Below are 72089 nucleotides of genomic sequence, written 5' to 3'. Positions count from 1 at the left end.
CTCTTTCATTACAACCAACCTTCTGAATTCCTTCTTTCTTACCCTATTTTCCTGCAGTATTTTCTTCAGAATTTTTAACAGCAAATGGTTCCTTTTCTGCATTCCTGTTTTCCCTGAATTATTTCTTCAGCAATAATATCAATTTTCTTTTCAGCTACCTCCCTTAAACCTTCCACCACAAATTCTTTGATTTACTTATACTTATTGCTTTACTTTCTTCTATTTTTAATGAAAAACAGAAAAAAGCAACAAAATAATAAAGAAGTGAAATTACATATAGGGTACACCAGAAACTCTAGCTATACAGAATAGGGTAAACTAGAAACCTTAACCTTTCAACCAAGCTTTGTAGATGAATGACCGACCTAGCAATTAGAGCTAATGTTGTTTCGTTCGTGTCGATTGTGTTGATTGTGTCGATCGTGCGCACGTTTAAAAAGCAACACTGAGCAACTAACAATGTGATCACAATAAACGATCCACACCTTGATACCGTGCAAATCGTGTCGATCGTGTCGTTCGTGCCGATCGTGTTATTCGTGTATTCGTTATGAGAGAATTTGTTGTCGAAATATTCACCGAAAACCTAAAATCTTTAGAATTTCTCTCTTTTCCTTGAGTTTTTGTGGGATGAAAAATAGGACAACAGATTGAGTATGAGGTTTTTTAAATAGAGTTGAAGTGATTTTTTTTTTATTTATAAACATAAACAAATGAATTTATGACATATTCATTCTTTATTATGTTTTATAATTCTTGTTTTGTTAATGTTATAGGATGATAGTTTTTAATTAGAGCTGCATGTTTTTTTAAATTATTACAGTAATCTTATTTGGTATGATTAATGTATTAATGTTACATAATAAAGATAAATGTTTGAATTTTATTATGCATAATTTTAAAAAATTATTAACAAATAATGGTGATTAACTATTTGAATAAAATGTTGAGTTTTTAATAGAGATGTTAAAAACTTAATAATTGATGAGATAATTGAGTGAAAAATGCTCAAAGTGACCTAATTTTAATGAGAGGTTCATTAGAGGAACAAATAATATTGATGATTAAATATGTAAATGAGGGTTGACCAAAGTGAAATAGATGAGAGGTTTATTTGATTGGTGGTTGGTTGGTCAAAGTGAATATAGGAGGTCGGTAATAAGGATATATGTGCTTAAATATATGAATGAGATGGTTGGTTAACAGAAGTGTGAAAATGAGATAATGAGATGCGAGGTCGATTGAATTGATAGTTGTGTAGAATAATTGAAGTGAGGTCACAAAATTATTAATTTCTATTGAGGAACACACGGTATTGGTTGTTAAATATATAAATGAGTGTTTATTGGAGTGAAGTGAGATCACGAGATGAGAGTTCGATTGAATTGGTGGTTGTGTAAAATGATCGAAGTGGGGTCACAAGATTTATAATAAGAAGTCCATTGATGAAAAAATTATATTTATAAAATATGTTCATTATAGAAGAAAATATATTATTAGTTAAATGAGATTGTTGGTTGACCGAAGTGAGGGTAAGAGGTCTCTCATATGAAGAGATGGTTGGTTTACCAAAGTGGGGTGGATAATGTTGAGATGGTTGAGTATAAAATTGTTGAAGTGTTATCACAAGATTAGTAATATGAGATTTTCAATGGGAATTGTAACCCCCGAAAAAACCCTTAGGTTTCGGTTCTACGGAAAAGCTCGAGGTTTGAGAAATTTTAACCTCAATTTGCATGTCAGGAATCTCTTTTAAAATAAAAGATTATTTTAAAATGGTTTTGAAATAATCCCTAACCGCTTTTAAAATTTATTAAAAATAATTAACTATGGGGTTCGATTTTAAATAATCCGAGGATTTGCGGTAATCAATGTATAATTTTATTTTTAGAAATTCGTTCGTTTAAATTAATTAAAGATAATTAATTAAAAATATTATTTATTTTGAAACAGAGTCCCCGGTTAAATTTTGAAAATCAATAAATATTGGCATAGGTGTACAAACATATTGGCCAGATAATCAGGAAAGAGCTTTTGTGCTTCATCCACCATACTCGTTTTAAAAATAGTCTTTACTTATAAATTTGTCTTAAGAAATATCGATTGTATAACATTTTATTTTACCAATTATTCTTCTACTCCTAAGAATGCATAATGTTTGTGCATTATTTAAAATATGGTGACAATTATATTTTAGTGCTATACCTATTCCTGATGACGTTGACTTAGGGAGGAAATACCTGAAGAACATCAGTCACTTTTAAAGGCATTAAGGTTTAGAAATAAATACCAAACAGACCTTAGACAAAATATTTTTGTACAAATATCTCAAAATATTTTGAAATCATTTTCTAATCACTTGGGATTTTTGAAAAATGGTCTAGGGTTCCAAATTTACAAAATTAGTTTTAGGTTTTGAAATATGGAATCAAAAAGGCCTTAAAACCGGTGTTCTAGGCCTTGGGTTCATTTTCATCGGTCAGGGTCCAAAACCCTAGTCTTGGTAGAGGAGCCTCTCGGTCGGAGCTCGTGATCTTCGATCAGGGTGCTGAAGTCCCTCGGTCGATGTGCTAAACAGTCTCGGTCCTTGGCTAAGATCATTGGTCAAGGTGTATAAACCCACTAGTACTAGGTTAGCCTTAGGCTAATCTCATTGGTCCTAGGTCCAAGAATTCTCAGTTGGGGTCAAGATTCCTCGTTCCTAGATTTAGACATGTCGGTCTTAGGTTAGACCTATTGGTCCTGAATATAAAGATCCTCGACCGGACCTCTCGGTCCTAGCTCAAGATCATCAATCGAACCTTTCAATCATAGATCAAGAATATCGGTTCGACCTGTTGGTCTTATAAAAGTTCTCGGCCATAGGTCTTAGTCTAGAATAATGGTTGTTAGTCGGACCTCTCGGTCCTAGGTCGGACATTTCGGTCCTCAAGACACAAAAGTTGTAGATTTTTAAATTTGATTTAAGCTTGAATTATTTGATCCAAGAGTTTGGATAGCTTCACAAAGCTACGAGGAACATGTTGATCATCATCTCAAGGTATACAACGACATGGATGATGATCAAATCGTTAAAATAGATTGTGATAAAAAAAATGGCCCAATTACCATTGGGGGCTCAAACTTTGGGCATTTTTACCATATAGGGCTCAAACTTTGATTTGAGCCATTTGGGGCTCTAACTATCAATTTTTTGTCCATTTGAGGCTTTTTACATAACGTCCATTTAATTCGTTAATTGTATTTGACGTGGCAATTTGTTTTTTAAATTATATGACAACTGTCATTTTTTTTCTATTTTCTAATAACACAGGTGGAAATTCTCATTTATCCTCTCTCTCTTATCTTTTATTTTCTTCCGTATTATTCATCTTCTGCAAATCATCCTTAGTCATCATTACACACCCATCATTTCTTATCATCATCAGTAATCTATAAACATGACGATGAGTTATTTTGTTATTTTGTTTTTTTAAGGTTTTAGCTCTAGGCCACCATTCCTTAATCTCTTGTGAAAACAAAGAGAAGACATGGCTTTTTCTACTGCAACTTTTCTCACCAATACCTTTTATTTTCCTCCCCTTTCCCTTTCTTTTCCTCTTTTAACTTGAATTTCCTTCTCAAATCAAAATTAAAATCAAATAAATTCCATTTCAGAAAAAAAAACCCAACAAATTAAGTCAAACCCTAAATCATCCATCAATTAATACCTGCAAAGTGGGACTTTACAAAGATCGGGATTGTCGCGGATATGAATGAATGGAGTTAAAGAAGTTGCAACATACGCTTGCATCTATCACACCCATTGTTAACTCTCCTTTTGCAGGTAGCGAAATGCCTGAACAAGAGTTCTAAACAATGACACTGTTATGAACTTCTAGAATGGAACCTTCTTCTTCTTTCCCGGCTCCATGTCGTAAGGGAATATGTTTGTTAAGGATGATTTGCAGAAGATGAATAATACGGAAAAAAATAGAAGATCAGATTAAGATAAGAGAGAGATGATGATTGAAAATTTTCATCTGTGTTATTAGAAAATAAAAAAAAATAACAGTTGTCATATAATTTAAAAAACAAATTTCCACGTCAAATATATTTAATGGATCGAACGAAAATTATGTAAAAAGCCTCAATTGGACAAACGTTTGATAGTTGGAGCCCCAAATGGTTCAAATCAAAGTTCGAGCCCCAAATGGTAATTGAGCCAAAAAAAATTGGATTTTTGGTTTTAAAATTGTTTTGAGAAGAAATGAGTTATTCAATAGCTTCTTTATATCTCATATACTTTATTGATACCAAAACAAGAACATTGGCAGTTCGTTTTGAAAAAATTAGTAACTTAAAATTTTCAATTATTTTGAAAATTTTTATTTTGATCAAACATGATTGAGATGGTTCAAACATGATCTAAACAATTTCCTAACATGATTACAATCTTGTTGAGAGTATTTATGGGCTGTGATCTTCCAAGGTTAGCCCAAAAACAACAAACCCATTTTTTGATTTATTTTAAAATTCAAAATTGGGTTTTTTCTATTTAAGGTTGATTGATTGTCTCTAACCTATACAGAAAGTTTATAAATGATCATATACTTGATTTCCAACCATAAAACACCATAACTAGACAACATACAAGTTTGTGCGATTTGAAACATAAAAATTTCAAATTCAAACTGGAAATATAAATTAGGGGTGATTGAAATCTTACTAAGGATTGGAGAACACTCCTAAGACCGTAGAGAAGCTTATGGGATGCTCAGATCCAAGCTTTAAGGATTTATATGAAGTTTCAAAAAATATCTAAAGTTTGAAGAATTAATAGCGGAATTTTGAATTTTTTCGATTTGAAGCTGGAGAGTTGATCTTTTGGCTTCAGATTTGTTTGTCCGGAGTCGGTTAATTCATCCAAGTGTATCTAATTAGCCAAAAATCATTAATGGTGTTTTGTTTAGTCTTAAGCCAACTAGCCGGAATAGGGGTGATTCATCTTTATTCTTGTAGGAGAAATGATCACCATGTTAAGGTGATCATTTCACCTTTTAAATCATCCGTAAAGATGGATTATGGAGAAAGTTCCATCTTTATAAAATCAAAGATGAGACTTTGTTCTTATCTTCTCCGGTGTCGCAATGAATATGGTGGTAACGATCAAAAAGACGTTGTTTCTAGTGTAAACGCGGACAAGGAGCGTTTCGTTCACGTTTTGTCCATTCAATAAGGTTCCAGCTGACAAAGTTATTGTCCACGTTAGTGGGTTCGCTACTTCGCGGTCTACGCATGTGTGTTGGGACGTTAAATCCAGCGCTCATCCAACGTCTTTGCTTCTACTATGAATTTCAACTACACTCGATTACTGAATTTATTTTTATTTTAAAACCTTAGGTGATTGTTTGAAATTGGTTTTTCTTTCACCATTTTGGCTTTAATTTTAATCTTTTTAAATGCACAAAATATTAAAATAAATATGACAAATACTTTTTCAATTTAAATTTTTTTTATATATTTTAATCCGTAGATTTTTTCTAAAATTATTTTAGGATAAAATGAGTATAAAATATCCCAAATAATTTTATTTTTTATTTTGGATATTCTCTTAATTAATTGGGCTTTAATTATTAAAATAATTAACCTAATTAATTGTTTAATTGGGTTTTTGGCCAAGGTTAATTATTTTTATTTTATTTTTACAAAAATAAATCAAAATAATTATTTTAATTTTATAAATTGGTTTGTAGATTTTAGTGATTACAGAGTACCTCTCTCGAATCGAGTTTTAATACGGCAAACTAGTTTTGAAATCGCTAATTTTAGTATGACATCTATCATTATTATCTAGTCTAATTTATAATTAGGGGGTTAAGAAAGTTAGAACCTATAGAGCTGATAGAGTGATTGATGATGATGCATATAACAGTTCGTCAAGGTGCTTCCAAGCGTTGATTTAGGGATCTTTCTTTGATGATTATCCTAACAAGGATAATTCTTGGGAATCCAATTTTACAGAATTTAATAAATTGCCCATAAAATCCATGGGATAAAGATAGGTAATTAAATATCAATTCCTATATAACATGAATATCAACAGATTATTCGAGATAGTCGCATACAAATGTCTAAGGTTAATGTTATGGTATGTAAGGAAACATAAAAGTCTTAGTAACATTCATGTAGGTTACTAACAAGTAACAATTAGGGTGATCATATGTGTATGATCTCGAGACTTATCAACATATAAGTTTTGGTGAAAGCAAACAAGCTTACTTATGGGGCTTACTAACAAGTAAAGTGTTTAGAGATCATATACAAATGATCAGTGTACTATCAACATATAGATTTGTCACGGGAGATGACGAACTTGTTGTGTGGGTCACTCATATTTTAAGTTTAGGACGTTCATATATAAATGACTATAGTACTATCAACATATATGTTTTTGTGTTGTGAGATTTAAAAAGGAGAATACTTATCAAGAAAGAAGATTTCTGATTTGGAGTACCTATCAAAAGATAGATTTTTCTTGAGTACCTATTGAGAAATAGGGTTTGGCTTATCTATTGAATGATAGAGTTTTATTTGATAACCTAATGAGGAATAGAGTTTTGAGATGCCTATTTGGATGAAATGGCTTGAATTCCTATTCGGACAATAGACTTTTGTTTTGAGTACCTATCGGGTGATAGGGTTTTGTTTGAGATATTTGGTCGTAGTGAGTTTGTGAGAGGAGATACACATCGAGAGATAGGATTTTATAGGAATCGTATATAAACGATGTCTCAATCTACAACAGATAGGGATTTAAGACAGAATCGTGTACGAACAATTAGCGCACCTACCAACATATAGGATTTCTAACGGAAACGTATATAAATGATGTCTCGACCTATCGATATATAGGGTTTCAAACAGAACTATATACAAACAATTTCTCGACCTAAAGACAAATAGGATTTTCAGACAGAATCGTGTATAAACGATTAACGCACTTATTAATAGATAAGAATTCTAATAGAATAACACTTTTCCTTAGAAGTATCAACCATTGTCTAAAATTAGGGTGTGAGAAATTCCATATATATAGATGATGCTAGTTTTGATGAACTTTGCCACTTGAGATGATTTTTAGATCTTATAAGAGACTTCTTCAACCCATTTGATGAAGTAATCTATAGTGACGAGTATGAACATCGATGTCCCATGTAGAAAAGTGCCAATGGGAAGCCATATTGTAGAGGAGTGAGGTTGGCGTATGTTTCAGGTTAGCATATAATTGGCACTAATGAAAGCTCCTTACATAGCTCACACATTCTTGTTCAAATATTTTCCAAAATCTTAAACGAAGTATTTTCTTGGCTAAAGTCATTCCATTCATGTGTGGTCCAAATGTCCCCCATTGTACTTCTTCCATGATCCTCTTGGATTCAAGATTAACTATGCATAGCATGTTTTGACCGTTGAATGATCAACCGTAAAACATGTTGGCAATCCAAACATAGTTGGTGGAATACTGGCCTAACACCCGTGATTCCTTAGATCGGAAGTGGAAAGGATATTATCCATACCAATGTACTTCAGAAGAGTATCGTACTAGGTTTTAGCAGCATCCTCATTGGAAGTGACTGTTCCCATTTCAAAAGAAGGTCGTTACTTTTATAGATTTGTAACGATTTGACTTTGATTCCGTTAGGAATTTGAGTCATGACTGCCAAAGTAGCCCGCGCATCCGTGAATCGGTTTTGTCTTCTTGAAGCATGAACATATTATACTTGATCAAATTTGTTAATGAGTTTAGTGAGGTGGAACTGGTAGATTTTAAGTTTTTTTCTTTTCACTTGCCACATGTCATTGGCCTAGGGTATAACCAAGTTAGAGTCACAAATGAATTCTAACTTAGTTGTCCCTTTTTCATATGTCAATTTGATACCCGACAGGAATGCCTTGTGTTCAACCTCGATATTGGTGACAAGATATTTGAGTTTTATGGATATTGGGTTGAACGTCCTTTTCAGGTCAACTAACAAAATCCCAATTTTGTAACCCTACTTTCCGAAGCTCCGTCAAACATCAGTTTCCATGTGTTTGATGTTATACTCATAATTCCATTGTCAGTGAATTCAAGTTCGTCCTCTAACTCAATTATGATTGGTTGGTCAGTAAGGAAGTCCGCAACAACACTTTCTTTAATAGATTTTTATACCGTATAGGCTATGTCGTATTCGGATAACATGATCATCCATTTGGCTAACATTGGTGACAAAAGAGTCTTGATACCAACTTGATGGGGGTGGGATTGCATGTAGTGTCTAAAATTTTTGGTGACCCATGCTAAGGCCTAACAAATTTTCTTAGTTGGAGTGTAATTATGTACACACCCAGTCATCCTTTTATTGATATAGTATACAATTTTTTCGAGTTTTTCATCGTTTTCTTAAGCCAACAGGCTTCTCATGGTTGCCTCTGTTATAGTAAGGTATTGGATGAGAGGAATTCTCACTCTGCGTAGCATGAGTATGAGAGGAGATTTTAAGTAATCCTTAATTTTGTCAAACACTTGTTGACAAGCATCATCCCACACAAACTTTTGGTATTTCTTCAGTATCTTAAACAACGAATCGCATGTCATAAAAAGCTTTTTGATGAATCAGCTAATGTATTGGATTTTACCCAAAAATCCACAGAACTCTTTTTTATTTTGAGGGATCGGAATAGCCATGATCGATTCTATCTTAAAGCGATCGACTTCAATGCCCCTTTGCGTGATTAAAAAACTGAGCATTTTACCAACTGTGAATCAGAAGGTGCACTTCTTCGGGATGAGTCGTAGCTGATATTTCCTTATTCGTTGTAGGAATTTTTCGAGGTTTTAGAGATGTCTTTCTCGATCCTTTGATTTCACGATCATGTCATCAACATATACTTCCACTTCCTTGTGGATCATGTAATGAAAGATCATGGTGTCTTCCATTTGATAGGTGGCTCTCGTGTTCTTAAGATTGAAATGCATGACCCTATAACAAATTATTCCTACATATGTTATAAACGTGGTATTTTCCTTGTCTTGCGGAACTACCAGGATATGGTTGTATCTTGAGAATCTGTCCATCAATGATAACAATTCATGACCGAGAACATGATCGACCAATATGTCGATGTGTGGTACCATGAAGTGTTATTTGAGGCTAGCCTTATTCAGATATTGATAATCCATGCACAAGCGTATCTTCATGTGTTTCTTCAGGAAGAGAACTTGTTAGATTAAGTTAAATATAGAAAAAAGGAAATTAATTAAAAGAGAAATAATTAATTAAGAAAAAATGTTTTAATTGATTATAATAAACTTAAGTGAACAAGTTTAAATCAATACGACATAGTTTTAATGATGTGTTCGTGAACAAAACTAATGTGTGTGAATGTTTATGTGCAGGTACATCTCACGAAGCGTAAGCAAACGTCTCACTTCAACAGACGTTCTAGTCTGAAGAAGTGTGCAAGCAAACGTCTCACATCAACAGACGCCCTGATCTGAAGAAGTACGCGAGCAAACGTCTCACTTCAACTGATGCCATGGTCTGAAGAAGTGTGCGAGCAGACGTCTCACTTCAACAGATGCCCTAGTCTAAAGAAGTGCGTGAGCAGACATCGCACTTCAACAGACGCCCTAGTCTGAAAAAGTGTGCGAGCAAAAGTCTCACTTCAATAAACATTTTAGTCTGAAGAAGCGCACGAGCAAACGTCTCACTTCAACAGACGCCCTGGTCTGAAGAAGTGCGCTAGCAGACGTCTCACATCAACAAACGTCTTGGTCTAAAGAAGCTCTAGTAGATATCTTGCTTCAGCACCCGTCTGAAAAAGCGTCCGCTTATCTACTTAGCTCATCAGCATAGAAAATAACAGTATTCGTTATCAATAGTCTTCCAAATCGGCTTAACACGCCAAAACTTCTTAATTGTCATGTACTCGATTATTTCACTAGTCCGCGTTCTACCGAATATTCTGCAGTGCAATCCGGTACGTCACGATCCAATGAATATATTCTTGCGTACGATCTCGTACACATGGCGTACATCTAACGGAAAACTGACATGTATCCAAGAGGCAAATTCTACCGTTGCTACACTTCAATATAAAAGGTGATCAGAGTACGAAGACGAATTTATTCTTGAATGCATGAATTCTGAATTCATAAGCGTTGTGATTTACTCTCTCTAAGATTACTCTATAATTCACTAAGCTAAGCTAAGTTATTGTTTACTGTACTACCTGAGTGTATTTTCAGTATTGTAAATTGAACAGAATGTTGTGTGTTTAACAAAGTGATAGTTAGGAGTTCAGAAACAGGAACTTGTTAAGTCATGTGTTCTGACTGGATTGTATAGTTGCTATACGAATCAAAGCCTTTTAGTGAAAATCCTTCTGGAAATAAAATAAGGGGTGATGTAGAAGTTTTATCTCCGAACATCCATAAAACTCTTGTATTATTTCATTTATGCATCTTCTCTCTTGCATCATCCGCTTCAAATTTAGCAAGCACTTTTGCACTGGAATCCATTCAAGATCTTGCAATAATTTGTGATGAATAGAAACATATTTTTATCTCTAACAAGATTAAAATCGAATTGAAAGTGATAATCAACACAAAAATATTCAACCCCCCTTCTATTATTGTCATTAATCCTAATAAGTGTTATCAGAGTCAAGTTTTCTATTCCCAAGCATCCGCAGTTATCAGAATCATGTATATCCTAAACAAAATCTCAATTTTCTCGAAGGAAGATTATGATGATTGAAAGATCATGCAAGATCATTTGGCCGCTCAAGATGATGATATGTGGTATGTCATCACTGACGGTCCCATAAAAATTATGAAGGTAAGCACATCCACAACCTCAACTGATGGTGCTCCTAAGATGAAGGAGAAACCAAGATCCGAGTGGACTGCTGAAGAAAAAAGGAAGGTCAACCTCGATAATGTGACCAAAGACATTCTCTACAAAACTCTTTACAAGAACATGTTTAAAAAGTTCAAGTATTTTTCCACTGCCAAGGAGATTTGGGAGAATTTGACTTAACTGTGTGAGGGCAACGACCAAACAAAAGAAAACAAGTTGATGATTGTCACACAAAAGTTTGACAGCATCAAGATGCGTCATGAAGAGACGATGAATAATTTTGATGAAAGATTCAGCATCATTGTCATTGAGCTCTCAACTCTTGGGAAGACATATAGAAACTGTGAGGTTGTTGTTAGGATCGGGATCGCCCTTGGAGTACCGGGGTTCCAGTTTTCTTAAAGGATGACCGCTTACAACACAACACACGCTCTGATTGGTGATAGTCCGGTTAGAGACTACAACCGTTCTTAACACTACGCAAGCTGTTACAGACTCTTGAACCGAGTTCAAGGGCAGAAATGTCTATTTCATCTTGAAGCAACACGCAAGACTTACTTTTGATAAGATTAACAAGGAATTGGTTAGATGGAATATATGGACCGGTTTGGTTAGAGATTATGTTTCGGTTGGTAATATTTCGGTTTTAAGTGAATGAGTCGGAAATAAAGAAAAAGACACGAGACAATATTTTTTATAGATGTTCGGAGCGAACTCTCCTACGTCACCCCTTCTTCTCAGATTATGAGAAGGATCTCCACTAACTTTGAATATTACAACACTCACAATACCGGACGAGCCTAACTCACTACTCGCCGGTTACACCACTTCACTCTAATGTAATACAATAACACAATACAACAACAATGCTTTTGGTAAATGAAATTTATATTTAGGATCGCGCGTGAGATTTTTTTTCTCTCTCTTAAGATTTTCAGAACCGTATTTAATGAAGACCTTCGTCTTCCTTTTATAGTAAATGATATCCTCACGGTCATCTTCTTCTCTTTCCATAGGATTGGTCAGTTTGAAACCACGCCGGTTCAGAGATGTTGCGTGCACGTTTCATCTTTCTGACACTTGGCAAGCATGCGTCCACCGATCAGGTTCTCATGACGTAAGCGGCTTGCACTTTTGGACACATGTCAAACATGCACGTTCCGGTTGTCTAATTCGGATCTTCGGATAAGCAGATCATCATTGTTTTTATTGCATGCTTTTGATCCGGATCTTATCTTCTTGCATTTTCCCAAGAAGCATCTATTTCGTCATATTACGTCATCTTGTATTTCGAAGTTTCCAGTTGATCTTCTCGTAATATGATCCGGCTGGAATAAGTATTTTTCTTGTTAGCCGGTCTTGTTGAGATGTTGAAGTCGGTTATTTTTTATCATGACTTGATCATCTGGAGCCGGATTACTTTGGTATATTCTCTAGCCGGTTTATGCGGTCTCCAGCCGGTTTATGCACTTTGATCTGTTCCTGCACATGAGAGTTGAGATTAATTTAGTTCTCTGGACGGTTAAAATTAACTTACTTAATTTTTCTAACAATTTCTCCCTTTTTGATTATTTAGAATAAATATTCAAAAATTATATTGTATGGTCGGTTTAAAATTAATCTACATAATTTTTCTAACAGTTGTTATAAAAGTCATGAGAGCCTTGCCTAAAGAATGGGACATAAAAACAATGGCGATGAGGGAATCTAAAGATCTCAACAAGCTTGAGTTGCATGACATGTTCTCCGATTTTAAAGCTTATGAGTTTGAGATAAACTCGAGAAATGAAGAGGAACCATCCACATCCGTCTCAATAAAGGCACTAGTGACTTCTTAAGAGTCGCCTAACGCTATAGTTGCAAAGTCTGCCGAGTAGATCGGCAGCGATTCCATGTCACTCTTCATTAAGAAGTTTGTCAAATTCATGAAGAAGACTCACTATAACTCGAACTCTAATAATAATAACTATAAGAGTGATTCCAAGGCTAACTTGAAATATTTTAACTGTGAGAAACTAGGTCATTTAAAGGCAGATTGTAGAAAGCCAAAGAGGGATGACAATAAGCATCATGATAAGAAGAACAAGAAAGATCAAAAAGCTCTCCTAGATGAGGAAATAAAAGAGCAAGTGGCTGACAGCTCATCTAGCAAAAGTGAGTATGAAGGGGTTAAATGCTCCATGACTGACGACAATGAGGTATTTGACTTCTCCTTTGACGAGTTCATAAGAGATGATCTAACCACTGCGCTCAATGACATGGTCATTGAGTACAAGAGGTTGTCAGACTCCTTTAATAAACTAAATTTGAAATACAAATCTGACAGCACTTCTTCACATCAAAATACTGAACAATAAGTTTAGAAAATAACTAAGCTCTCGTCTGAGAATAAGAAGCTCAAGGAAACAATTCAAACTCTTTCTATTGAAAACCAAAGGTTAAACTACGTGGTTAGATCCTAGACAAAATTTGGAGATGCCGTCAAACTAATGATTAGCTTAGGGTTTGATATTGGCAACCCAGATGAGTCCAACAAAAAGTTGAACCTAGTAAAAGAAGAGCTTAAATCCATAAAATTTTTCAAGAGGCATTTACCTGATAGTGGAACTAATCACAGTTGTGATGACTTAACTTTAAAAGATGAGATTAAGTATGTTAAGCCAACTTCAAGTTGGCTTAAGCCCAAGAAGAGGGCAGCCAGACAATTTGGCAAACAAAAACTTGATAGAAAGTCAAGAAGTTTTCATCAAAACTCATATCCTAAAATTAAGGAGTCAACAACAAGTAGGAAGAAGTATGCCAAACCTAAATCATTTGCTTTATTAACTACACAAAATGACATATCTATAGAAATAACCCAAATATGGATCACCAAGGAAGTGATTGACCACAGACCCAAGTGAATATGGGTACCAAAACTTTAAATGTGGATATTTGTAGGTAAAATAGGATAGCTGCCTAGAGGAGTCTGTTTGGTAACTGGACAGCGGTTGCTCCAGACACATGACCTACGATCACTTTGAGTGATAACAACAAAGGTAAAATCGTGGGTACTATTAACAACATGCTGTTGGTAGAAAATATGTGTTGATGGTAACCTTACTATTAACAACATGCTGTTGGTAGAAAATATGTGTTGTAATTTGATTAATATTAGTCAAATGTGTAATAATGGTTATATTGTAGATTTTCAAAAACATGTATGTCTTATAAAAGATCAGCTGGATAACACCCCACTGACAGGAAGTAGGGTAAGAAATTCTTATAAGATGAACTGAAAAAATAAGACGTCTAATCAGTTATGCATGATAGATAAGAATGATCAAAACTGTCTATGGCATACAAGATTAAACCATCTTAATTTAAAAACCATTAACAACATTTGCTCAAAAATTTAGTAACTAGTTTACCTAAATTGAAATTTTCTAAAGATAAGGTTTCTCATGCTTGTTAGATGGGCAAACATGTCAGATCAACTTTTAAAAATGAAGGGAATATCCAATCCGACAGGTGTCTAGAATTATTGCACATGGATATGTTTGGTCCAATCCTAGTCACCAGTTTAGGGGAATGAGATATACCCTTGTCATAATTGATTATTATTCTAGATTTACTTGGGTAATATTTTTAGTTTCTAATGAACAAACTGATGAGAATTTAATTAAGATTCTTAAAATACTTCAAAATGAAAAATCTTTGAGTATCATCAAGTTTAAAAGTGATAGAGGAACTGAGTTTACAAACAAAAATTTATCGTCTTTCCTTGTGGAATCTGGTATTAGACACGAGTTGTCTAGTGTTAGAACTACACAACAAAATGGCGTTGCTGAAAGGAGGAACATAACACTGAAAGAAGTAATGAGATCTATGCTAGCTGATATTGGTGTTTCTCAAAACCTTTGGGCAGAAGCCATTAACACAACATGCTATACTCAAAACAAATTAATGGTTAATAAATGTTTCAATAAAATACTTTACGAAATCTTTTATGATAAAGTTCCTAAAATTTCATATTTTAGGATATTTGGATTTAAGTGTTTTATTCATAACAATGGTAAAAATCATTTTACTACTTTTGATGCTAAAGAAGATGCTAGTATAATGTTAGGTTATTCTTCAGTTAGCAAAGCTTATAGAGTTTTTAATAAACAAACTCTAATTGTTGAAGAATCTACCCATATTGTTTTTGATGAATTTGTTGAAAGTAATTCTAACAAAGTCATTGAAGTTGCTAACAAGTTGGAAGCTTCTAATCTTCAATATGATAGTGATGATGAAGTTCAGGTCATCAGAAATAGCATGTCTGATCATTAGGCTGATCCGGTTGATGTTCAACCAGACAACCAGACTATATATCAACAGGCTGCTGACATTCCAGATATCGTGGAGCCAGCTGACCAAACGTCTAGCTCTCTAGGACCAAACTTCAAATGGAACAGAAATCATCCACCCGAACAAATAATAGGTAATCCTAATGCACCTCTTATAACAAGAAAACAATTAATGGATGAATTTGCAAACTCTGTTTTATCTCTCAAATTAAGCCTAAGAAAATTGATGAAGCATTGCTTGATTCAGATTGGACCAATGTTATGCAAGAGGAGTTAAATCAATTTGAAAGAAATAAAGTGTGACATCTAACTCCAAGATCGGATAATCAATCGGTTATTTGAACTACATGGGTTTTTAGAAACAAGCTAAGTGAAGATGAAAGATGACTTAGTTGTGAGAAACAAAGGCAGATTGGTAGCTCAAGGTTATATACAGGAGGAAGAAATTGACTTTAAGGAGTCATTCGCCCATGTACCTGAAACATGAAGCTATCAGAATCTTCCTAGCTTATGCAGATTTTAAAAACTTTAAAATTTATCAAATGGATGTTAAAAGTGTTTTTTTTAATGGTCTATTGAATGAGGATGTTTATGTTACACAGCCTCCTACTTTTCAAAATCATTCTCTACCTAATCACGTTTTCAAATTAGATAAAACTTACCCTACAAGACCGTCAATGCGTGCAAAGAAATTGCAGTTTCATCACATGCCTCAAGAAGCAAAGGTGGATCATCAAAAATTGGTTCTTGAGTAGGTTCTTGGACTTCTTGGTTATTATCCGAGACCATGAATAGGGATTCGCACCTATGGTTGGGCTCCCATTTTTCATTGCAAATATAACATATGTTTTTCTTCCTCTTTGCATCCATTACAACCGGGTTTAATTGCGTCATGTAGCCCTAGTTTATGCTGGAAGAAGATGCATGAGAAGAATACTTGGGGTCGGTGGTCTGGTTGGTGCTTGACCAGGACTTATTAACAATTGATAGTTTGGGCAATGGCGGTTCAACGCTGTACAAGTTCTCGATGCTCATTAGGGACCTGTATATTTCTTCTCTGATCGTACTGACCTACTTCAAGTTCATCAGTTGTCTCATCGGTGTGTCATGTATGGAAGGACCGAATCGCAGCAAGAGATCTCTCTTGAATACATCATATGTCAAGGCTTCTTGATGGTTTCGATTTTACAAATATGACCCATACCACATTCTTGTTCGTTTGTAAAGTGAATGTGGATAATGTCTAGTTTCATGGCATCATTTTACTTTCCACCCTAAAGAGTTGCTCGGTGGATATCAACAAATCCTCCACATCGGTTCCATCAAACCGAGGGAAATAATCATTGGTGACCCGAGTTGGAGGAACATAGGGCCTTTTTAGAGGAGGACCGTGACAAGAAGCATCTTCATAGAGTCTGGTGCGGGGATCATGGCTATTTCCAAACGCACCACTTTCAATCGTTGTCAGTCTTTCTTCAGCGGCATTGAACATTATCCATGTTATTTCTTAGTTCGATCATATTTTGATGAAGGGAAGCGTGCATAGAGGTTGACTGTTGGGACATACCTTTAATTAGAGTCTTGAGTGATTCCATCTATGCTTGCTGGCGAGTTTCTATCATATTAGAATCGTCTTGCTTTGATACCAAGATGTTACAACTTGTTTTTGTAACTAGTATTTGTGAGTTCTTAATTTCAAGAACCGGGTGAGAAATATATAATCAAAGTGAAACAAAAGGGTTTTGTAAAGAAGAATTTGAGATGAGAGGAAAAGAAGAATCGAGGATGAGAAAATAATATTTTTGGTCTATACCAAATAGTCTAAAACAAAGGTTCAAAACATAAAATAAAATTGAGGTGAAGAACTTTCACAAGAAATTTCATATATTCATTATTCGATGGTCCTTGGGGAAAATAGATAAACCTTATATAAGTGATGATTTACCCCCAGAATATTTAATTATAACATCTAACAGAAATAAGTTTGTTAAAAACAGAAAAGGAAAACAAAATAGAATTTAAATTAAAAAATAGAAATCTAGTCCAAGTGCACAATAGGACCATGGAGGGTGTTGAAATTATTTTGGGACCGCAACATTAATTTCTGAACTGTAACATTATCTCCCCCTTCAAAATTCTTCTCCCTCGACGAATAGACTGTGGTCTGGTCAGCCTCTAATGTGCTGCTCCAATCTTCAAAGAGAACATTTTTCTCTTGTTGTTCGATCGTATTTTTAGCTTGTCCAAGAAAGGGTCAGAGTATAGGAGCGCAATCCTTAAAAAAAACTTTCGGTAACATCTTTTTAATTGTGCAGCTGACCGAGTCCTAGTACAGATAAAAATAACTTCTTTCAGCTCCGCTTATACACTAGGGTGTTATCAAATATCCAAGACCAGTCCTTTTTTCTGACCAACACCATAGGGGCAGAAAAGGAGCCATTCATCATCCTATTATACTCTAGAGTATCATAAAAAATCGAAACCCAGTCCTTTTTCCAAACCAGCACCCCAGGGTCAACAAAAGACCCATGCCTTCTAATTATTCTCCTGACTGGTGGTCGGTCTTCAGGTTTGCTAGAATAGAGCATTGAAGCCTTCGATTATGTGTTGGGGATTTTTAGGAGTGTCTTCCAATGTCATTGTCGTAAGTGAAACTATTTGGCCTTCGTGCTTACTCTTTATTTGCACCATATAAGCAACACTATATTTTTCTAAGGTCTTCTTCAGTTGGTCACTTGTATCATGTTGACCTATGCCCGAGGCATACCCTTCAAGACCATCAATGCATGCAAGGAAATGGCAGATTCATCCCCTGCCTCAAGCAGCAAAGGTGGATCATCAAAAACTGATTCTTGAGTGGGTTCTTGGAATTCTTGATGATTAACTAACACCATGAATAATTGGGATTTGCACCTATGGTTGGGCTCCCATTTTTCATTGCAAGTATAACACAGGTTTTTCTTCCTCTTTGCATCCATTACAGCCGGGTCTAATTGCATCATGTAGCCCTGGTTTATGCTAGAAGAAGACGCATGGGAAGAATTCTTGGGGTCGGTAGTCCAATTGGTGTTTGGCTAGGCCGTGTTAACAATTGATGGCTTGGGTAGTGGCGATTTATCATTGTACAAGTTCCCGCTACTCATTAGGGACCTGTATATTGCTTCTTAGACCGTACTAACATGCTTAAAGTTAATTAGTTGTCTCATGGGTGTGTCATGTATGGAAGGACCGAATCGTAGCAATAAGTCTCTCTTGAATATATCCCACGTCAAGGCTTCTCTATAGTTGCGGTTCTACAAAAACGACCCATACTACATTCTTGCTTCGTTTGTAAAGTTAATGGGGGAAATGTCCAATTTCATGGGATCATTTGTCTTGTCCACCCTAAATAATTGCTTGAAGGATATCAGCCATCCCTCCACATCGGTCCCATCAAACCGATGGAAATCAACCTTGGTGAGCCGGGTTGAAGGAACATAGTGTTGGTCGTGGTGGTAGGGCCTGTTCAGCGAAGGACCGTGGCAAGAAGCATCTTCATAAAGTCTGGTGCGGGGATCTTGGCTATTTACAGACGAATCACTTTCAATCACTGCTAGTATTTCTTAGAGGCATTGAACCTTCTATCCATGTTATTGCTTAGTTCGGTCATATTTTGTTGAAGGAAAGCGTGCATAGAGGCAAACTGTTGGGACAGACCTTCGATTAGGGTCTTAAGGGATTCAATTTCTTCTTGATTGCAGGTTTCTATCATATTAGAATCATCTTGCTTTGATACTAAGATGCTACGACTTGTTTTGTAAGTAGTGTTTTTGAATTCTTGATTTCAAGAACTGGGTGGGAAATATATAATCAAAGTGTAGCAGAAGGGTTTTGTAGAGAAGAATTTGATATGAGAGGAAAAGAAGAATCAAGGATGAGAAAAGAATATTGTTGGTCTATACCAAACAGTCTAAAACAAAGGTTCAAAACATAAAATACAATTGAGGTGAAGAACTTGGGGAAAAGAGATCAACCTTATATTCATTATTCGATGGTCCTTGGGAAGAGAGATCAACCTTATATAAGTGTTGATTTACCCCTAGAATATTCAGTTATAACATCTAACAGAATTCAGTTTGTTAAAAATAGAAAAGAAAAACAAAATAGAATTTAAACTAAAAAACAGAAATCTCGCCCAAGTGCACAATAGGACTGTGAATGGTGCTGGAATTATTTTAGGACCGCAACATTAATTTTTGGACCATAACAAAAGGTTGCATGTTGATGACACAAAAGTCAACTTGGAAAGGTATATCGGCCACTCAGATGGTGCACTTGAGGCAACCCATTATCTTGCGGTGAGAGATGTTGAAACCTTTGACACACATGTCAAACGGTATGATCTTGTCTCGGGATACTCCAATCTTCTCAAGAGTCCGTCAATAACATATGTTGAGACCGAATTTATTATCTATCAAGACCATTGGAATGGTCATTTCCTCCATTTGCACAAAAAATTAGAGGGCATTATTATGGTTTTATTCGATTGATGGAAGATCCTTGTCTTCAAAGCCAATCATGTTATGTTACGAACTAGCGGATATGATCCCTACTAGTTCTTTAGAGATAGTGTTGGGTCTTTGCTAAACTCATTGAGGACTTCTTTCATGTGCTCGTCAGGATTTCCCAGATGAAAATATTGGTATTTTTCATTTTTAGTTGATTTAGGAGGCTATTTCCTAGGTTATGAGTTGGTGGCTTATTTTTCCTTCTAGTTACTACAGGAAGTTAGATGGTGGATGGCACATTGGCCGGTGTGGTTTTCATGAAACTAGATTTGGAAACTTGTTCCACCACGTGTCGTACGATGTCTATCGGGACATAAATGAGGGCAGTCGTTTTTTACTTCAATCATTAAGAAGACTTACCAGAACAGGTTTTGGACTTTTTTTTGTCAGGGATCGATCATGTTGATCTTTGGTTCGGCATTATGGACTAGGTTCAATAACGCGTTAACGTCAAGGATTATTCATCGATGGTGAGCATGTTGACTTGATGATCCGATAGCGGATTCTTTGCTATTTTCGGCTTGGCAATCACATTTTTATTGATCATGTCTTGGAACAAATGTTTGAGGGCACTACATTTGTCGGTAGTGTGGCATTTTTCTTGGTGGTAGTTGCATCTCATACTTTCCTAAGAATGGTCAGTCTGTTCTTGGGAAGAGAGGTTTGATAAGATTCTTTTCTTGCAGAATCTTCATCATATGGCTTAAAGGCGTTCCTAGGTCGTCAAAGACTCTAGGAGGTCTATGTTCCTTTAGAGGTGTGGTTTTTATAGGAGTAGTTGTACCTACCTTAGGCTGTGGGGGCTTATTTGGGCTCATCTTTTAAGGTGATTGCTCCTGTCATATAGTAGTTAACTGGTGTACTTATGTCTTTTCCTTTCTCGGAAAATAACTTGTGGGTGGGTTAGTTTTGACTGCTTTTCTTTCTTTCCATTCTTTCTTGATAGCATCATCGATGTTATTCTCTGTCTTTAGCAATTTCTTCATATTTTGGAAAGTTTTGATGGCGAATCCAACATAATATCGTCTGTTAATATTATCCAAAATTATATTGATTTGTCGATGTTCTCTCGGGAGGGAATCGATTTCCTCAACTACAACTTTCCATCTTTCGATAAAAACGGAGAATTTCTCATTTTCTCTTTGTTTAATGTTCTTTAATCTCTTTTCTGGTTGTTCGAGGTTGAGATGCATTAAGAAGTGTTCTATGAATGTTGTGGATAGTTCCTTTGTACTATATTGATAAACTATCTTTTGTTGGTGATACCAGCATAGAGTAGCGTCATCGAGGTACTAAGGAATAAGTGGAGAATAGTTGGTTCTCCAAGTCGCAACAGGGTCATTGCAGAGGCGTACATTTTGAAAAACAAAATGACGGGTTGCATTTTCCTATGTAAGTAGAGAGAGATAGAAGCTTAACACCTATTGGAATAACTTCTCATTCGGAAACTTTCATTGCGTCCTTTTAGTCATGGTGTTCCTCATTGCTTTTGCCCTTAGCTATTTTGTTTATCTGGGCTTGCATCTCTTCCTATATGGCCTGAACTTGATCCATTTAGCGTTCATATTCGGTTAGCGGTGGTTGATCAACCGATGGAATTTATTTTTCTTGTGGTCTCAGGAGGTTGATTACCTCCTCCTATTGTACCCGTGTAATTAGGTCGATATCCTCTTTAAAGTCTTCATAGAGAAAGATTTCTTCTTGAGCTTGTTGACCAGTAGGACGGGATTAATGGGGGTGAACATAACCGGGATAGCATGATTAGAAAATCGAAAAGAGGAAGGTATGTTGTTCGATGTAGACGGAATTTACTAATTAACTAAAAAAGTTGTGATCAACGTGAGTTGCTCCGTTACATGTTGCAAATCTGCCTTCTTTTCCCTGAATTCGGTCGCAAAGACCATTTCAGGTACTGGGAGTTCTTCGGCCATCTGGTGGTGTATAAAATGTTGGTTTTTGGGACTCTCTTTTTAGTGGTCGTATCGTCTACCGTAGTCATGGACTGTTGGGAAAATAAAGAGGTGAGAGTTTTGTAGTTGTAACAAAGTACAATACAATTCATATGCATATAAAATGAATCCTAGAGAGTGAGCATCTCCTTTGTGATTTAATAAGAAAACATAGAGTTGTTATATAAACATACCCGTTAAGTTTCTTATAGATAGATTTCTCTTGTTAGTGTTTCATAAAGAGAGTCTAAAAGGGACAAAGTTAGGGATCAAAGGCTTGTAGTCCTACTGTAGCTTGTTGCCACACTAAAAGTTTCCTCCTCTTTATTTTTCTTTACCCTCTCATAATCTTAAAGAATAATGGTCATGTAATTATTTTGCTCTTTTGGAATATACATCTAAGAGGCGTTGTGCCATTTCTCGAGGTATCTCACATAGGTCTTGTGATCGATTGGCATGTCTATAGCAATGATATTTCCCGTGTAAGGGAGAATGAAGTCACAACCAACTTTTGTAGAGGTCGTGAGTGTAGTAAGAGGTAACCCATTATAAGAACATAACCATTATCATGAATTCATCGTCCATCATGTATATTATTTTCTTGATGGGATACCATGAGAGAAAATCTTTGACTTCATCGTCATTTTCTACGAGGGGTCCAGGCGAAGCCTTCTTCACTCTCTTATATTAAAGAGAAGGGAACAAGATTTCTCTAGGACATACTGGCGGTAGGCGGCCAAGTTTGTCAAACAGCCATATGTAGAGGGTCAGAGGTGAGCCTTTTTTGCTCACTGAAGATATTAAGAATGAGTTGTTCAAACCCATAAGTGTTTCAACCAAGATGATACATGAGGGGTCTTTGTTTCCCCTATGCATGTGGTATGTTACCTCTAGGGTTTTTTAGGATGGATTTTCATTCACTAGAGCCATGAATAAATGGGCCAACAAGACCATCATCATCATTAGTGAGGATCTCATAGTTAGGGGAACTTATCTATTCCTGATTTCCATCTTTGTCCATTTCTGGAAGTCGATGACATTCTTTTTAAGGATTGTTTCAGATAATATTTTTGTATATCTGTATTCCTCTTGCAAGAGCTTCCTCAAGGACATTGCTTCTACAAATAATTTAAAATGCATAACATTCTTGATAACTCAAAACTCTTCTATGGTTGAGCAAATAAACTTTTCTCCCATATAATAAACTTGTCCCATATGGCTCCAATTCCTTTGCATTTTCATCATGAGTTTTATTTTAAATTTTGCGAATCTCATTATAGGGTTAGTCCGTAAATCTCATGGTTCCTCTCGTTTTCGTGGAAACTTTCAATCCATGGGATTAACTCAAAACTCGTCAGCATGGACAATGTCTGAGATTGGAAATTCAAAACATTTACAAAAATGCTTTTGTTTTGAAAAGAAGGAACATGTTTGAGATGCTCACATAGAATATACATATATACACATAATACATATATAGTAGTCTCAAAAGGGCTGTACTAACAAGGTTTTGGTTGTCTGGGCACAACAAATAACCGATTTGGTGATAGTATTCACTTTTTTTTGTTCTAAGGGAAATCATAAGAGAGTATCATTCACCGATAGTGGAGGGGGGTAAAACCGCCACCATAAACTAGAGAATATCAACTCAATTGGGAATTTCCCCCACCTCTATAATGCCTACGTCACATTGGACGACTCATCGCCTAATGGTGGAGTCGATCCCGTGCATTCTAGTTTTTCCTCTCGCAACATCATTCATTTTGTAACAAGTTGTCTTCCTCATTGACAATCTTTGTACATAAGTGTAGAAGTACTGATCCTAGTCGTGTACTTCTTTGTAATTAAGAAGAGGGTGAAGTACCATTTACAAATAAAGGTTATTAAATAGGGTAAAACCAATGTGTGTTTTACGTGTGGTACCTTTCAAGACAAGTCTATTAAGTTGAAAATGTGATAAAAACATTTCAAAAGTCAAGTTTATGTTTTTGAGTTAAACATTTAATCCTTAATACAGTCGTTAGAAAGCTTTTTCGGTTTCTGTGGAAAACTCAAGGTTTGAGAATTTCAACCTCAGTTTGCGTGTTAGGAATTTTCTTTTGAAAAACATTATTTAAATAATTTTTAATGATTCCTGACAGCTTTTTAAATTAATTAAAAATAATAATTAATTTACGGTTCAATATTTTATAATACATGGATTTATGGTAATCAAATCACAATTCGATTTTTTTAGAAATTTTTTATTTTAAATTAATTAAACATAATTAATTTAAAAGATTGTTTATTTTGAAATAGAGTCATCAATTGACTTTTTGAAAATCAATAAAAGTTGACATACGTGTACAAACGTATTTACCATAGTTTCTATTAGTTCGTAGTTTGGTGATACTCGAGAAAGGGTATTCACGCTTCATCCTATGTACCCTTTTTAAAAATTGTATCTACTTATAATGTTGGCTTTTAAAAATCGGTTGTATCACGTTTGATTTTTATCAATTATTCTTCTAGTCCTAGTAAAGCTTCTAGGTTTAACGTTTTTTAAAATATTGAAACAAAAAATATTTAAATGTTAGTGCGGGTTGTTGATGATAACTAAGGAGGAGTATCTATGAAGATCATTAGTCATTTTAAGGTCTTAGGGTTTAGAAATAAACATCAAACATGCCTTAGTCAAAATATGTTTTGTGAAAATATCCCAAAAATGTTTTGAAATCATTTTCTATTTTTTTGGAATTTTTAGAATATGGTTTAGGGTTCCAAAATTATAAACATAATTTTGGGTTTTGAAAAGTAGAGCCAAATAGACCTTAGGATCGGAGTTTTAAGCCTTGGGTTTGTTTTTATCCGTGAGGTTATAAAAATCTCCAGTCTTGGTCAAGGAGCCTCTCGGTTGAGGCTTAGGATCTTTGCTTGGAGTGCCAAAGTCCCTCGGTCGAGGTGTTAATGACTCTCGATCATTGGCTAAATCATCGGTCATGGTGTATAAACCCACCGGTCATGGGCTAGCTCTGGGATAAGTTAATTGGTCCTAGGGTTAGGAATCCTCGGTTTGGGTCAAAATTCTTCGCTCTTAGGTTTAGACCTATCAGTCCTAGGTTAGACTTCTTAATCCTAGATATACAAATCATCGGTCCTAGCTCAATAACATCGGTCGGACCTCTTAGTCCTAGGTTCATATTTCTCGGTCCTAGGTCTCGGTCCGACCAATGATTGTGGATTGAAACTCTCGGTCCTAGGTTGGACCTTTCGGTCCTCAAGAATACAAAAGTGCAGGTTATGTAAATTTTGTTTTAAGCTTGGATTCTTTTATCCAAGAGTTTGGGTAGCTTCACAAAGGTCCTAGAAATATTATGATCATCATCTTAAGGTATAAATTAACATGGATGATGATCGAATCATTCAAAACTGTTTTTGATAAAAAAAAAATGGATTTTTAATTATAAAGTTGTTTTAAGGAGAAATGAGTTATCCAATAGTTTCCTTATATCTCATTTACTTGATTGGTACCAAAACAATAACACTAACTATTCATTTTGACCAAATCAAGAACTCAAAATTTTCAATTGTTTTGAAATTTTTTGTTTTTGATCGAACGTGATCGGGATGGATCAAACATGATCCAAATAGTTGCCCAACATGATTACCATCATGTTGGGGAGTGTTTTGGTTGTGATTCAAGATAATTAACCCAAGAACATCTAATACGTTTTTTTGATTTTAAAAATCAAATTTGGGTCTTTCTATTTAAGGTTGATTGATTGTTTCTAACTTAAGCAAAACTTCATAAATGATTGTATGAATGATTTTTAACCAAGAAACGCCATAAACAGCAAGTATACAAGCTTATGTAATTCGAAATATAAAATTTTCAAATTCAAACTATAAATATGAATTAGAGGGTGATTGTAACCTTACCAATGATTGGAGAACACTCCTCGATCTTTAGAAAAGTTTTTGGGATGCTTATATCCAAGTTTTAAAGCCATAAATAAAAAATTCAAAAAATCTGAAAGCTTGAAGCTTTAATTGCGGAATTCTTATTTTCTTTGATTTAGGGCTTGAGATTCTCTCTCTTGCCTTCAGATTTGTTTAGGGATGTTATTTATAGTCTCCCAATGTCGGTTGATCCATCCAAGTGGATCGAATCAGCCAAAAACCATTAATGGTTTTTTGGTTGTTCTTGATTCAACTGGCCGGAATAGGGGTGATTCATCCCTATTCTTGTAAGAGAAATGATCACTGTGGTAGGGTGATCATTTCACCTTTCGAATTAACTGTTTTAGTGGACTAATAAATGAGTTCCACTTATGGAAAATCAAAAGTAGTGGTTGTTCTTATGCTTCCGACGTTGGGTTGAAGAAGATGGTCGTAGGAGAAACGACGTCGTTTAGGCGCCATTGCGTTTCGGCATTTTCGGGTAATGGCGTTGGGCGCGCTTTAGTTGATCCTATGTGGCGTGGGTGCGCGCTTCCTTCGTTGCAGCGGGGTACGTGATCTACTCATGGGCGTTGAATGAGATTTTAGTGTCCATCCGTTGGACGCGATTCCGGCTGTAGAAATGAATATGTTTTTTGGCTACACCCGATTACATATTTATTTTTATTTTAAAATTTTAAGGGTTTGTTTGAATTTGATTTTTCTTTCACCTTTTTGGTTTTAATTTTGATCTTTTATAAATACACAAAATATTAAAATAAATATGGCAAATATTTTACCAATTTATTTTATTTTATTTTTATATATTTTAGGTTTAAATAAATAAATTTGGGGGGAAATGGGTACTTCATTTCATCCTAAATCATTTATTTTAATTCCTTGATTTTTCCTAAAATTATTTTAAGATAAATGAGTACAACACTTATCCCAAATAATTTTTATTTTTTTATTTTGGTCATTGTCCATAATTATTTAGGCTTTATTTATCACAATAATTAATCTAATTTATTGTTTTAATTGGGTTTTGGCCTTGAGGTTAATTATTTAGTTTTTATTTATTCAAAAATAAATCAAAATAATTTTTTTAATTTTATAAATTAGTGTGTAGATTTTTAGTGCTTTCAGGGTGGTTGGTTCAAAGTGGGCGTTCAAGTGCAAAGAAGGTGTATAGGGTACTAACAAGCCAAGGTTTAAGGCGAGATGTGTAGCTAAGGGCTTCACACAACGTGAAGAGGTCTACTTTAACTATATCTACTCCCCGATAGTGAAGCACAAGTCCATTTGTGTGTTGTTCGCTCTAGTGAATCAGTTTGACTTAGAGCTCGAGCAAATGGACGTGAAGATGACATTTCTTCATGGGAACTTGGAGGAGAATATCTTCATGACGCAACCCGTTGGGTTAGTCAAACTAGATGATGAAGGCAAGGTATGTCTCCTCAATCGTTCGCTTTATGGTTTGAAACAATCTTCAAGACAATGGTATTTTCTTTTTGATGAGTTCATAGTTCGTAACGATTTCGTGAAGAGAATTTTCAATAGTTATGTCTATATAGAGTGGGTTGATGGTTGCGGTGTCCTATGATTATACGTGGATGATATGTTGATTGCATCGGAAAATTATGAAGAGGTTCGCAAGGTCAAGAGTTTGTTAAGGAGTGAGTTCGATATGAAGGATATGGGACCGACAAAGAAAATTTTGGGGATGGTGATTAAGCGGGATCGGGAGAAAGGCTCTATATTCGTGTCTCAAAGTGACTACCTCCAAAAATAGGTCGCAAAGTTTGGGATGTCTAACGCTAAGACGGTTCAAACGCCATTATCTACTCATTTCAAGCTCTCCTCAAAGATAATACCGATTACCAAAGAGTAAAAGGTGAGAATGACAAACAACCCCATATGCGAGTACCATTGGGATCCTAATGTACGCCATGGTATGTACGTGGCTCGATCTTGCTAACGCGGTCAGTCTTGTTAGTCGCTTTATGGCGAATCCGGGGAAAGAACTTTTGGATGCGACGAAGTGGCTTCTCTGTTACATTCGGGGATCCTTAGATGTCGTTCTTTGTTTTAAACGGGAGGGTGTTGATGATGATAAGTTGAGAGGATATGTTGATGCTGATTTTACGGGTGACTTGGATAAGAGAATGTCCATATGAGATATATGTTTACCATATTTGGATTCTTAGTAAGTTGGAAGGCACAATTACAATCCGTAGTTGCCCTTTCAACAATGGAGTCCGAGTATATCACTATGAAGGAGGCACCTCAATTAAAGGGTCTCGTGGGTGATTTTTTGGTGAAGCACGATAAAGTGGAGTTATTTTGCGATAAACAAAGCGACATACATTTGTCTTAGAACTCGATGTTCATGAGCGCACAAAGCACATTGACATTCGACTTCACTACATTCGAGATGTCATAGCGAGTGGAGCGGTAGTTGTGGAGAAGGTTCACACATATGAAAATCCCGTAGATATGGTCACGAAGGTAGTTATGGGAATCAAGTTTCGGAAATTTTGCGACTTTATTCACGTCACAAAGGTTGGACATAATCGGAGAAGTATGAGGATTGGTTCTAGGGTGTTCTTGGTGATGAGGCTCATTCGTTTGACAATAGACGTAAGGCAAAGTGGAAAATTTGTGGAATTGGGCCTAGGGTTTAGACGCCCAATTTGGGGTGCCTCAATGTTAGGTACAAAAAGAGAAAATAAACATGTGCGATTATTTGTTAGATTCAAAAAGAAATTAATTCATATAATGGTGAATATGTCAATCAAATCGTATTATTATGGAAATGTCAACTAAATCTCTACGAAATCATATCACGGTGGATATGTCAAAGATGTCATATTATCTTTGCCCTAATCATAAATTCTAAAAGTATATATATATATATATATATATTATAAACGAGAAGAGTGGTGTGAGAATAAAATTTATAACAAACAGAGAGAGTTAGAGTTTGTAATCCCTATTATAACTCTATTGAATCGATTCTCCGAAAACAGGGCGTAGGACATTGTTGGTCCAAACCTGAGTAAAATTTGTGTGTTGTTATTTCGTTCATCTTACTTTTATGCTATTATTTTGCATTTCACTACGGTTGCTATTATTCTGCTTTCAATCATAGGTGATAGTTTTCCCACATTCTTCATCCTCAAACTCTTGAGACCTTTTCCACACACATCCTCACGACCCCAACTCGAGACCAACGTTCCAGCCACAAGCCTTCTCCTCCGTTGTTCGTCATAGCATCTCACTCCATCATTCACCTTCCCCTTTAACGTTCGCTAGCTGCAGCCCAGCAGTAGGTACGACTCTCGACTTGTTTTCTCTCCCAAAAACCTATATCGACCTGTAAGGGAATAATTGGGAAATCCTTTCTTCAGTTCTGTTTTGTGTCTTTTTATGTCAGATCGTGTTGTGTAAACGTGTTGACCCGAAATTAATTTCGTGTATAACGGTTCGTGTCGTGTCGACCCATTAATACACAGTTCGTGTTTGTGTTAAAAGGGTAGATACGAAAAATATAATGGGTCGTGTATGGGTTGACCCATAATGGGTCGTGTACCAAGAAGTACACGACACAAAATAAAACCCGTTACCCGAAATGTCACCCCTAGTTGAACTAAGGCAATGTCTAACGACAAAACTCGAAATCTTAATTCTAGCCGAAGGTCAGTTAAATTCACGACTATTGAAATTGAAGCAAATGGCTAGCAAAATCGATCTGAAGGCACCATTGAGGAAAGGATCACTAACTTCCTAATTCGATTTGAATTGATGGTACTCCCTCCTAGTCAACAACCACATCAGCCATGTACCTCTAACCTTAATCTGATATTCCAACCTAACCGAACCACTAACGATGAAAACATAGAAGCTGATGATTGAATTGATTCAGATGAAGAAGTCAAGGATGAAGCAAATAGACAATGGGCTTGGATCAATCAGCTTAGAAAGGAAAAAGAGGCAGTAACAAAGCATGATGTTGGAGTCAGAGAAGACAACAGAAAGTAAAAGAAACCGGACGTCTAAGGACCAAATTCTTTGGGTCCGTTGACGGCATGCTAGATCAGGAACATAGAACGGTTATGATCATATCAAGGAAATAAATCAGATGAAGGAAGTACAAGCTCAGATTCTGAAGAAGTTAAATGAGCCAACTTTTAGGAGTGCACCTAGAGCCACAGAGACGTGGATACACAGCTTGGAAGAAGCCAAAAACACTATCATTCCCCATCGACTGAAACTGCCAAATCTTTATATGATTCTGCATTTTTTTTTCTCTTCTTGCTCTATATTAAGAATCTATTTCAGTTTGATTATTTTTTATTCACTTTGTTTTCCCAACTGAAGTATCCACCTTAGCTGAAGCCTGGAACACATTTTCCAAGTTTAAGAATTGCAAGAGATGGGTGTAGAGGCATTCTGGCATGTCCCGGTTTTAGAAGTTTATTAATGAATTTTTCCAAATATATATTATCAATAACCTCCATTATCATATCATATCATATTATGTAACAACTACCAAAAACAAAACAAAAAATTCTTGAATATTTCTGACAGGTCATTAGAAAATATATTATCATATTAATTTCTAAGTTCTGCTTAGACCCATCTTATACTAGCTATTTATTTGGACAATTTTTCTCGGCTGAGAGAGAGAGAAAGAGAGATTAACCAAATACATGAGATTTATTTGAAATCTTATGACACAACTGATATTTATAAATTAATCAAACGGTTCCAGGAGGTTTTGGGTTGTGTTGATCGTTGGCTCCTGTGCCTGGATAGTCATTTAATTCTATATTCATCCTTCCTCTCCTGGTGGGAACTTCACTTGTCTCCGTTAGTTCTCTAATTCCATCTACACTCAAATCCTTATAAGAAAATAATAATTGAAAGAGTTAGGTACAAGTGATAGAGATGTTGATACCCTACAAATAAAGTTGCATTCTAAATGTCAAACCTTTCATCCTCAAATTAGTGGTTGCTTTTACATTCTGCACCCACTATTGTATATGCCTTATCCATTGATTTTTCTATTCTTGGAAAAACAATGACAAGATTTGCCCAACTTTAACACGGATGCTATTTTTTTTTTTTAATTAAATAAGTTTGTATGAATAAAAGAAAAGCCATAAATTTGCACATGTGAATACTATTGTTCTTGTATACAGATATTTAAAATGGGACAACCCGCAAACACACTTAACCATTTAACAATGGTGCATAATTTACCACCTATCGGTTCGAACTCAGAACCTTAGGGTGAGTATCCACATCTTATTACCGTTAGGCTAGAAAAAGGTTTGTATACAGATATTTGTATTATATTGTAACGAATATTATTGCTAAGGCTGCTACACGCACAACATTATCACGGTTAATAGAAATTGAAAATTTAACTTTATATATATTTTATAAGAATCTTAAATATACATGACACTTGTAATTTAAAAACATGCCCCCAAAAAGCATGGGCTTATTTTATTAAGTTGATATATTGATGCACTATTTTGTGTTTTCATTTCTATGCTTTAATTAAACTTTTTTTATGCTAAGTTTCTTTAAATATTGTGCCTGCTAAACTAATGAGTTGTTTTTAAAATATGGTTTATTTCTTAAAATATGCTACTGAGTTCTTCAAATTGTATGTAAAAAAACATGTTGATTTAAAAATTTAATTGAAATAGTGTCTCAAACTATCCTATGTGCTCTCGAAACAATAGAAAGGAATGATACAAATATAAATCATCTCAACAAATAATATGCAAACCAGCAAAAAGTAATTACTAAACAAATATGAACAGAAAAAGGAGAGAGATAGAGAGATCACCAGTAGAGCCACATCTAGCAAATATGGATCAATAATATGATCATCTTTATAGGGCTTGAGGTTTCCTGCAAATCAAATAGCCATAACTTGAGAATCAGTCAAAGCATGGGACGACATATATGAATATAAGTTGTAATTAAGTGTAAGGGTGTCCGGGTAGAGAATATAATATACTTGCAGAAACGACAGAGATCATGGAAGAGGAGAAGATATCGAAGGAGAGGCCCAAAATTAGGAGGAGATAGAGGAGTCTTTTGATCAGTCCCTTCATCATGTTATGAAAAATCAAATATTTGCAGATTAGAGAAGAATTGGTGAGATGAGAAAGCTTTGGTTGTTGGCAATCAAGAAGAAGACCACTTCGCCGAAAGTACTTGTCATGTATGTGGGTTGTTGGTGGAGTTATCCTTTATATGGACAAAAATCAACTGCCTTAGTTTATATTATATATATATATATATAAGAAATTAATTATTATTTATTTCATTTGGAGTTAAATATAAGAAATTAGTTAATAAATAATAGTAAATAAAACCTAGAAAATTAATATAAATAATGATGATTTAGATATAATTGTGTAAACAAACTATTAAATTAAAATTTCTAAAAGAGAAAATCCAACAATCATTCAACTTGTTGTTTAAGATTACTCTAATGACGAATTTACTTGAGTCCTAAATGATGACGATTGAAGTAAGAAAAGTCGAACGAAACAATAAAACGTTGTGAGAAGAAATTCTACCAAATATTTTGAGCGGCGATTGAATATTATTAACCGAGGTTGATAAACAATGTTGAAAAAGATCCTACCAAATGATAATTAACTATCTAAATATATGATCAAAGATAGTGAGAAACTCGAAAATTTTCTAAAAAAAAGCCTACATATGAAAATTAAATCAAATAACTTATTATTGAAAATATAAAAAAAAAAAAAAAAAAACTCTAAATCCGATAATTTGATTTCTTTTGCTGCTAAGAAAGGGACAGAGATGAACTTAAGAAAAAAGATCACTAACACAATCATAACTCACTAACGGTTGAGAGTATTTATCAAAGACTCTACAATTAAAAACAAAGTGTAACCTACTTGAGTTTTGTTTTATTCTTCTAGGACTTAAATTGATTTAAAAATTTTACATATTTTAAGTCTTTAGTTTCCCTTATTTTTGGATAAATTCATACTCTTATAATTGTAATCATACACTGCAAATATATTTCTTAAATATTACTTATTTCCTCTTTATTATTAGCTTCAACTTGGTATCATAGTTATTACTCAGTTTTAACAAACCTTTGTATCCATACGGGAAAGATAGTTATCGATCTGAACGACTAGTGAAATTTGAGTGGAAATAGTAAGAAAGAACTTGATCAAAGGACATGAACGAGAACAAATTCCATGAGGAAGGGCATATATTACCAACCTGAATTTATGAAAACAACACATCTCGAGAGGCCATCAAATAGATAAAAACATGGAAAAGGAAATTGAGGCGGCCTGGGCACAAAATGTTGGGAACAACCTATTAGCGCACTTAAGAAGATGAACACGGACTTATTCTTTTTAGAACTACTCATGTATCGATATGCGGTTCTAAACGAGCTAACTCAAACAATCATTTTAGTAAACACGTCGCTAAAATAGTTAATGGGAATGGTTTGTAGGAATGAACGGGGTCAACCACACCAAACCTCTTTACATCTCTCTAGAATTGAGGGCAATATCGTCTTGATGGCCTTAGTTGACAACGGGCCAAATCTCAACATTTGTCTTTGGAGAACGTTAAAAATATTAGGGTGCCTAAGGAAAGTGTGATCCCATCTAACATTTGTGTGCATGACTTTGATAGCACGTAAAAGGAAGTCATGGGAAGTTTCAAGACAATAGTGGAAGTGATGGGGGGTCGTCTGAAATAGAGTTTGTCGTGATCGATATACAACCATCGTACAATATCATCTTATGGTGACATTGGTTTCTTTAGGCAAAGGTGGTTCAATTGATGTTGCATTAGAAGGTTCGTTTTTATTAGAAAGAAAGATTGACATGTTAAATAGTGAGACTTATGTTATCGGTGGTACCAACATTGCTCACATGACAATTCATGAGGTCTATCTTAAAGATTTGGTAATTGACGTATTTTCTGTTTGAGCTTTTCTTCTTCCTCGCGACGAAGATTAATGATGATCGGTCGAAACTTTTGATTTTTCAAAAGTGTAACTCGGTTGATACTCAACCAAATCGGCTAATTCAAAGGCTGAAATTATCACCGTAACATGGTGATCATTTCACCTACAATCATAGGCTTCATCAACGTTTGGACGATCAAGTTGGATGAAGAACATACTAAAGCCATTAATGACATTATGTTTGAAATTCGATCCATTTGATCAGTCAACCGACCTAAGGAGACTATAAATATCCCTTTAAAGAAACTGAAGGCAAGGATCATAATCTCAAGCCCTTAATCCATTCCATACGAAATCCGCCACTAAAATTTTCAATCTTTTCTTGATAATTTTGAAATTTTGTATTAGAGTTTAAGGCTCGATTCTAGGTAATACAAAGTTGCTAATAGAGTTTAAGAATCTTCTTCAACTCACGGTCAAATTTCAATAATGTTGTAATTCAACTCATTAATTCAAATTCAAATTATTATATTTCTGTTCGATCAGTTTTATATACTGCTTGTTTGTTCAATTTTTGATTGGAAAATGATCTTTAGATCTTTTACAAGTTTTCTGACAAAAAATAATTTGAATTAATCGATCCAAATCAAAAAAAATACATTTACTAGTCACCCAAAACCTTACCAACACATTTGTAATGTGTTAAGAGTATATCCAGAATAATTTTAAGCAATCCCGATCATGTTTGATCAAAAACTAATTTTTTTATAAAAAAAAACGTCGTAAGATCTAGTGTTCATATTTTGATTTTATTTGATCTTATGAGTTATAAAGAGGCTATTAGCAAACTCCTTACACTTTATTAAACCATAAACATCATAATTCCGACTTTTACTTGAAAAATATTCGCTTATAATGGAAGATCATCCCGATCAAATAAAGTATTGGGATGATGTTATAAACAATCTTTGAGGTCAATTGAAGCTCCTGAACCCTTTAGATCGAAGAATGGAGGCTCCAATCGAAATCACCAAACATACTGTTTGGTGTTCTTCATGGCCAACCGAGGGTTTTACCTGGGTTCAATTTCCGACCGTGAAAATCGAACCCTCCCCTACAACTGACCGACGAAATTTTAGCCTGGGTTTGATTTTTGAATAAGAAAACAAGCCTGACATTGTTTTTGACCGAGGAAACTTAGTCCCGACCGAGAAATCTCATGCACCCAACAGAGGAAATCTTGCAACGACCGAGAGCTCCCTACATCCAACCGAGAGGGCTTAGCATTGACTGAGGATCTTTTGCACCCGACAGAGAGGGCTTAGCGCTACATTTGGCGCGGCCTCCATGCCAGGTGAGGCCCGAGTTAAAGCTACAGCTTTAGCCGATGGCTTTTCCGATATCTTAGGATGTAGTTGGTGCTCCATTGGCTTTCATGTACAGGTATGGTGTCTTCCCACTACGACCAAAGTACTTTGATCTTTTTTTCTCAAAATCTATAAAACAAATATAAAATTATTATTTTGGGACTTCACTTCGTTCTATCTAGACTATTTATCTATTCAATTATCTATTTATCTCATTTGGGTTTATTATGCATAATTTAATTAATTTTTAAATCGATTAATATGAAATCGACTTCAAACCATTTATTTTTTTAATCCAGTGTAATTAGCTTGTATAAAAATATTTTTTAAATAATTTGCTGGCTAGGATTCAAAACTTATAAATTATGAGTAAAAAATGTGTTTACATTATTGTTCATACATCTCAACTAGTGATAAAAAAGAGGAGTGATACATCTCAACTAGTGATAAAAAAGAGGAGTGATGAGAAAGGGAATGACGTGTCACCACATCACTGGCTGAAAAAATTATAAAGGGTAAAAAGAAAATTTGTTATTTTTTCAGCGAATCAGAGCACACCATGTCATTCCCTCCCCAAATCATTTCTCTAAAAAAAATGCATTATCGTGATTACATTGATGATGTTGCCACTTTGATGTTTTCAATTGATTTGAATAATAATCGTGTTGATATTTGATCACCCAATTGGTGATCACTACTCATTAATTATAGAAACATTCAGTGTATTAAAGCCTAAAGAATTATGAAGCATACCAAAACAAATGGATTATAAGTTGAGGAGCTATAGAAACATACACACTTGATTCGAAATCGAAACACGTGTCATGTTATAAATTGGAACCTAGTGGTGAACTATTACAAATTTTAAAACCTACCCGATATTCTCTTTCTTTCTCGAAGATCTCTCAAAACCAAAAGCCATAAACCTAGAAATCCCAAAAAAAAACTTTTGTCAATATATTTTTATTTCTAATTTTAACTCTCAAGACAAAAAACAAACAAACTAAAACCTTACGGAATTTTGACGAAATGATAACAGGGTTATTTCCAAACATAATATAGGTGCAGTAATTTTGCAAAAGTAACATTTTGTCCCTGACAAAAAACCAATATAACCCCTTATAACTTTTCTCTTCTTTTTCTCTTCTACTATCTTCTTTCTCTCTTCTTCTCACTCCGGCAACGCTCTCTTCTTCTCTTCTACTATCTTCTTTCTCTCTTCTTCTCACTCCGCAACGCTCTCTTCTTCTCTTCTACTATCTTCTTTCTCTCTTCTTCGTCAGCATCCTGCACAAATGCATTTTGCGTCTACGTAGGATGCTGAGAAGGTTAGAGTTCATATATTTTATTGTGCATATATGACGCAAAATATGATAAAAATAAAATGATTGTAGCATCCTGCGTCTGCGCAATTTGCGCCGACGCACAATGAAATTTGCGTATACGCAAAATGCAATTTGAGCAGACGCAAATTGCAAAGAATGATAGAAATAAAATGATAGATTGAAATATACTAATAAATAGTTATAGTGATATTTATTCTTGCGGGTTAATTTTTTTAAGCCCACACAAATTTAAAAAATAAAATAGCTAAATGTGATTGAACCTTAGTCACTTGTATGATAGACAATAATAATTACCACTACAATACAACTATTTTATTACATATTTTAATCTATCATTTTATTTCTATCATATTTTGCGTAGATGCAAAGTATAGTTTGTGCAAGCGCAAATTGTATTTTGCGTTTGTACAAATTGCATTTTGCGTAGGCGCAAATTACAATTTGTATAGGCAAAAATACAATTTGCGCAAGCGCAGGATGCTACAATCATTTTATTTCTATCATATTTTGCGTCACATTTGCGCAATAAAATATTTGAACCCTAAACCCTCTCAGCATCCTACGCAGGCGCAAGATGCATTTGCGCAAATCATTTACGCAGGATGCTCACGAAGAAGCAGACAAAAAAAGAGAGTAGAAGAGAAGAAAAGAGCGTTGTCGGAGTGAGAAGAAGAAAAAATGATGATAGTAGAAGAGAAGAAGAGAGAAAGAAGAGAAAAGTTATAAGGGGGTATATTGGTCTTTTGCCAGGGATAAAAGGTTACTTTTACAAATATTACTGCCCCTATGTTATTTTTGGAAATAACTCTGTTATTGGGGTTATTTCGTCAAATTTCCCAAACCTTAAACGCATAAGAGGCTAAATTGTACTTCTTTCAATTTTATTTAAAAACTCTTAAAACTCGCTGGTCCACAGTGCGCACGGATCACAGACTACGTAAAGAAACCTTCCTTTTTTGGTTCATTTTCTCAATGGGCCGGATTTTTTAATTGTCCAACTGAAAATAACCGAAAGAATTAGTTTATAAATTTTTTATTTATTTCATTTATATTTTATATTAAGAAACAAAATTTATTTAGTTTGTCTGATATTTCAAAAAATTAATTTTATGTTCAACAGATATGTCGTCGATTCCATATTAGTTTACATTACTAAATTAGATCCCATTGTAATTAGCCTTTATAATATATTTCACTTAAGCCCTAGCCAAGGCTGTATTCCTTCCTCACGAAAAATTGAAGTTGTCTTAGTTTTTTTCAAATGGTGCTAAATATGGTAGCTTTTGGGACTTGTTTGAGGAAAGTGTTTTTTGAGTTTTATCTGAGTTTTATTAAAAAAAAAACTCTTGTTTGATAAAAAGTAAGAAAAAACTGGTTTTTAAAATTTGAAGACTAATTTGCCCTTTGACTTTAGAAGATATAGTGTAGGTGAGAGAATGATAGTTTAGAGAGAGAATAAAATTAGAGGATAATTTTGGTATTTAAATGATAAACTTATTTGATTTGATGGTTGATAAGATTTTTGAATTTTGAGATAAAAAATGGGTTTTATCCCAAAAATCCTTTCATCAAACGAGGCCATCGACGATCAAAAGCTGTTTCTTCCAAAAACAGCTCAAATCATTTCTTAAAGTTTCCAGCAAATTTATCAACGGAAATTTCCCATTTTCCATAACTAGATCCAATTCAAGAGGGAAATGCATTGTTTCTTTTGATTGCCAAGAAATAAGGCATTTGAAAAGAGAATAGTCCAATATTGAAGAAAAGACCGAACAAAATGAAAGAGAAGTAATGTCAATGTGACATGTGGTGATGGCTCTATGTTCTCACATTTCATCTAAAACCATAGAAGAAGATTGCATACTAGATTTTGAGTGTTCTTTTCACAAGACACTAACATAAAAAAGAATTTATTCAGAGCTATGAGAGGATAAGTAGTATTGTTTATGGGGAACAACATGACTTACGAGATTGAAGGTGTTGGTTATGTAGGAATCAAATGAATGATGGTTCAATACTAAAGTTGCAAGGAGTTAAGCACATTCCAAAGTTCTCGTATACTTATCCATTCTAGAAGATCAAGGATAATGAAATTTGTATTAAACAATGGGATAATGAAGATCCCAAAGGGAGCTACTATTGAAGGCAACTAAGAAAAAGAAAGCCTATATATCTTGGAGAACTTATCAAGTATTTGCTTGGTAGTGAGTCAATTAAATATTTACTTGGTAATGAGTCAATTACAAGACCCAAATCAAATTGTGGCATCTAAGGTTTGGACAAACTAAAATGTTTGGAGGAACTGATAGGCAAGGGATGCTTGGAAAATCAAAACTAATGGAGCTTGAGTTTGAGTTTGCCAACAGCATGTGATGGAAAAATCCACAAAAGTTAGTTTTGAGGCTTGATCAAAGATCATACTTGATTATGTTCATTTGGATGTTTTGAGACCTAACCCAAAATCTATTTCATGGTGAAGCTAGATATTATATTTTATTTTGTGGATGATTTCTCAAATAGAAAGTTGGGTTTTTCCTATGAAAGAAAAAGGTAAGGTAGTTAAACAATTCAATGATTCAAAAACTTTGGTTGAGATACAAGATGGAAGGAGGATGAAGAAGCTGTGGACCAGACAATGGTATAGAGTTGTAAATAGTGAATTCAGTAAACTTTACAAGCAACATGGAATAGGTAGAAAGGATTAAAAAGATGAGGACAAATGGTCTAGTGACACATATCTGTTAGACACATATCAAAATAAAATGAAGTAACAGAAAGGATAAACTGAAACACTACTAGAAATTTAATATATTCATAATATATATGCATAATGGCACTTTCCTATGTCAAGTTCTTGTTTGGTAGTATATTTGAGTCATTCATTTAATCTTGAAGCTCAAATAACACAAAGTTTCACATAACTTTTAAAATTAAAATGTGATGCCTTGAAAAAGTTTGTGCCTATATCAAGAAGGTTTTGGCTGTTTTTAAGCTATGAAGGAAACTCATACCATACAGAAACTAATATTTCCCAGTTGGGATTAAACAGTAAATACACTAATGAGTTAGTTGCACTTGAGTATTTTCTAGGGAATAGGTGACGATAACATAACTTTTTTAGTTTTAGTTTTACCTTCTAGTCAGAGCTTCTTACTTGCATGTATGTATGGGTGAGAGAACTAACAACATACAAAACACATCCTAGTGGATTTCCCTTTCATTTATAACCTTTCTCTATTTTTCACTATCTGGGCACATCACCAAAAAAAGTTTCTGCAGCAGTTGGATGTCTTACAAAAGTCCATGAATCTGCTTCTACAAAAGATGTGGTCCCTACCCCTGTTCCATAAATGTAAAACAAAACAGAACCACCATTAAGCGTACTGGAAAAAGAAAAAAAAGTTTGATCAGTTGTTGATGATGTCTTGTACCCTTTTCAATTCTAATGTTTGACTATTGTCATTGTTTCCCTTAGCTCACATTGTTCGCTTTTCCATGAGGACTACGTGAACAGAGCTAGCTACTTGCTCGCAAATTTGTAGGACAGGGCATGATTAATGGAACTACATGGGAAGGGGGTTAAGGATGTGAAAGGGGAATTCAAATGAAAAAAGGAAGAGATAATAAGTTAACTAAATCTAGCCACCGAATATTATTATTATTATGTGAATCAAGTACATGATGTTTACTGTACCTTAGTTATTTCCTCTTGCACTCCATCAACCAACTGCACTTCGGCTACAAGCCGATCATACTCAAGTTGTGCCAATGCTAGTTCGTGTTCAAGCTGTTTTAACTGACAAAGACAATAAGACTTGTTAGAGAGAAATGAGAGGACAGACAGAGGTCAAGCATGATAATAATTTGCTTTTATTTATTTTGTACACAATGAATTCAAACGAAGTCCAACAACCTTTTACTAGCTCTATTCTAGTAGAGTTCAGGAATTGACAAAGTACTTTTACTCAATTGGTTTTAGAGAATTTATATTAAATTAATAAAATAACAGTCTTCAAGAAAGAATCCGTTGTCATACCATATTAAAAGGAAAACGGCTGGAAAAATAACATATTATCACATTGCCTGAACTGAAAATAAAGACCTAGTGAGAAGTCTATATCTAAGTTGATATTACTTACCTTCACAGTTAGTTGTTCTTCCCTCTTTTGTGCATCCAAACATCTGACAAAAAGAAGGAAAAACAAAAGGCATTTCAAACACAGCAGAAAAAATGAGTTTCCTAAAAGAGGCTGTGCCTAAACATGGGGCAAGAGAAAGAGTAAAATCTCATTAATAAAATTTACTTTTGGTTTTCTCTTGTGCTTAAATCCTTTGCCGGAACAATTGTTCTATATGCAAATATTTATAAAATATATAATGGCCTTCAAACACAAAATATTTGTAGAATTCATCTTCCTGGAATTGGTTCAATTTACTTACACTCTACACATTGTTTGTTGTCGGTCTTTGTTTTTATTACACTCAATGTCGGTCTCATTTAACCACAAGTGATTTGAATAATATCATCACTCTTTACCCTCAGGCCTAAATCTTCACTCTTAAAAGCTTAATATTCTACATGGTATGAGAGCATTTTGAGCTACACTTTCTATCTCACCGTATTTGTCTGTCTTCGTGTCTAGACAGTTTTCGGTCCAAAAAAGCATCAACATCCAGCGAGACTCCGGCGATTCAAAGTCAAATCGCTGTCAACAACATAGCGACACACCGGCGATTCAAAATCAATTTGTTATCATCACTCTTTACTCTCAAATCTTTACTCTCAAGAGCTCAATATTCTACGTGATATCAGAGTGATATCAAAGTGTTCTTTAATCTCAATATTCACTCTCAAGAGCTCACTTCAAAAATTGACATGGAACAAAGATCTATGATTTTCATATACAAAAACCATTTGTCCACTGTTCGCATGGCGAACGGCGCATCCACAAAAGTTCTAGGAACCAGATCAACTTACGTAACACCTAACATTTGTTTATACATATTTTAATATTCAAAATCTTTATCACAATCTATTGTCAATTAGAAAGATTTATCATGATTTAAAATGTCTTACGAAATTTTATCCGAATAGTAGTGAATTTCAAGATACGGGATCAGGGAGGAAAAATGAAAATGCTAAGTTGTGTTCGGGACTCTACATCTTGCAACATTACTCAACCATAGAGAATGATTCAGGTTATTGAACTTCTCTTTCAAACAAACGTGCCGAAATAATGTTGTGGCATTATAGACTTTAGCATCCCAGTTTTTTTGTATTTGGCTAAACTATTTCCAAACTTATTTATCAATGAAACCACCCCTTCTTTTCATTGTGATACTTGTTAAACACACTTGATCATTTTACCCAAGCGTTGCATATAAACTATCGAAATCATTCTCAATAATTCATAGTGACGTGTGGGGACATGCCCACACTAACAATTTAAATAGTGGCGATGGTTTGGGATCTTTATCGACCATCACACTCGCCTCACTAGGTTTTTCCTAATGAAAGAAAAATCTGAAGTTTGTCAAATTTTAAAAGACTTCTTCATCTTAATCCAAAACAAATTCTAATTCTCCAACCAAGCCTTCAAAACCGATAACGGACGTGAATTCTTTTTGCCAAACCTCAATGACTTCCTAAAATCAATGGGCATCATTCATCTAAGCTCATGTGTTGATACTCCCCAACAAAATGGCATCGCCGAAAGAAAAACCATTGGGGCGATACCATATCCACTATTGTCTACCTCATTAACCGTATGCCATCACACATTTTTCAATTCCAAAGTCCAAGTGAAACTATCTTAAAAATCTTTCCCGATTCCAAAATTGCATCCACACTCTCGTAAAAAATTTTGAATGCATCTCTTTTGTTCACTCATAACCATAATCGGAAAAAACTACCTTGGAGCCACGAAATGCATCTCTACGGTACTCGCCAAATCAAAAGGGGTACAAATGCTACTATCCTCACTCCAAAAAGACTTTCTACTCCATGGAAGTCTCATTCTCTGAAGATCAACTCTTCTACCACCATATTGAGGGGGAGAACCTCAACAACCTTCAACTGATAGTCCTCCCAAAGACATTATCCCTCGTATATTTATACCTATATCCGAATCTGTATTTGAAACCACAATATTAACTTCAATCGAAATTACATCCGAATCCTAACCACTTCTTCACCAACCTCACATGAACGTGACTCCTAGTATTGGTGCTTCACCTAACGTCGTCTCCAAAATATCTCCATGATCTCAAACAATCACCAAGGGCATGGTTCGAAAAATTCTCAATTTTTATTATCGATAATGATTTCTCTCAATGCCAAGTCGACCACACTATGTTTGTCAAGATTGTTCCGAATGAAAAAAAACAACAATCCTCATTGTCTGCGTTTATGACACCATTATAACAGTGGACGATGAAAAAGTGATTCGAAAAATTGAAAGAGTTCATTAGTAGCCGATTCGACACCAAAGATCTCGGACCCCTCAAGTTTTTCCTAGGAATGGAACTTGCCTAGTCAAAGAAGGGATCTACTTATCTCAAAAGAAATATACCATATACCTTTTAAAGGAACTGACGTGTTTGGATGTAAGCCTGTCGACACCCCTATGGATTTGGTCCACAAACTTGAAAATAACAAGGAAGATACTTCAACCAACGACTCATGGGACGAATCCGTAGTTACTCACACTCGTCCCGACATTAGCTTTGCAGTGAGCGTTGTTAGCCAATTAATTAATCGTCCCTTCGAAGATCATATGAACGCAATTTTCAAGATTCAAAGGTACCTACCTAAAAGGTTCCCGTGAAAAAGACTGTAGTTATTCATATGATGTGTAACAACCAAGCTGCAAACAGTATCGCAAAGAATCCAGTTCATCATGATAGAGCCACACATTGAAATTGATCGTCAAATCACTTTTGAAAACGTCAATAAAGAGTTTATTGCACCCTTCTACGTTACATCACGCAATCAGGTGGCTGACATACTCATTAAAACTCTTCACAAGTCGAATTTCGAGGACTATGTGGCAAGTTGGGTACTCTCAATATTTATTACCCAACTTGAGGAGGGAGTGTAGAATTGTCTCTCCATTTCCTTGAAATATGTGCAAATTACTTGCACTAAACATGTTATTTTCCTTATACTCTACACATTGTTTGTTGTCAGTCCTTGCTTTATTACACTCAATGTGCCTTATATATCACACATCTTTCATGTAAACCACAAGTCATATTTGAATAATATCATCACTTTTTACTCTCAATCTTCACTATCAAGCTCAATATTCTTCAATATTGAATCTAAAAAATCACTAAAATAGTAAGTAATCAGATGCCTCAAATATCCACAGATATTATACCTGCCTGATGATGGGCAAATTAACATAGGCATTTAAAGAAATAGCAGTCATTTTTCATTTAAAGAAATAGCAGTCATTTGTAACTCAAGTCTGCTAAGTTACCGTTCTCCAAGTTTTGTATTCTCTTGCATTAGGTTTAGAACCTCTTCATTCTCCTTCATTGAGGGCTGCAAATGGAATATGACAAGAAAAAGTGATTGAGAATTGTTGTTATCTGTAAATTTGTCATAAGCTTTTAATGGGATCACAAAATTGAGTAACACGTGGAAGTTTAATGTTATTGGAATGAACTAGCAAGAGGCAAATATATGAGGTCCTAGTCTGTCTTCAAGTAAAACAGATAGCTATAATACAACTATAATAATCCAAGAAGCTACCCACTAGCATTTTTTTACTAAGGCCCCGACTTTACATGCCATTAGTCAGTCTTTTACGAATACATAAAAGGTTAATAGAAGTACTTACCAGATCATTATCAGCCACAACATCAATGATAATTTTCTCTTTTTTGTTTTCAATTAAAGAGCTTTGTTCTTTTCTCTTTAAGTGTTCTCCTGTAACACACAAACCAAGAGAACTGGTAAGGATTTTTCGAGGTATAGTTTGTCTAAAATAAAATCTATATCTTGGACCATGACCTTGCAGATTGGATTGCAGTTCTCTATCGTAATTGCTAGAAGGAGTGACTGGATGCAGTGGCCCTGAACTTATCACTGTTGCCTTAGTAGCAATAGAAGACGGGTTAACTTCCACCACTAAAGGTGAATGAGCTCCATTATTGGGTCTATCTAATTGAGAAGATTCCTGAACTGAAGGCCTTGTCTTCATCTGATGATACCCAATTAATCCACAATGATAATCCCTGCCAATTTAAAAATATTAATAATTGTTTCAAGCATATATGCTGAATAATATCAACATTTAGAATGGCCTCAATCAAATAAATGTTACAAATTGTATTAATGAGAAACTGTTAACTTACCTACCATATAAATCTATTTAATTAATATCTTAATCAATTATGATTACCCCCAGCAATGCAATATTAGAAGTTACTATTTCCTTTCATACCATATTTGTAGAAGGAAATATGTATAGATTGTATACCACAGTGTCCATTCTGATTCATAGAAAATAATACAATAAGTGAAACAATTTGTTTACCCCCAAATCTCCACTCTCACAGCTTTTCGATCCACGACAGCTTGTTTTTCCTCATTTGGAAAATTCTTCAAATACTAATTATTATGTAAAGAATGGGGGATTGATCCAAATCTGCTTTCATGGCTCGGCCACATGGATCATTGCTGATGCATTTTGTGAGAATAGCACTAGCATTTATGTTAGTATAGTATGTCTTTTACTTAGCCTTTTATGGCACTTTTGATGTATAGTGAAGAGGGTTATGTGAGAAAGATTATGTCTTACTTTTGTCACAATTCAGTTTTGCAAATCATTCACTTTTCTTTCACTTTGTAAGTACCTCTTGGCATAAAAAGGCAATTCATGATATATATATATATATATATATATATATATATATATATATATATATATATATATTGGTCATTGAATAAGGCAATGAATGAAACAATTAATTCGTAAGCAGAAGATGTAGGACCCTATAAACAACATGATTTGGGAGAGGACTCACTGTAATGATAAGGGATTAAAATAATGTCTCATATTCTGGCACAGTTAACTCTAGGAATCTTTGAAGTGGGAGCAACAAGATATAAGATCAAATTGCCTAATGATAATACTCCCCCACACAGTTCAGATATCTTTGGATGATCCATGGAAAAGATACTACATAATAACAAAGCTGCAATTCAAATTACCATAAACTTAAATCCTGAGGGGGGAAAGGGCTGAACATAGCATTTTTTAATATGGATTTCAAGTAAAATCATGAAATGTAGTGGCATATAAAGATTAGAGCACTAAAATAAGCTTACCAGTATTCACGGGCCATTTCCTTCAAACGTTGTTCAAGCTTTTGAAACAGTGGAGTTCTCTCAAAATCTTGCTTATTGTGCGTAGGTTCAATGAAGTTTGCTTCCAAAACACCTAAAAGATGGTCAGTGGTTCATTAAAAATAACCTCCTTGGTATTTGGATATTAGGGAACAAATGAATTAATAATTAAGACCAAGATAAGGGGACACAACTATTAGAAATTAAGTGATTTGCAAGATTCTTACCAACAACTCCTCGGCCTACACTGCTAAGCGTGGTAAGAACACGCCAAAATGGCTGAAAAAGAGAAGCACATAAATCAAGATCTGACAAGATAAACTATACATGGGCTTTTGTGGAAGAGAGAAAAAACAAGGAAAATGAAGAGATAAAGTTGTTGGATACAACTTTACAATTAATAATCAACATTGAAAATTTAGGAGGAATAACAATAACTCCCATAGTAAAATAATCAAACCACAAAGGATGACCTTTACCATGGAAATTAAGTAATCCAAAAGACTAAACAGAAGACAAAAAAAAAAGTAAAGTGCTTAGATATCTGGCAACTACCAGTATTAAACGATTCTTGTGGTAAATACTGAAGCCATGAATGTTGACATGTGGAGCTTCCTTCAGAAATCCTATACTTGTAAGAACTTCCCCCTGTTAAAAGTAAAACCCAAATCAACTACTATATAAGCATGATTAAAGATGGTTTAGAATATCATTCTTCTGAAGACAGCAGTTGACTCTAAACATGGCATAATTTATACTGCAAATTTAATACATTGAAACTTACGAGATAATTGTAGAGGAAGATAACAGAAAGCTACAATCTAGAATATCATTCTTCTGAAGAGAGTATTACTTTGTCACAAGAGCATGTGTCTCTTATGTTATCAATGACATTACATGCTCTCAACTTAAAAGATGCTTCTCAACTTCCTTAACCCCCTCACATCAAAAGGAAATATCTGATTAGCTTACTTTTCTCCATGCTTGACACTCTTATCCTTCTTAAAGATGATTGTTCAAATGTTGCATCCAGTGACTGAGGGATACACTATTTTGATCAACTAAAAATATCAATTGATATGACATCTAAAAGCAATCATGAAATGGTTCTAAAAGTTCAGTTTTTTTGTGTAAAATATTGAATATTCGAGTTTAAATACATCAACTATGTTTCTGCACAAAGAGCGAGCAGACCATTGATCACATCCTTCACTTCCATCTTGCTAGGGAGATATGGACTCTTCCGCAGAATATCCTCAATTTCCATTGGGTTATGTCGCAAAGCCTTTGATTTTTGGGAACAAGATTGGACAGGGATCAGGGAGCAGCATCATCACCGACGATCGGAAGTACATCCATCTCATCATGTGATGGGCGATTTGAAAAGAAAGGAATAGAAAGAATATTTGAAGGGAAAAGCTACCATTACTATAGAATCAAAGGCTTCCTGCTTCATGTTTTTGCATAGATTAGTAAAAGAGGGGCCTGCACAGGAACATAGTTTTTCGATTTCATTGACATCTAACTTTTTTTCTTGTATTTTCAATTCACCTGTTGTAATCTTTTTGTAATCTCTGAACGCTTGTAGAGTTCCTTTTTTTGTTTTTTTAATGAAAGTTGACCTTTTAAAAAAATATATATATCAACATAGGTAGTTCAGTAAGATCAGAAATTTAATTTTGGCTTCAATGTAAAGAATTAAGAGTGTTACAATAACACAACCTCTGCCATTCCTCCCTTCTGAGGCTTATATCTGATATACTCGGGGAACTTGAGATCGCTGGCAATGTTGTGAAACTCAACTGCACGTCCCCGCAATATTATCTTGAAGTTTTCAGGTATCCTTATGTATAATATAGATAAATACACCTATAAATCAGAACAGATGTTAGAATGAGAACTGATAGTACATGAACAATATCATCAGATAGATGAAAATAGTCTCAAAACAAAACATACACGAAGAGAATATTGAAATTGGGTAGCAATATGCTGTTCAGTTGCTGTCATCCTGGCATTAATTTTTTGTGCCGTTTTTGCCTCAGTATGCAAACAAATATCCTATGAAAGATCTCAACCATCAGCTTATAAGAGTATAAGCAAATACATGTGGAAGAATCAAAATAATGAAATAAGAAATGGACCCATACCTCTGGATTAGAATCAAAGTTCAGCTCCAATCTACTGTCATCATTAAACCACAGGTTGTATATCACAATTTTTGTGCCATATCCAATGTCATCGAACTAAAATCAAATCAAGGAAAGAAACGATAAAATGTAAATTAAGCTACCTATATGAAAAAACAACCAATCTAGAAAAACATAAATAAATAAATTAGATAAAAAGAAATGAAAAAACCCAAGCATAAAACACAGGCTTGACAAAAGAATTTATAGATCTGTATCATCGGACTAAAATCAAATCAAGGAATGATAAAAGGTTAATTAATATACCAATATAGTGAAATCAAACAATCTAGAAAAATTTACATACAAAAGCACAAGCTCAACAAAAGAATTTATATTGTAATCTGAAATCAATGTGTTACTAGTTGTTCAATGTTTTCTAATGTGGTTGTACATTGTCTAGAAGAATATTGATCTGCCTCTTTATGTACTCTAGATAATGTTCTTATTTACTTTAGATAACTTCTAGATTACTTATTAAGTAAGTTCAAATGTTGCACTTTTCTGAGATTAAAGACTGGGTGGATGATGAGGCTCAAGTAAATGTCTAGTCAAGCATGCTTAAAGTGCATTTTTGTTGAAGCACTATATAAATTAGGTATAGAGAGAAATATTATAATTTTCAGGAGAATTCTGAGAGATGAGGATCAATTATGGACTGATGAGGTCCTCTGTTAGAAATAGTGATGGGACAAGTATCCTTTACACTACAATTTTTTGTTGCTTTTATTTGTCTATAAAGAACCTGCAAAGTGTTGTTTGACAATTCACGCTTGCCATTGAGCTCATTATTTGTTTGTGTAGTGTATAGCATTCGTATGACATGCATATGCTATTGCAATGCATTATAGCTTCATGTAAATAGTTTGTCTTTTATTAATTGTACACGGTACATCTCTTTTATTAATTTGCATGGTACATAGGTACCTTTCCTAAAAAGAACTATCTAAAGAACCTAATGTCTAGGAGCTTTTGTGACCCGGGTTTATTCCCGTGGTGACTAGCATGATTCTCCTTTAAATCAGAGCGTTTTTAGTGGAAATCGAATCTGAAACATTTGTAGGACTTAGATATATCCCATGTTCCAAAGGCATATATACTTAAAGACAATTGATTAATTAGCGGAATACACCTTTTACTTCAACTTTTGCATTATACGGTTGTGTCAATAGGAACTCTCTCATAATTCTTCTTTCTTTTTCATTTTTTAACTCTCGTCCCCCAAAGGCTCTTCAAAATGACCATGACAATGTTTGGAGCTTCTTTTTGAACTTTTTCATGAGAAATGATATCTTAGATTAGACCGTCTACTACATTTGGCAACTTTTGTAACTCCTCTAACTCTAATAAGTTATTAATGTATATAATTTATTATTTATGAGATTATGACTCATATGATTATCTACCATATTAATTAATTGAGTAACTAGAATTAAAGGATATATTGTACCTAAATCATCCTTAACCGAAAACCTCTTAATTATCGGTATCAATCTTAGGAATTTGTTATTATCTAAAATTTTAAGGATTAGATTTATATAGACAGTGATTGAATATTATATGAGATTATGAATTATATGATTATCTACCATATTAATTAATTGAGTAACTAGAATTAAAGGATATATTGTAGCTAAATCATCCTTAACCAAAAACCTCTTAATTATCGGTATCAATCTTGGGAATTTGTTATTATCTAAAATTTTAGGGATTAGATTTATGTAGACAGTGATTGATTTCCTTCTAAAGTATATTTATACATCCCTCATGGAAAATAATATTCATTCTACTTGAATGTTACATTTTGATGTCCGCTTGATATCAGAGCTTAGTATCAAGTCCAAAAACAAATCGTATTGTGCAGTTAGTTGAAACAAATCTTAACCATGACTAACAACTAAGCAACTTCTCAAACTTCTTCTAGATCAAATTAGATCATCTTCAGAACTCACTCTTACATCACCAATTACAAACTGAATGGTACCAACTACCTCCAAAGGTCCCAACAGTTAGATGTTCTTTTCATGCAAATTTGTACAGAACAGAGCAGAGGAGGATCTTCAAGGCACTTCATGAACTAACGTAAATAACTATAAATTGCACTAATCTAGAAATTTAAAAACAAACGTAACTGATAATTCTCTCTAATATTTATTAAATCAAACAATCCTTCCCTTAAACTGAAAAGCAGCATTTCAGTTTACTTCAGCTTCTTCCATAAACCCCAGTTTCTTCAATAACTTCTCAAAAGCTTACAATCTTAGTGTCATTGTCATATTTTTTTCTATTTGTTTTCAGTAGGACAATGTACTAATTTAATATCACCATCATTGGACAGATTTCTTATGAAGTAATACATAACCTGTATATGTTTACTTCTCCCATGAACTACAGCATGATTAGACAGTTTATGATTGATACATTATCACAATAAATAATTGTACAAACCATTATTGGATGCTGAAGAGTTTCGAGCACTCTTCGTCCACATTACTTGACAAGTACATGCTGCAGCAGCTACGAATTCAGCTTAGTCGACAATGTCACTATAGATTGTTTTGGAAGACCAAGCAACAGCTCCATTACCAATTAAAAACACATACCCTGAAATACTCTTTCTATCATCTATATCCCCTGCGTAGTATGGGCCCCAGTCGTTCACCATTTCCATCATTTTCATAAAACAAACCATAGTTCAAAGTGTCTCTAATATATCTAAGCACTCTGTTGACAGAACTCTATGTAATACTGCACATGCTAATACCTAAACTATAAAGCAAGCATGCATTTTGTTTTAGAAAAAAAAAAAGCATGTATTCTGACAATAATTAAGCTCACTACAAAAGTAAACCCTTAAACATGACATAAGTAACATGATTAGAAACATAAGGATTGGACAAGAAAACATTACTTGTTTCAAAAGCTCGACTTCAGTAGAATATGGTGACCATTGCATGAGCATAGAAAGATTCAATGCGAAATTCTCTTTGTTTAATCGCTGCAACATTTCTAGAGAGCCAGTAGACCTATTGAACTCATAATCTACCTGCAGTTAAAGAATGTATAAGACTAATGTAGGACAATAAATTTAGACTTATTTTCTTTAATTCTTTGTAAAAGAATATATTCAATTATTCAAAGAAGCTCCAATAATTTTGATGAGCCAAACAACATCAATATGTGATAGTACCACAATTTTAAATAAATTGCTATCGTCAGAACCATTGTGAAGTGCAATTAATATAGTCCTACTTCCCACCAGTGCATAATTTAATAATAATAATAGTATACAAAAAAAAATATTTTCATGTATTATGAGGTAACCTAAGAATTACATAACAGACTAAGTAAATGTGTCACGTGATATTAATTTCTAATCAAGACCCATGGACCATTCAATGTAATTATTTGGGTTTGGGGATTGTAAGTCCATTTAGATATGAAAGTGGGGGTATATAATGGGTATGCTGAATATTTGGAAAAAAACTCTGTAATCTCATCCCTTATCAATTTATCTCACCTAAGTCTTCATTTATCCGATTCATCTCTTTCACTCTACTTTCTCATCCCTTTCTTGGATTATTGCGTTCCTGGTTTGAGCTATTAAAAAATGTCTCCGTAAAGAATAGGCATCATATTTCATGCAGACATAAGACTGTGTATTCAGCTAGCTTGATGAATACATGTACATAAAGTCTTGAACACAATCATGATACTTGAGAACCCTCTCATGATTATCATAGCTCGATTTCCTCTTGTCTCATTTTTATGCTACTTGTGAGAATCTGAAAAAATGATTTTGTTTTTGGAATAATCTTCACCTCATTGAGAATGACATTAATGACTTATTGTGGGAGATTTTAATAGTTGGGTTAAGGGTTTAAAGAAGGTTGGAGGATGAAGTAAAAGCTTGTCCGGCAATAACTATTAAAACAAAATTCTAGTTAAGCTCAACAAGTTTACTCTTGGCAAGTCCCACAAGTTAACTATAACATGTATTACAAGTTAACTCGTTTCACTCTAATCAATTGTGTTCCTTACATGTATAAGGGTATTTATTCTATCAAAGATATTACAAAATTATCCCTCAATCTGTCCTTTTCACAAACTATCATGAATCATGGCTGGATCAGAGATGATTTATTTGGTTTCCACAGTAGCTAGTTTACATGGAGTAACATGACAAGAATATTCTGATTTATAGGTATGGAAGTTGTGAGAAGAAAGGAATAGATATTTGCAACTTAATGGAAGTATACCTTGAACCTCTTAAAGACAAGTTGCTAAGGCTTTGTTACTTACCATATACCTAAACAATTTTAGGGGGATGTCGTCTCGATTGTTGCTTATCTAGTTATAGACTAATATTTGAGAATCTTTACATTCCATACACTTTTTGATGCACTGTTCCCAGGATTTGCAAGCCTAGTGATCAAGAAGGTGGACATGGATATCTTCTCTTAGAAGACCATAATATGCGTCTTCTCTCAAACTTGTCGGGGATCTTGCAAGTGATAAACATTAACATTCCGAAACAATATTTTTTTGTTCTTAATGAGAATCGAACCTTAGACAAAACTCCTAACACTTTAGCTAATAGGTTGTGTCAAACTAATATCTTAATAATATAGATAATCTATATAATTCAATGACAATTCTTGTGGAATTCGAATTAGAATACTATTGTCAATTACAATCATCCAAACAGACAATTTTTACCTAAAGAGATTCTAGTTCATGCAAAAATCGAAAATATTTGCTTTCCCAAAAGAGCCAAATTTGAAGATTTAAAATCTCTACATCCCATACCCCAAGGGTTTTCCTTTTAGCAAGCTTTGCCCATTTGCACCCATGTACATTTTTATCAGATTCTGAAGAACCCTACCAAAAACGAGAAATGGTTCGGTTTGAGGTTAGTTTCGTTTGGAAGTTGGAAAATGAACATAGCATGATTAGGAATAACCTGAAGAACACTTTGTTATACCTTGGAGTAGAATTAGGTATAAATCTTGAACATAAAACGATGGAAGAATTAAATTGAGATGAGAATTGAAGAAGTGATGAAGGAAGGAGATAGAACCTAACTGTTAGGGTGAATACAATAGGGATGAGAGAGAAATTCTAACAAGAATTTTTAACTAAATCATTTCATAAATTTCTAAACAATCTATTTATACTACTCTATCAATAACCTTAATATTATTTCCCCTTGTATCATTACCCTCTCATTCACTTCGTTCGTCCGCGAACGACAATAGTCGAAGGTTCCGCTGAAGCTCTAAAACATCTGGTGGCTCTTCGAACCATATGAATAGTCGGAATTGCTTCTTTAGGCTATCGGGTGGTTCTTCAAACCATACAAACTGTCCCACAATATTTATCAATTGTAGCCCATAAGAAAAATTACAAAATTTGCATCAGGTGGTTCTTCAAACCATAATAAGTACTTGCATCTGATCCCTGTTTTATGCCATAAAAGCTTCTGAAAACAAGATCCAATGTCTTGTAATTTCTTGAACCACAAAAAAACTGGACGCAATTTGGACTTGGCACTAAGAATGCTTGAGAAATGGGATTAAACGCCAACATCCTATCTTCAAGGCCCAAAACATCTTCAAACATTCTTTTCAATTTCAGCTTCTCCCGAGTCACCCCGATAATGATCATCCTTTTCAACGTAGGTTGTCTTTGTATTCTCTCGGTCATCGTATGCTAGGGAAACTTGCAAATGAATAAACGAAGAACATGAATTATCATAAATTTCTTGACCAAGATTGAGATTGTCGTGTTTTGTATCATTAGTATGTGGAATCTCCATTTCTTTTTCATAAGAAAAGTCTTCAAGAGAAGCGCATCTTCCACTTTAGAACAATCGTCATCAATAGGGGTTACATCTTTGTATGGAGCCGAATGTTTCAATGGAAAAGGCGTCGATTGTCCCACATCTTCTACATGTTGATAGTAATCTTCCACTAACTCATCGGATTCAAAGATGATTTTTTTACGACCATTTTTCCACTTTTGCCTTGTTATTTCTTCATCAGCCTTTTGTTTCTGCCTTTTTATTTCATCGGCGATCCTCCATGATTTTAGTAAGTCGGTGTTATGAGAGCATTGTAGGGTTAGGTTTTCTAACCCTTAATAAGTCGACGGATTGTTAAAGAAGTCGGCATGTTCGATAATTTCGGTAATTTCGTTTTTAATAAGCTGTACACACACAGCAGGTTTTAGTTGGGAATAAGCTGGTATACAGCAGATAGCAGTTTAGTTTGGAATAAGCTGGTATACAGAGATAGCAGTTCTTGTGGCAGTGAGTAACTGCATCAGTTATAACAGAGGGTAGTAACAGCTGGCCTTATCAGAGGGGCAAAGGCAGTTAGAGTGTACTGCAGAGGGTGAATAATTCTGCCTTAAATATTTGCTGAATTGGAATAGAAACGACTACTGATGAATTGAACTCTTCAGGTATTCCTGAATTATCTTTCCCTACTCATACTCTACTTCTCTTCTAATTCAATCTTTTCTCTCTATGAATTGCAGATCTTGCAGTTATTCTCATTCTCTACTTCTTACCAGCAGTTACTAAGGTACTGTCAAACGTAGAATACATATTGTACAAATATAGTTCTCATTATATCATTGGTATCAGAGCAACTTTCTTGGCATTATGGTGGAAACGCGAATGGAAGGAGAATTGAATGAGATTCGTAGCCGTAGCCAAACGCAGGAAGAACGCTTACAAGCGCAAGAAAATCGTTTCGATCGGATGGAGGCGATGATGACTTCAATGAACGATGCACTTAGACGGCTAACTCCAGCATCTAGTAGCAATAATCCAGAACCGAGAGGTGAAGGTGGAGGTGAATACGGAGGTGAACGCCAACCTAATCGCAGACGTAGTGAGGAAAGAAGATATCGAGGTGAACATCCTGAAGAAAGGGAACAACGAGATTATATGTATCAACCACCGACGAGACTATCAAAAATGGATTTCCCAAAATTTAATGGCGAGGAGGTAGATGACTGAATATACGAAGTGGAAATGTTCTTTCAGGTGGATCACACATTGGAAGAATCAAAACTGGAATATGCTTGTGCACACTTAAAAGGGAGAGCCCGATGTTGGTTCAGTTCGCATCTACAACACAGGTTACCGGGAAGAGCTATGACTTGGCAGGAGTTAAAGGCGCTGGTATTAAAAGAGTTTGGTCCGAGTGAATTTGATGATCCGTTAGACGAATGGAAAGATCTTAAGCAGTCAGCCTCGGTTAAGGAATTTGGTAAGAAATACTTGGACGTCATCTACAAGTTACCACACCTTACGAAAGAATACTCAATTAAAGGCTATTTAAACGGATTGAAAGAGGAGATTGCAAATCCAATCAGAATTCAAAAACCTGGGTCATTATCGGAGGCTATGGGAATGGTTAAACTGCAGGAGAGAACAAATATTAAATTGCAAGAGGCAGTGTGTGATTCATTGGTACGCAGGGGCTATCTAGCAAATAAAGGGAGTCCTCTACTGCCTAATCCTAAGCAACCTGCATTTGGCAGCAGAAGCAACTACTCGGGAGGCTATAATCGATCAGCAGTCGGGAGGCTCAATTATAGGTACGAATACTTCTACTACTGCTGTTAATGATGGAGCATTGCCGAAACCAGCAGTCACTAATCAGAGTTCTCGAAGGTTTAATATCGACCAAAAAAACTTTGGATGAAAGAAGAAAGAAGAATCAATGTTTCTATTGCGAAGAAATGTGGGAATATGGGCATAGGTGTAAGTCTGGGCCTATAGTTATGAGTATTGAAGTAATGAAAGCTGAAAGTCAATTGGATGATATCGATGGAACGAAGACAGAAGAAATAACAGCAGAAGCATTGGCAGTGAGCCTCGAAAGAGCTACCACATTTGAGACAATGAAGATCAAAGGCAATGTAGGTAAGAACACGGTATATGTGTTGGTGGATTCAGGCAGCACACATAATTTTGTGAATCCTAGGGCAATTCGAGGTACTGAGTTTGTCACATCTCCTACACGACCGTTAACTGTAACAGTGGCGAACGGGCATCAGTTGATAACTAGCAGTGAATGCATGGGTCTGAAATGGTCTTCCCAGGGTGTAGACTTTATTGTTAATGCAAGACTGATGTCCATACCAAAATATGATATCATTTTGGGAATCGAATGGCTATCGACTTTGGGTAATCTAAACTGGGATTTTAATGGATTGGTAATGTCCTTTCAGCAATCAGGAATAATGGTGAATTTACAGGGTCATACTACCAAGGAAGTGGAAATGTTAGAAGGCCGAACCTTGGAAACTACAATCAGAAAAGGAGCAAGGGTGGCTATGCTGAGTATAAAAAATCAAGAAGATAGTGATACAGAACTGTTTTCATTCCTGGCTTCGTTACCCGAGACGGATATAGAGAATCAGATAAGAGATCTTCTTTATGAGTTTAACGATCTGTTCCAAGAGACAACCGGTTTACCTCCTAATAGAAGCTATGATCACCGAATTTGTTTGAAAGAGAGAGCGCAAACTGTCAGCTTGAGACCTTATAGATATCCTACTCTTCAAAAGGACGAAATGGAAGGGATGATCAATGAAATGTTGGAGGCAGGGGTGATTAGAAAAAGTTATAGCCCGTTTTCTTCCCCGGTTGTACTTGTAAAGAAGAAGGATCAAAGTTGGAGGTTATGCATTGATTATCGACGATTAAACGAGGTAACCATTAAAGATAAATTTCCAATTCCTTTAATTGAAGAGTTAATGGATGAATTACATGGTAGCTGTATTTTTTCAAAACTGGATTTGCGTTAATGAGAGCATTGTAGGGTTAGGTTTTCTAACCCTTAATAAGTCGACGGATTGTTAAAGAAGTCGGCATGTTCGGTAATTTCGGTAATTTCGTTTTTAATAAGTTGTACACACACAGCATGTTTTAGTTTGGAATAAGCTGGTATACAGCAGATAGCAGTTTAGTTTGGAATAAGCTGATATACAGAGATAGCAGTTCCTGTGGCAGTGAGTAACTGCATCAGTTATAACAGAGGGTAGTAACAGCTGGCCTTGCCAGCTGGCAAAGGCAGTTAGAGTGAACTGCAGAGGGTCAAAGGCAGTTAGAGTGTACTGCAGAGAGTGAATAATTCTGCCTTAAATACTTGCTGAATTGGAATAGAAACGACTATTGATGAATTGAACTCTTCAGGTATTCCTGAATTATCTTTCCCTACTCATACTCTACTTCTCTTCTAATTCAATCTTTTCTCTCTATCAATTGCAGATCTTGCAGTTATTCTCATTCTCTACTTCTTACCGGCAGTTACTAAGGTACTGTCAAACCTAGAATACATATTGTACAAATATAATTCTCATTATATCAGTCGGTTATTTGTCGACACTGTTCCGCGATTAACTCCCACGATTCTGGCTGCACTTTCTTTTGTATATGTCGGGGATCGTCCTTTGCACATGACCCAAACTCACGTCACAATAGTTGTTTCAACTCTATCCACGTCAATCCTTTGCTGAGAGTTTTCATGACCACATGTTCCCTAAGCCATCGTAGTGCCTTTTCCCTCATGTGAGTTGTCGCAAGATGCACCTCGTCTTCTTCCAGCGTACCGTTAACCCGAAAAAATCTTTCAGCCTTATAAATCCAGTCTTCGACATTTTCAACATTTTCTCCAAAGAATTTGGGGAAAATCATTTTCAAATCAACCACACCATATTTCAATTGAACTTTTTAATTAATGTTACAGCCTAAGGAGTAGGTACTGAGCAGCTGAATCAGTAAGGAAGGTACCAGCTACAGCAGTATGGAGCAGATAAAGAGCAGGTAATGAACAAACAGGTCCTTCTGATACAATCTGTCCCCTTTTTAATTACTCAGTCAGATTTTTCTCTTTAAGAGTACGATTGGAACACAATACAAAATTCAACCCTATCTTCAAGCTAAGCAATCACACAATAACCTGAAAGCAGTACTTGGTTCTCTATCGGCCTCTCAAAAATTTAAATCAGAAATCAAACCTGATTTACGAAGTCTTCTTCCCGGTTGACAAACCGGAAGTTGGAATGTTGTCATTTATCTGAAAGTGGTGGTTCATGACTATAAAGTTAGGGTTTCAGTCTCATCTGCATTGTTACGACGACGCCTATAATCTCAGGTTCCAAACCACCTTCTTCACTGGTCCTCAGACGAACACCGACTTTGATCTCTGTAACAATCGGAAAACAGGAACGACGTTGACGGTCGCTAGGTTTAACAAAGGCGGATAGCAATCATGTGAATATCGTGAACTCAGATTCGCGATCGCGCCAAAAGAATAAACAGTTCTACGACGATCTTCTTCTTCTTCAGTGATTCGATTAGGAATCTTGTGAACTAATTCTAAGCAGCGACTACGGAACAGGACGCAAATACAGATCTGTTTCAGGTATAAACCTCAATTTGTACACACTATTTTGCCAAAAAAGAGCTATGATACCAGTGTTATACCTTATAGTAGAATTAGGTATAAATCTTGAACATAAAACGATGGAAGAATTATATTGAGATGACGATTGAAGAAGTGATGAAGGAAGGAGATAGAACCTAACTGTGGTGAATACAATAGGGATGAGGGAGAGAAATTCTAACCAGAAATTTTAATTAAATCATTTCATAAATTTCTAAACAATCTATTTATACTACTCTATCAATAACCCTAATATTCTTTCCCCTTGTATCACACTTGTAATCAGAATCTCTCCTTACCCGCCTGATTTAGAAAAGTTAATTTTTAACTTTGAGTCTTCTTCTTTGGTTGTTCATCAATTCATTGAACAGTTCTAACTTTGGATCTTCCCAAGAGTAAGGTATATTAAGCAAACCTGAAATCCGAATTCTTTCTGATATACATTATCCCGGAAATCATGGGATATGCTAGGGTAAGATTCTATTCCTAGAATCAATGTATTTTAGGTAGTGATTATATTCTAAAATCAAGGTAATAAAGTCAAAGGATGATTATCGATTAAATTATAGTCAATTACTAATTAGACAATTATCCTTTTACATTCAAATAGATTAGTAATTCCCTTTTTTAATTCAATTCTCTTCATTCATTCTAGTAATGCATCAACAAATTCCAAAATCTTTGTATTAAGAATCACAAGAAAATCATATTTGATCAAGAGTCACCATTAAAGAATCCAACAAGCTTTGCAATGTGTAATAATTACTTACCATTGGTACCACTATTCTGTCATGTCCTGTTTGGGTTAGAAATGTGTATGACAGAAGACCAATGCTTTGAGTCAACTTCCTGTGATGATATGGCACAGAAAAAGATAAAATGTAAATTAATAATAGTAAACAAAGTTAAGAAAAAGGCTAACATTTTCTTGAAAGATCAATTTTGTAGTGCAGCTTTACTGATTCAAGGAACTGTTTATACCTCAAAAAGGCTAACATTTTCTTGAAGGATCAATTTTGTAGTGCCCTAATATATTAACTGAACTTGCGTAAAGAATTCTTCTGCCATTTCATATTCTCCTAATCATTACCAACCAAGATCCATATTCACACACTTTCAACATCATTTAAGTTAACAGTTTCGACAACATATAATCTACATATGCAACTAATCAGTTATTTTCGCAAAGCAGATTACCCTTAAATTTTCCATGTCTCTCATGAGTCTTTGCTCCAATTTGATTTGGCGAAGAATATTAACTGCTTTATCAAAGATTCATAAAGTGTTCTATACTTGAAAGCAATTACTAAAGCAAACAGCACATGTTTTACTTAGCCTATTTTGTTAAATACTTTATAAACAACCAATCAAGGCATCAATCATCAGAATGAAAGTGAACCATGCATAGCAATACAAATCCATGGTTTATGCTCCGCATAGAAAGAAAAACGGATTTATCATAAAAGTTCTATACTACAATTGTCTTACTACTAACCTGTCCTTCAAGTGGCGACTAAAAACGACAACATCTGCCCCAAGTCGCATTGAGCTAGTTTTGAAACCATTTCCATCTAAAAGGCTAAAAGTAAATTGTTAGTTATAGTTAAACTAACCAAGGGAGACATTAGGACATAAGTAAAAGATACAAACATTTTCCAATGGCCGATGACTTCTTATCTGAGAAACCAAAACTCAAGCAACATCTTATTGCATCAGGGTCCATCCCACCCCCATCATCTAGGTCAACACAAGTTGATATGAAAACAAAATACATAGAAATTCAAGCAAACAAGAAAACTTCAGAGGTGTTGATTAAAAGTGGACAGCAATACCTTGAATCAGTAAAGCTGCACTTCCATCCCTTGGATTTTTTATTTTGTCCACAATAGCAAATGTGGCCCCATTTGTTATCTGTCAACATTTGAAACATCACAGTTCGCAGCTTTGGTGAAATGAGAAGCAAGAAAATCTAGAGAAAAACTATTTTAAGAAGTCAGATATCTATATCATACTTGTTTGTTAACAGTCTTAGGAAGTACTTATATAGAGAATAGAAGTATCAACATCAAACAGATTTTTTTTTGCTATGAAAAAAGTATATATTTTGTTGATTTTGTTACAGTAAATAGTCTAAGAAATATCAGACTGGAAAAAAACTTTACAAGGTAGCAATCAATCGAAATGACTACCACTGCAACAAAAGAAACAAAATTGTAATATACTTGACATGTTTTGGTAGTGTTGGTGTCTCTCGATTGCTTTCTCCACTGATGTGGAACATACCATTTTTGGAGCGTGCTACAGATAATTACCCAATTGCTTTCTCCACTATGTGGAACATACAACTTTTGGAGCGTGCTACATATAATTACCCCCAATTGATTTCTCATCACTGGATAGATCAGAATTCACAGATAATTGAGTGAGAAGAAGATCTTAGCGAGCTTAGAAACGTTGTTCGCCTGATTGAAAGAAGTGAAGACTGTGAAGTTCAATAGGAAGGAAACACTTTTTGTACCCAGAAATTCCAACCAACTGACTGGATTAAATTGGATACAAGCTTCAGCATCAGATTCCAACGGAAGCAAGGGAGATCAGCCACTGAAGCCGGGACCATCAGAAATAGATCCAAAACCCACAGTTAAAGTGGCGCAGAGAAAAAGTAAGGGATGGAAAATCCGAAACTCACAAACAGGATCAACCCTCACAGGGTGGCGTACAAGTTACGCAATGATCAGATTGAAAAGGGCTTTACCTTATCAGAGCAACCGGCACAAGCAGTGGGCAGAGAGAGCTAAATCAAACAGATTAGTAATGTATTGGAACAAAATTTTGCTAAAAACAAAATTGTTGATGATATAATTAACCCTACCCTAATATTTACAACCATACTACATTCATTACCATGCGATTATCTAAGAATGTTGGTTCCTTTTTATTCAAACTGGCACCTTAGGACACGGGGAAGAATATTATAACCCCCAACATCCAATTTTTAAACTTTGGTGGATAGTTGTCCTTAGCAATTGAGTTTCTTGTATTCAGCTCAGCATAAAATTAAGACATAGTGTGGTAATTGCTAAGAAAAGATACAGATATTATTGACAGTATACCACATATAAACATGAGAAGATCTTCTTTATTAGGGATATGATATATCACCTAAATCCTACAGATAATTGGGAGAAATAAAAAAAAAAAGTCTAACTAAGAAGATAAAATCATATAAATCAATACTATAATTTATGAACTTCTACACTCGACCTCAACCTAGGCGGTAAATATTTATCCAAATCGAAGAGGACAATGATTGGTTTGATTCAGCTCAAATTTCGGAGGTCTAAAATGAAGAAGACTTGTGAGAGTGCTCAAAGGGTTGACTTAAGTTACTAACAAGGGCATGGCCATATAAATCAATACTATAATTTATGAACTTCTACAATCGACCTCAACCTAGGCGGTAAATATTTATCCAAATCGAAGAGGACAATGATTAGTTTGATTCAGCTCAAATTTCGGAGGTCTAAAATGAAGAAGACTTGTGAGAGTGCTCAAAGGGTTGACTTAAGTTACTAACAAGGGCATGGCCTTAGTGTCTTGCACAAATACATTTGCTGGAAGGGTTGACTTAATATAATTCCATGGAGGATGCCATTCATAATCCTTCTATTCAAACAACAGATTCAGTTTCCACACTTTTCTAAAGTTTAGATTTGTGAAATTTAGCATCTATATGTTTTGCCTCCAACTGAACTTCTTGGGATTGCTTAATAATAATGAAATTTTTCTCAATTTTCTTTACAAAAAATTTCCTTATCCTCTGAGTTTCTTCACATCTTGAGAAAAACTCACAATAGAGTTAGGTTTAGCCAACCTTGCAAGAGGATTAACCTTGATTTTAGTTTCCATTTCTTTATGCAATACATTCAATATTTCTTCCATCATTTTTCAATTCAATCGAATCTTCTCAAGTACTCTTCCAATTTGAGCAACACATTTGTCGATTTAGCTTGCTCCGGATCTTCAACCATTTGAACGGGAGCTTATAACAAAGATTGTCTAATCAATTGTTCCAAAAGACTATCTAATTTCCAATTCATTGTTGACGACAATCTTCCAAACAACACAACAATAATTGACTCATGAATATGTAATTGCATATCACTAATTAAAAAGCCGCAACACATCACACATTGATTCCACAATTCCATACTCAACTCTACTAATTCGGCAAATTTGGAAGCAAAACGAAACACAGATTGATTCAACAAATTTCTAGATAACCTAACAATTCGGCAACAATCGGAACAATAATCGCAAATCACTTCACAGACGATCAATATTCAAATACAGCCGTAATTGACTTAATAATCGACTTAAAAGAATGTTTGACCCTATCTTCATAACCGAACGGATCAATCGACACACCTAGATCGACTCACAAAATTCAAAATTGAAGAAGTTGATTCACGGCAGGAAGTGTGCCATGCGACAGTCGAGAATTACAAAATTATCCGAAATTCCTTATGACAGTAATGAGAGTACAGATGGACAGATTCTGAAGGAAAGTGATACAGGAGAAGGAAGATGCTTTGATACCAGCAATTTAAGGTGATATAGAAATAGATGAGAAAATAATTAATTTCATAGAATTATGATAGAGATGAGGACAGAAATCCTAACTGATAGGAGGAGGAATACAACTTGAGATGAGAAGAGAGAAAGCTTTAGGAGGGAAAACTATAATTATCAACTAACTATCTGATCACTACTAATGAAAGATTACCACCATTTATACTAATTCAAACTAAGCTAATATTATAAAAGAGGACAAAGGCCCAACTTACTCAACTAGTCTAATTGTCTCATAACCTAACACTACCTCTTCACGAACCAGAAATATAATAAAATATCATATTAGAGTATCGCCGAATATTAAGGAGAAGAAATATATATATAAACAATTATAACAATGCTTATTAATTATTTTGGTTGAAGTTAGAATAATAGTTAAACAATTTTGCTTCAATTGTCAATAATAAATGCAGAAAAAAAAATATGTGAACCATGTTCTAAAAAGAAAAATAACCTGATCTATTGAATTATCAAGCAGCTCTGCAATAGCTGCAAACATAACAAAGCTCTAAGTTAATACAAGAATCACTAAATTGCATAAAAAAAACTCGTGAAGTTAAGAAAAGACAGCTTACTAACTCTCACACATACCACCAAAAGCCCATTTGTGAGACGTGGCATTTGAATGAAGAAATTTGGGATGGACATGTAAATGACTACCTCCCCCTTGTCAATTCAAAACGCAAAAGATATCAGAATCGTCTAGATGGTTGCTTCATAGAACCAAGTAGTGCAAGCAAATAAACATAACTAAAAGATAATAATCATTCCATGGTAATCATGAATCTGGTGTAAACCGTGTAATCTAATACAGAATAATACTTTATATTAAGTTTATACAGAAGATTAATGATGAAGGAGTACTTAGAATGTTGGACTTGGGAGTATTCCCATTATCATAGCTTCCAGCTTTCCAAAATTGTCGACATATTGGTGGTGCACATGTTGGTGATGCAAAGGGTAGTTCTGAATCATTGATGGAATGAGGTTTTTGGTCCATCGTGAGTGTTCTCGTTTAACGTGTTCTTCAATCCTTTACACTTAGCATCAAAATCTTGTCTCACGTAATGGACGTCAAACTTTTGATGCTTGGATAATTTGGTTTTGTATGTCTCTTGTATTCCAATTTGCAACAGGAGCCTGGTTCCTATATCAGCTTCTCCAACTTCATCATCACTGCATAATTCCACAGTAGTAATAATTAGCACAAATAAATGTCTAACAATTTTCCAAAAGCTTCCAAAATTTTCAAGGAGCATAAATCTAATAACCAAACTTCTTCTCAAGAAAGGTTGGAAAGTAAAATCATCAAGCTTAATGACATGTCAACTAGCAAATAGAACCACCAATGTACATGATAGAAACATGATTGAACACATTCTCAATATTGTAAGCATGAACAAAACCTTCCATACTAAATAGTGACAACAATTTGAAAAATGCGACACTAATATACTCGTAATATGGCTTCATTTGGAACATTTAATCCAAATGTATACTCTAGGTGTGGATTTAAATGGGATGATGTCAGTGGATGTGAACTTGGTCCGGCGTTAGATCAACATACACCTAAAATAGGCGGCGACAATAGAATTGCTCCTTCAGCTAGATGCAATATTTTAAAGGGGTCAATGAGAGCTACAAAAATCGTCTTGAAAGCTAAAGAATATCCAAATTTCATTATAATCAAATGGTTGCACGATCAGAAGGAGTCATTTGAAGGCACAGCAATTCCTGGTATATCTAGCTAGCTACACCTTTCATACCAAAAACATGTATGGAGATATATCCAGAAAATCATTTGTGGTTTCCTTGTCAATTCCGTATCCAGAAAAAAAATATTACTAAATAGGGTTAGTATGATGTTAAACCCATAGTTCAAACATAGCCAGAGACTATTATTACAAACTAAAAATATGGTCATTTAACACAAGATGTTAAGGAAATATTAAACTAATGTACCATATTTATTTTAAATTGAACCATGTGTTAGACCATCTTTCTAGTTAAAAATCAAAGAAATTATATTCACGTCAAGCCAGAATTCTACAAAACCCAAGAAAAACTCGCCCCGTAATAAATTTGAGATGTAACAACAAACCCTCACATAGAGTTAGTCACTGACAGCTCTTTTCTTAGAATCTTACATCCTTACAAACATAGATAGGGTTTTTGCAGGTTCTTATAGCAAAAGTAAGATATACATGACACATTTACACTATTTTCTTATTTGAATTCGTCCAAACATGCATCATGATATCTCAAAGTTGCAAATGTATCTTGCCTCGAAGACGAATAACATGTGCATAAGATCACAAGGTTTAACTATTAAACTATGATTTAAGAAGGGATTAACCAAAACTTATTCTTAATTTGTTATTACATATCAAATTGCTATCTGAAAGTTTAGGCATTACTTATTATGATTCTGAAATGACATTTAAACCAGTACGGTAAAAACATTAGACCACATCCCCTCTTCTAGCCTAGCGAAGACAAGAGGTGGATACTGACCCTAAGTTCCTAGGTTTGAACCCGTCAAACGGAAAATTCTGCGTCTTGTTAAATAGTTAAGTGTATTTGGGGACTACATACTTAATCCGTTGTCCCATTTTTATCCCCTCTTCTAGTTTAGTGGCAATAAGAGCTGGATAAAACCCTAAGATCCTGAGTTTGAGCTTGTTCTACGCCTGGTGACTAAGTGTGTTTGCGAGCTATATACTTAATTTGTTGTCCCATTTTTTATTAGAGGACATATGTAAATCGATTGCAACATTTTTTTCGTATGATCTATCCCTTTCCTAAATTGATCCACAGACCTAGAATGGGGTCTCCTGATTTCTCTCCCTTTAGGACTGTCTATTAACCCTCATTAACTTCTTTCACCCATTCACCTCCTATGATTTCTCTTCTTAGTTCACTTGATAATGCAAGAGTGTCCAGCTAAGTGCCTCACCACAACCGACACACGACAAAATTAGGTATTCAAGTACCAAAATTGAAAAATCTGATCAAGTGAAAAGTAAATGGTAATAAGGATTATGAACAAACCTGAGCACCCAATTCGTCGATCTCCTCAACCCTCAACGTAAAGAAGAAGCTCTGCGATGATAACCAACCGCTACGTTGGCACTCTCTCACTTTGTCGATCTCCTCAACCCTCAGTATAAAGAAGAAGCTCTGCGATGGGAACCAAACACGACCGCAATGATAGTTACCGTAACAGCGGTTGTTCCAGGCCTATACGCAACAAACTGAAAAGGGTAATTTTCTCATATTTTAAATTACTGGAGGATCAAATGGGCTCATCCAAACCCAGTACAAATTTATAGAAATATTATATGCAAATTATAATATAATATAAGCCCAACTTATTTTATATTAATTATATGTATATGTATTGAAAATATGAAAATTTTCATAATATTTTTTGTTTTTATATTTTTAATATCTAAAAATGCTTGAGAATTTATTTAAAATAATAAAATTTTATTTTAAAATCATTGTTATATATTATTATTATTTTTATATATAATTAAATGTAAAATCAATTTAAAAAATAATAATAAATAAGTAATACTAAAAAAATAATTATATTAATTTATAGACACCATTTTTCTCTAAATTTTATAATTTTAAATACTGAGCCAACAAATTATTTTAAAAATATTTATTTACGAGCTCATTAAACGAAACTAAAACTAAGATAGATAATTAGTTTATAATCGTATCAATTAGATGTCATATTAATTACATAAATACTTAACAACTTTAAATAAACTAATAAATTATTTTTAAAATATTTATTTACAAGCTCACTAAAAGAATCTAACAATTAGATGTCAAATTGATTAAACAAATAACGAAAAACATTGAATGAAACTAAAAAATTGTAAAATAATTAAACATAGTAAGTAAAATAAAATTAAACATGGTAGAATAAAGGTTGGTCTAGTTTTAAATACAAACTAAGGGTTGATTTAGTTCTAAACACAAGCTAACAATTAGTCGTTGTTAGGATCGGTATTGACAATAGAGACTGAGTCTGACTATTGTGATTAGCGTAACGGTTGAATCTTCTATTAGGACATGTGTCTTGTGTCCGATGGATGACTGTCAATAGTACAAAGGTACATCAAATTAAGCATTGGGATTGTGGTCGTACCAGACAGGTAGTGCGTCAAATATCTTCTAATATTATCTTGTACTAAAGAGATACAACGTGGGCACTTTGAATGATAAACGCGTACATGGCAGTTTTTCATTTGATTGGATCAGTTGGCTTGTCAAACGGTTGAAAACGATAACTGCAGATGAGTTGAGTACGTAGTTAGATGGATGCTTCCTTTACACGGCTGCTAAAGTAATGCATCAGATGTTCTTCTTCAGACCGCGTCTAAGAAGAAGTTAGACGACGTCTAACTATGCTTTCCTTTAGACCACGTCAGGTGTAAGACCGCATCTAACTACGCTTCCCTTAGACGTCTAAAGGAGTTAGACCGCAACTAACTGCGCTTCACTTTAGACCACGTCTACAGGAGTTAGACCGCGTCTAACTACGCCTCCCTTTAGATCACGTCTAAAGTAGTTAGACCGCGTCTAATTGTGTTTCCCTTTAGACCACATCTAAAAAAGTTAGACCGTGTCTAACTGCGCTTCCCTTTAGACCACGTCTAAAGGAATTAGACTACGTCTATTTGCTCTTCCCTTTAGACCATGTCTAAAAGAGTTAGACAACATCTAACCTCGCTTCCCTTTAGACCACATCTAAGAAGGTTAGATGACGTCTAACAACGCGCATTTCTTATACCAAGTCTAAAGGAGTTAGACGAAGTCTACTCGTGTACTCCAGACTCCGTCTAAAGGCGTCTGCTTCAGACCACGTCTAAAGAGGTTAGACGTTAACTACCAACCAAAACGTCTACTTACATTTTCTTGAGATGTACCTGCACAAAAATAGTTTCACATTTTAGTCTTATTCGTTTGCAGCATTAAATTAAGCTCTTCAGCTTTGCATAACTAAGTTTTATTTAAATTAATCCGCACATCATCAAAATAATGTCAGCTCATAATTAGAACAATGTTGATTTAAATAAACTTATTTCCTAAGTTCATTTTTAATTGACTCAACAGTCTAGCTGTAAACACAAGATAATAATTGGTCTAGCTTTAAACCCAAGATAAGGATATTTAGTTGTACACACAAGTTAAGAGTTGGTCTAGTTTTAAACACAAGTTGGATTGGTGAACGTCCAACTTTTTACTCGACAAATGATTAGCTTTAAACACAATTCAAAGGTCGGTTAAATCTAGCTTTTTAATCGACAAATGATTAGTTTTAAACACAAACTAAAAGTTGGTAAAATTTTAGTTTTATACCTAGTAAAAGATTAGCTTTAAGCAAAAGCTAAAGGTTGGTGAAATTCCAGGTTTTTACTTGGCAATAGATTAGCTTAAACCCAAGTTAAGATTGGCCATACGAATTGCTCGACGTCTTAAAGATCACACGTTTACTAACGACCTTTCTTATTCAAATAAGAATTATTCTACGTCTTAAAGATCACATTTTGTTGGTGAACTTGTTTATTTAGATATGAATTATCCGCTTCTTAAATATCATATTTTATGGTGACCTCCTTCTTCAAGGTTGCTAGAATTATGCTTTGACGACAAATTATCAATCACATCTTATTTTACTCAATATTGCATGATATTCAGGCAAAAAAACACATCTAAAAAAAATCACATTAGAAGATAAGAAGGTTAGTCGTGATAAGTTTAGGATTGGCTTGCGTGCGTGTAACGCCTCAAAATCTCTTGACTCTCTATTTTTAAAATTTAAATTTAACATTTTATTCCCGGATTTGTTTTAAAAAATATTTTTGAATATTTTAAATAAATCGGGAATTGACTTTTTGAGTATATAGAGTCATCACCTAATTTTTCTAAAATTAGGAAAATATTTTACGTAATTAAACGCGTTTTTAGAGATTAAGTTTTGGTTCGAGTTTGGTTACACTCGGATAAAGACTCTGCGTTTACTCCTACTTTTATATTTTTGACCAATTTATATTATATTTTTGACCAATTAAATTTTTTTTATTGTTTTACACATTTAATTTGTGAATAATAATAATAATTAAAGATATTAAACTTTTAGAATTTAAATAATACTTGGAGATAGGCTTCATCGAATTTGTACCGGTAAAAAATAACAAAGTTAGTTTTTAAATATATTATAATAATTTATTTTTTTATGAATTTTTAAAAAATTGTACATATTAGAAGGAGAAAAAAAACTAATTATTATGATTTATTTTTGTTATTTTTATCATTATTTTTATTTATAAATGAAAGAGAAAATATTAAAAAGTATTTAAATTTTATTAGTATAGAAATGTGAGGTTAACTTGTAAAATACATTTACTATCTTGAAAGTTAAATCATTATTAATTACGATTAAAATACCCTACGTTGTACGGGAAAAAAATATAAATGAAGTGTTTATATGATATTTAATTCAATATGTTTATATATAATAAAAAAAATATTTATATAAAATTAATATATATTTATATTAAAAGAAAATATATATACATATATGAACTTACAATATTTTAATTTTTTATAAACGAACTTATATGAACTAAATATTCTTATATAAATATAAACATGAACTTACACTATTTTATTTTTTTTATTAATTTTATAAGTTTTGTTCTTTTTAATGTTAAAGAATGAAATTTTTTAATGTAAATTTAGTGGTGTTCTGCAAAATGTGTTCATAACAATCATTAAGAAATACTAAATCGTTGGAATAAGCTAAATTTAACCTTTTCAACAAAAACGGTGTCACCCTCCATTACACCAAGTTTAGACAAAGACTTCTATACCAACTTGCTTCTAAGATATGCTGAAATCTTTTTTTAAATCTATGTAATTGTAATGAAAAGTGATCAGTTATGTTTACATGTTGTGTAGATGAAAGTTAAGATTTTAATTCCATTTAGGCCATCTGGTCCATTAGAGTCATTCCATGTCATCTCCATCTGCAAAATGTGTTTTCATAACTCAATCATTAAGAAGATACAAAATCGTTGGAAGAAGAAAAACCTAAACTTAACCTCTCCAACAAAAACGGTGTCATCTCCTTTACACCAAAATTTAGACAAAGACTTGTATACTCCACATACTTCCAATACGTGCTGAAATCTGATACAACTAAAATCATTTCATAACACACTCTTCACAATTAACTACATTATAACTATCACTTTATTCTCGTCACTATATTTAACCATAATATTTTTCTCTCTTGTATCAAAATCTTCTTTCTGAATCTATGCAACTGTAATGAAAAGTGGTCAGTTATACAATTATCAATTCAAGTTTAGTAATAAAAAGAGAATCCAACATAAAAAAAAAGGTTTATGTTTTGTATCATCATAACAACCAAAAATATGGTTATAGGTTCATTCATAAACACTTTTGCATTATATTTCTGAAAAACGTTAATAAATTTATGGATACAAAAAGATGTATTTGGTTGAGATACAATGAAAATAGAAACCTCCCACTCTGAAAGAGAGTAATATTTGAAAACAAATTTGTATCTAAACATTAATATGATACTTCAAATATTCTAGAGACATTAAGATTTCTTTTAAAAAAAGGTAAGACCTTGATTTATATTGTTTTCTTTGAGCCAATATGAGTTTATAAGCTGCATATATCACTTATAGTGTACCATTTCTCGTGACAACACTCATACAAAAACATTTAATACCACGTCCTTCAAAATTTCCTTGAATGATACCCATTTTTCATGTGCTTCTGGATGATCCATTTTGTTATAAACTACCAAACATCTTTCTGAATCTATGCAACTGAAATGAAAAGTTGTCAGTTATATAATTATCAATTCATGTTTAGTAATGAAAAGAGAATCTAACATAAAAAATAAAGAGTTTATGCTTTGTATCATCATCACAAACAAAAATATGTTTATAGGTTCATTCATAAACACGTGTGTAATATACTTCTGAAAAACTGTTAATAAATTTATAGATAGAGAAAGATGTCCATAGTTGAGATACAATGAAAATTGAGACATCCCACTCTAAAAGAGAGCAATATCTGGAAATAATTTTGTATCTAAACATTAATATAAGATTTTAAATATTTTAGAGATATTAAGTTTTCTTTTAAATAAAGGGTAAGAACTTTATTTATATTGTCTTCTTTTTGAGCCAGTATGAGTTCATAAGCTACATGTATCACTTTGTGGGTACCCTTTCCAGTGGCAGCACTAATACAAAAAACATATAATGTCACGTCCTTTAATTTTTTTCCTTGAATGATGCCCATTTCTCATATGCTTCGGGAAGATCAATTTATTTATAATCTACCCAACATGGTTTTTCAGAAAGCTCTAGAATAAACAATTATATTTTAAGCCGAACTGAATCATATTCGTATTCTGGCTGTTCAGATGAACTATCAATAACTTGTACCTGGTTTTCATAATGGTTATAAATAAGCAGCGGCACAGTATGATGACATTAATGAATATATAGTTTCATTTTACCAAAACAAAACATCTTTCTATGTGACTAAGAAATTCATGGATTAAATCAAAACCTTGTTGAGCTCCCTCGAGTAAATCAGGCAAATCTGTGACAACAATTGTTATGTCATAATCGAATTAAACAATGCCTAGAGTTGGAAATAAAGTGATAAATTTTTATATGATCTCATAATTAACCCTAGATTCAATTATAAAAAGGTTTAAAATTGGCTCAAACTTTAAGCAATTAGGAAGAATAAAATTTATTTAGACAACTTTTAGAAATCAAAAGTTGAGAAAATGGTGGAAGGTGCACTCTCCTCTGAAATTTATATAAAAGTTTTATTTATTAAAGGAGATGAGAAAGTAAGAATCTCTCTTTGTCATTTCGTCGAACACTTGGTATCCTACAACTATCACGTCACTCCTCCGATTCTTCTCATCTCTCCTCTTCCTCGTCGTCTTCATCGCCATCGTCGTCTCATCAGGGGAAGAAGACGATGCACTCACCATCTACGATGTCCTGCAACAAAATAAT

At 34.3% G+C, this 72089-nt stretch overlaps 1 protein-coding gene across 6 annotated transcripts; it reads right to left on the bottom strand.

The window, feature by feature from the left end:
- Positions 1-30180: 30180 nt before the first annotated feature.
- On the bottom strand, positions 30181-66202 carry LOC124942409 (protein MICRORCHIDIA 6). Of its 6 annotated transcripts, none has more exons than XM_047482910.1 (22): positions 66037-66202; positions 63850-64161; positions 63565-63651; positions 63440-63474; positions 60183-60261; positions 60001-60087; positions 59846-59921; positions 59121-59199; positions 50796-50930; positions 47846-47941; positions 47655-47756; positions 47418-47564; positions 46251-46343; positions 45923-45974; positions 45678-45789; positions 44358-44581; positions 44185-44273; positions 43822-43886; positions 40477-40519; positions 40032-40133; positions 31495-31559; positions 30181-30535 (listed from the first exon to the last, which is right to left on the bottom strand). In XM_047482910.1, exons 2-21 carry the CDS (start codon positions 63983-63985, stop codon positions 31509-31511), a joined length of 1890 nt encoding a protein of 629 aa, XP_047338866.1. In that variant the 5' UTR covers positions 63986-64161; positions 66037-66202; the 3' UTR covers positions 30181-30535; positions 31495-31508. The 6 variants fall into 6 exon arrangements, 5 of the variants coding, with proteins under 5 accessions (XP_047338866.1, XP_047338867.1, XP_047338870.1 ...); XM_047482911.1 differs by having other exon boundaries at positions 63577-63651; XR_007099696.1 differs by lacking the exons at positions 30181-30535; positions 31495-31559 and adding exons at positions 39346-39676; positions 39769-39900.
- Between the last annotated feature and the right edge of the window lie 5887 nt (positions 66203-72089).

This window comes from Impatiens glandulifera, chromosome 6 (genome assembly GCF_907164915.1).
Source record: "Impatiens glandulifera chromosome 6, dImpGla2.1, whole genome shotgun sequence".
In the NCBI taxonomy this organism is placed as follows: Eukaryota; Viridiplantae; Streptophyta; class Magnoliopsida; order Ericales; family Balsaminaceae; genus Impatiens; species Impatiens glandulifera.
The sequence above is the reverse complement of the archived record's forward strand: the minus strand, read 5'-3'. Positions and strand labels throughout refer to the sequence as shown.

Bases quoted from the DNA above. Each gene is read 5' to 3' on its own strand.
- LOC124942409 (XM_047482910.1), bottom strand. From the start codon at position 63,985: ATGGACCAAAAACCTCATTCCATCAATGATTCAGAACTACCCTTTGCA. The intron at 60,088-60,182 runs GTATTGCTGTCC...GTGTTGACCTAG, and splicing joins TGCAGCTTTACTGATTCAAG to ATGATGGGGGTGGGATGGAC. The intron at 31,560-40,031 runs GTACAGTAAACA...TTTGATTTGCAG, and splicing joins TGCAAGAGGAAATAACTAAG to GAAACCTCAAGCCCTATAAA.